Source organism: Tetrao urogallus, assembly GCF_951394365.1.
Source record: "Tetrao urogallus genome assembly, chromosome: 14".
NCBI lineage: Eukaryota > Metazoa > Chordata > Aves > Galliformes > Phasianidae > Tetrao > Tetrao urogallus.
Window position 1 is genome coordinate 6,207,801 of NC_136827.1, and position 61,139 is coordinate 6,268,939.

The 61,139-nt window shown below is 40.5% G+C and overlaps 4 protein-coding genes across 4 annotated transcripts; 1 reads left to right on the forward strand and 3 right to left on the reverse strand.

The window, feature by feature from the left end:
• Nucleotides 1-18,368: 18,368 nt before the first annotated feature.
• Nucleotides 18,369-26,911, reverse strand: MAT2B (methionine adenosyltransferase 2 non-catalytic beta subunit; the record flags this gene model as incomplete). Its single annotated transcript, XM_079542412.1, has 7 exons — nucleotides 18,369-18,539; nucleotides 19,484-19,597; nucleotides 20,321-20,514; nucleotides 22,798-22,950; nucleotides 23,242-23,356; nucleotides 24,146-24,340; nucleotides 26,849-26,911. The coding sequence occupies 7 exons, from the start codon at nucleotides 26,909-26,911 to the stop codon at nucleotides 18,369-18,371; spliced, it is 1,005 nt and encodes a 334-aa protein (XP_079398538.1).
• Nucleotides 26,912-27,377: 466 nt separating this feature from the next.
• On the reverse strand, nucleotides 27,378-42,726 carry HMMR (hyaluronan mediated motility receptor; the record flags this gene model as incomplete). Its single annotated transcript, XM_079542237.1, has 19 exons — nucleotides 27,378-27,633; nucleotides 29,774-29,828; nucleotides 31,105-31,267; nucleotides 31,522-31,698; nucleotides 31,964-32,063; nucleotides 32,168-32,320; nucleotides 33,895-34,053; nucleotides 34,594-34,710; nucleotides 35,308-35,522; nucleotides 35,805-35,953; nucleotides 36,611-36,789; nucleotides 37,751-37,825; nucleotides 38,397-38,497; nucleotides 39,349-39,435; nucleotides 39,727-39,915; nucleotides 40,641-40,721; nucleotides 41,538-41,614; nucleotides 42,228-42,326; nucleotides 42,681-42,726. The coding sequence occupies 19 exons, from the start codon at nucleotides 42,724-42,726 to the stop codon at nucleotides 27,378-27,380; spliced, it is 2,478 nt and encodes an 825-aa protein (XP_079398363.1).
• A 243-nt stretch (nucleotides 42,727-42,969) lies between these two features.
• Nucleotides 42,970-45,770, forward strand: NUDCD2 (NudC domain containing 2; the record flags this gene model as incomplete). Its single annotated transcript, XM_079542630.1, has 4 exons — nucleotides 42,970-43,158; nucleotides 43,548-43,596; nucleotides 44,637-44,788; nucleotides 45,687-45,770. 4 exons carry the CDS (start codon nucleotides 42,970-42,972, stop codon nucleotides 45,768-45,770), a joined length of 474 nt encoding a protein of 157 aa, XP_079398756.1.
• Nucleotides 45,771-50,282: 4,512 nt separating this feature from the next.
• On the reverse strand, nucleotides 50,283-53,159 carry CCNG1 (cyclin G1; the record flags this gene model as incomplete). The annotated part of the gene is made up of 5 exons (XM_079542551.1): nucleotides 50,283-50,474; nucleotides 50,692-50,790; nucleotides 50,876-50,954; nucleotides 51,805-52,058; nucleotides 52,896-53,159. The coding sequence occupies 5 exons, from the start codon at nucleotides 53,157-53,159 to the stop codon at nucleotides 50,283-50,285; spliced, it is 888 nt and encodes a 295-aa protein (XP_079398677.1).
• Nucleotides 53,160-61,139: the final 7,980 nt, after the last annotated feature.

The following is a 61,139-nucleotide window of genomic DNA, read 5'->3' on the forward strand; positions in this document are numbered from 1 at the left end:
TGCCTGTTTCATCTGTTTCGTGGGTAATAGAACCATCCACTCATATTGCTGTCAATCTAGCAACTTCCTGCTAGAATTAAAAAAAAAAAAAAAAAAAAAAAAAAAAGAGTATGAGAGATTGCCTGTGATTTTGCAGTGATTTAAAGCCATTTCATTAATGCGTATCTTTGGTCATAAATTACTGTTTACCTGTCGACTGGGTTCAGAACACTCATGAGGTGTTCTTTGAAGATAACTTGGATTTAAAGATTTTTAAACAGCTGTTGAAGGACTGTTTGATCTGAAAATCTGAGTCTTTTGAAGTTGAGAGTTAATGGAATATTATTTTTTATTCACAGTGATCAAGCAGTTAATGAGATAACGTGATGGGAAAACAGGCTTAATAGAGTATGTGGACGCATCTCTTGCTACCTTTCCTGCTGCTTTTTGTAAGGATTAACAGAAAGGCCAGATGTAGTCAAGTTCACACTGAGATTAAATCATAACAAAGAAGGAAATGTTCTTTAGTTAGGTACAGCATTGTACCAGAACCAAAGCCATTTGGGAACTAGATTCCAAACCCCTCCACAGATACTTACCAAACAGGCAGTTAAGCTATCAAGGATGTGGGCTGGGCTCTTTTTTTCTTGGTAAAAAGGCTGGTTTCTGACTCACGGGTGATGAAAGAAGGAAAGGGCATGACTTAACAAAATGATGATCCAATATGCCTCAACTACGTATCCACTCTCACTGTCTTTAAGAACCCATCAAATCTAATTCATAAGGTTCCAACAACACTTCAAACACTAGAAATATTATTGAAATACAGCATTTCTGAACAGTAAAACTAGCATTAAGGACTGAATGCTCTGAAATACAGAAATCTGCTCTTGTCCAGCAAGATCTTCCAGTGACATAGTCCCCTTTACCACACACCAGCAGCTACTTTAATTCACATGGGATACACTACTAGGAGAATCAAGGGTAAGTTTTAAGCTACAGACAATAGTCTGCAAGATAAAATTTAGGTAGTGAGTTACATTTAAATATAAATAGACCAAAATCATAGCTCTATTTACTTGCCAGTTTTGTCCAATCTGGCCTTCAACAGCATTTGTCTATGTCATTTCTGTTGTCAGAAAAAAATGGTCTAAAAATACAAAAAGTGTCTTTAGTTGTCTTTTTTAAAGGAGTAATACATGACAAAGGATAGATAAAAGTAATATCCATTTATATTGTGAAATTCTTCTCCATCCTTACTGCTTTTACAGAAGATATTAATACTGCATTAAGCATAAAGAATTAGACTAAGGTTACAATATTTATTTGTGTCCTTCTCTAGATTACAGAGTATTCCCCTTGAAATCAACCCCTGAATATTATGAATCCAGTCAATACAGTTTGTGAGAAAATAAAATGTTAAAATGTAAAGAAAACTGGCTCATAAAAGAACTTGCAATCTGGCTTGATAGCTTTGTACTCTCTACTTTAGCCTCCATAAGTCACAGTAAAATGGCAGAGAATTTCAACCCTGCATTCTGCAAAGCTGCCATAGAGCAGTGACAGAAATGACAAATAGAGGGGGGGAGGGAGAGAAAAAACAGGGAAAAAAAGCCTCTTAGGACACACTTCCATTTATTTCCTTTGGTACATTTTGCTCTAGAGCAGAAGTGCCAAGGACACTTGTGGCTGAACTGTTACATGACCTGAGACAAAGTCGTGTTTTTACTGTTCTTTCATTACTGCTCACTAATATCTTACTAATTATATTTCTATTCTGTCTAACGGATCTTCTAATAGCACAGTTACAAAACTTCAGCCCAAGACAAATTTATACTCATTAATACCCTTGCACAAAGGACAGAATATATTTTTTCCTAATTTTTCCAGGAGGGGAGGAGGAGCACAGCTCTCCAGTGCTCACCTGATGCAGCAGCTCATCTCCAACAGCAGCCAATACCAGATGCAGGAAATACAAAGGGTAAAGACGCTCCCTCCTTCACACAAGGTAAATACTAGTTCGGACTCCGTTTTCTCTAGTGACCGTGATTAGCTGGAAGTGGAAAAGTGGGATTACAACAGTAATTAGGCTATCAAATATTACCTTCACAATACATTATTTCAAGGTTGCTGCCTCAAGGTCCTTGGCTAAAGCACCAAACAGCCCACAGCTCCTTTGCACTGAGAATGCTAAACTACCTGTAATGTGGCAGAGAGGCAGGAATGGGAAGCAGAAAATTTCATGTCACCCAGCCAGCAATGAAAGTCAGCAGCAGTAGTGGTGGTAGAGCAGGGAGTAAGAGCAAAGAAACACTTTCACTTGTTGTCTTTACTATTGTTGTTGTTGTTGTTCAAATTATAGAGGCAAAATTCACAGAGCTATTTAGAATTACTCCTCATTTTAAAGGGAGAAGTTATTTATCAACTCAACCTACTTGTAGTCACATCAGAAAATGGACCAAATTCTGTCACTCTGATTGGAGACTCATTAAGCTTTTTTTTTTTTTTTTTTGTCCTCCATGATACTATTAACCTAAATCTTCAGATTTTAAAAGGGATCCTAAGTTAGCCCTATTCTGTGAGATCCTTACACATGAAACTCAAAAGGTTAAAAATCTGAGATTTCCCAAAGCACAGGAGCCATGGTGCTGCGGGGCTGGCAGCAGTGCCACCTACCTGCCTTCAAAAGCACACTGTGACCTCTATGCTTGGCATCCAGAACGCCCAGCTTTAAGTTTCTTCTAGTCACCACAGATTGGGAACTTAACGTAACACAATGGAGTGAGTGCACAGACAAGCACAGACATATTTGGCTACTTTTGTTTAAAATTTTTTAATATTTGAGAAAAGCAAAAACAGGTTACGTGCCAATTTTCTGGACAAGGAGTCAGCATCAGTGGAGAACATGCTGACGTGAATACTTCTATACCCACACCTTTGAAGACAAGAGTTTGATGCTATGATTTTGAAGAGATGGCAGATTTCCATCCTAACCAGTTGGTGAGCCGCCACATATTGTGACCAAATGAGCAAATTATGGCTCCAATAAACATCACCATCCGTGCAAGGGAAGATTTTCTGACTGGAGAATTTGTGATATTTAAACCTATATATTCACCTCTCTGTGATCAGTACTAAGTTATTTTATACTCTTTCTATTATTTAAACTAACTAAATAATAATTTTAAAAACTCTCTTTCCACTAATGCAGTAGTTAAAACTGATTTTCACAGTTGATATTTGCATTTTGCATGCTGAAACTGCAAACAATGCCCATTTCCTGGAGTATGAAACCAACTGAATAAACATTTTCTTGATATTATTTCCTCATTCTACAGTCACCCACATGCTCAGTGCTCTTAACAAATTTTCAGTAGCTACTGAAAGGCAAGGTTGTTTTTTATGCATAATCTTTTCAACTTAAAGTCAAGAGCATTGTGGATGTCTGTTCCTAATGCTATGAAACTGAAGTATTATACTTTTCATCTGGAGCTGAAACCTACATTTACAAGAGTTTTAAGCAGGATGATAAAGAAGCCACGTTAATAATCATAATCAATTTCGTTTACACAAAAGAGTTCAGCCATCTTTAACGTAAACCAGGGCTATACTATTGCACAGAAACCTAGTTTGAACCCTACATATTGCTTAAATCTTTATTGTTTTTCGGGATACACAGACTTTGTGAGTAAAGCAACTTAACAGTTACTGAATCCCAGTTTAGTTTCAAAAACTCTTTTTCTTCCTATCACCCACCTTGGCTTCTCATTCCATACTAATCAAATGACTTGGAAAATCCTTTTATGTAGTCACTTCTCTTCCCTTCTGGGAAGGAATATTTGCTTCCTTTGCAGAAGGTAATTCACAGAAATTCAGCTGGAAGTAAGCATAGTTACAGAAGCCAGATTTACAGAAAGAATTTCTCTCTCCTCATACAAACAAACCTCTGACTCCTTCACATGCAAGAAGTATATACAGCTTTCTCAGAAAGAAAAAACACAAAACAGTGAAACACAATATTCACACCAGAGTCAGAAGAGAGAGCAGAAAATTAGCTTATATGAAGTAACTACTCAAAAGAGAAGGATGCCTCTCAGAAGCCCAGATGATGGTTAAATACAGCACGATGCTTTCCCATGTCCCCCAAACCAAGAATGGGGATATAACCATTTAATTTGGCCCAAATGTCACGTCAGTATATCTTGCACATACTAGATGAAAAAGATGGTACTAAATAGGAAATAGAAAACAAATTAAAAACCTGAATGACTTTAGCTCACTGTGGACGTCAGCTCCAGCAGCACATCTCACAGCAATTGTTCTTCCAGCAATCTTTTCCAAGATACGTCACCAGATTCATTTTTAAGACTGCTATTTTAAAACAACTTATTTAGCTTCCTTTTAACATGAGCATCACAGGACATTTTGGAGAACCTGAACCTCAAAGTTTTTTAAAAGAAGCAAACAAAAAGATAGTCCGTGAAGTACAGAGAGGGTAGGTACCACCATATTGAACTGCTGATTACAGCAAGGAGCTGGAAGCCAGCAAAGCTAGTGTGTTTCATTCCAAATGTATCACTAAAGCAATCCAATGATTTCACTTTCTTGTTCAGATTTTAAAAGGCTTATTTTCCCATCCTTTCCAAACGACTTCATTAAGCCTCCACCTCTATCCTGAATTAAAACCAGCTCCCTTCAAGCTTAAAGCAATAACTGGTACAAGCTGCCCAAGCCGATTTCAGTGCCTGCAAGACCTGGTATCGTACTAAACTTTGGCAACTGAGCTATACTCATGCAAGTTGTCAGCGAGAAAGGAAATGGTTGGAAGTAATACTCATGAATATGCATGCAACTGAAGCTGAATTTTGATTTGGCTGCATTCATAACCCATTTATGTTCATTTCTGTGGATGATCAGATGCTGGAGATTTATTCATGAAAACTAACCAAGCACTCAGTCACCAGAAGGGAATTCTGAGCAGCATTTTCAATGGAAGGTCTGCCAGTGCTGGTGAGCTACACAAGTCATCTAATCAGACAAGGGAAATAAGCAAAAGAAATAGTAATATATGTAAATCTAGCACAAATTACAAATATTCACAGCGAGGTATACACAGATGAGCTGCTAATCAGAACCAATTCACTGAGGAGTGGAAGTTCAATGGTCCAGGTTCTGCCCTGTATCTACCTGCATGTACTGCAAAGTGCTAATAACCATTTCTGTAACAAAGCACCTGGAAAGCTGTAAGAGGCATGAGATAGAGGAGTTAGCCAACAGTATCACACCAAGGCACCACACAACTCTTTGCTGTCCTTTCACAAATAAAATCAAAGGAAGGAGCTAATTATTTGTTAGGACAAATTGCACAGCCCCAGACAACAAGGATTCAAAATCACCACTGCTATCATTTCAGATTTACTGAAAATTCCCTGTGCATTGCTAAAGCACAGCCCAACTGCCCCGAAATAGAAGATTATCTCTTCCGTTCTCACATTTAAAGACACTTTGCAAACTGGACAGTTCTCTGAAGCTATAAAGTACATCGGATTCACGAGGGCTAGCAGCAGCTTGGCTTAATCGTAAGCTGTCAGGAGAGCTGCAACAGACCACTTTCTTCAGATTACATGAAAATCCAAGAACAGTGTTCAGAAGATTTAAGTTAGAGCAGCACAGACCCTTAACAGCAAGATGCTCTCACATTTCGGACTTTCAAATTCTTAAATTTGCCCTTTGCTTAAAAAAAGTCAATGATTTCACCAAGAAAGTTTGATTAGTTTCTTTTACTTTCTGTAATGAAGTGCCATCCTTTTTACACTTGAAAGGATCTTTGTAATAATGCAACATTGATCTTTTGAATACAGATGAGCTAACCTAGATAATAGGATTTGGTGCCTGAAAGAGAGCTTCTGAGCATACATCTCTAGGGCTCCAGCGCCATCAAGAGGACTCGGAAGATACAACACCTATTCACAAGGAAATGTCCGTATTTTGTGCAGTAACAATACATCCTTACATTTCCATTATATTTCTAGAAGATCTTTCAAGCCCCCCAAAAACTTTGTGATGCATCTGAGAACGTAAGCTAGCAGTGGCGCACAACTAAACACAAAGGGAACGGGAACAAAGCAGGTTCCACTGATAAGAATTTGCAAGCTTTTCTTTTTGGTAATTCATACCACACTATGGTGTGCAATTTATTATCTGTCATAACATCATCTGGAAAAAGATGTTCATAAGCAATTTCCTAAATGGAGAAAGAAATAATCTAGAAAAAAAATAAATAAGTTGAGGTTTTACATCAAAAACTATGCCAACAAGAGCACTCAGCAAAAAACTGAAGTTACCAGTTTTCCTTAAGAAGGAACTACCACTAAATGTTTCCTGAGAGTGCTTGAACTCAAATCCATTGCAGCCAGCAAACAGCAGATCACCAGGTATCAAATTACTTAGGTTTTCTTCCTAACCTTGCCACAAACTTCTTGTACTGACCTCCTAATCAGAAAAACAAATGCACATCTCCACCCTTCTATTACCTTATTTCCTCTATTTATCTACCTACACAGCCACCACATGACAGCAGCAATTTCTTGTGATGTGCTTATAGCCAGCTAGTATTGCTAGATTACGGATTATGAAATGTACCATTTCATTTCACTCTGCCCTTCTCTAATACATATTGGGCCTATTTTGAGAAGGGAGCCAAGCTGAAAGCAGTATTAAAAGCAATTCGAGATGGATTCCCTGTCATCCAACGACCCGTAACACAGAAAAATGTTTAGCACAAAACGAGCCATATTAAGAAAAAATTCAAAGCAGCTGTATCAGCCAGAAGCGTTGTTGTGTATGTGTGGTGTTTTTGTTGTTGTTTGTTAAATGGAACAGAAGTAAAACTCTTCTAATCCTCCACCAAGAAAATAACATCTAACATCTTTACCAAGCTCTTACCAGGCTGCCAAATCATTGTCAGAATGGAGCAGCAAGAGCTGAACTCAAACTGTGCCTCAACACCATTTCCAAACACAACTCTATTCCAACTGCAGGCAGAGCCTTTGAAGACTGGCCTTTTTGAAATCTTCCTAAGATACAGCCCATTAATAGGCTTATTGGGGAAGCATTTTTATTGCAAAAATTCGTATTGGTCTGGATAACTTCAGCTGAAGTTTTCCTATGCAAGCTATCAAATTTTGCTGGTGACAGCACACGTGCCATTATTTCAGTTTCAGCTCACCAGGTTTTCAGACTATTGAAACACAATCATTCTATATTCAGAGCATCAAGCACTTCTGCTAGACCAGATAGCAGCAGGGTATCTTCCGATTTTTTCCCTCTGTATGTGCCTTCAGGCAGCACCTACAGATTGGAAGCTTAAGAAGAAAGTCGGTCTGAGCCATGGTTTTAACTTGTAAACAGGGTCTTTGAAAGAGCAAAGGTGTGAGTTTGTCTCCAATAAAGCAAACTTACTTTGCTGTTTGCTTTAGGCATTTTCGTGGTAAACCTACAGAGTAGGAATGGATTTCCTGTCTCTCTCTGCAAACTTGCCTTTTACTGAACCAAACAGAACTGCCAGGGTTTTATTTCTGATGCAAGAATACGAGTCAGGGTCAAAGACAAGGGGTCAAAAGTGCAGTTCAGGACGAGGTGCATTTTTCTCAATGCTTATGCAATATTCTGTAGTAAGAAAGAATGAAAGACTTCAATTTCCAGGGTGTCAAGAAGCAGAAAGTTTCTATGTTTTAGTCCTCCCTCCTCTGTTGATGTATTTGTGTCATTGTAACGAAGAAGAACATTCCACATAAAACTTAGCCATTTCGTACTGTTAAAATGGTACTAAGCATTTTAAAAATCAATTAAAAAAAAACCCCTAACCTTATGTAGCGTTCTTCCTTCACCCCGAAATCTCTTCTTGTTTTACTCTAAATAGCCTGAACGAATTGCCATCTCAAATTTCTTCTTATCAGTTGAGAAAAGTCCAAGGCAACAACATGCTTGAAGTCACCTAAATATTCAGATTTTAGGCCACTTCTCAGCTATTGCACACAAAAGGAACCACAAGACATGTTTCTACACATGCATATACCCAAAATAATCATATAGCCTCCAGCCATTCTGACGTCCCTGTAGAAAAATGCACCTGTAATCTTAAGTGACAGGCAGCATCAAGGAATTGATGTGTGCACATTACTTCAGTGACATTTCCAACTAAATATCATCTATTCTTCAAGTGTGAGATCAGAGACAAAATGAACGTCCTACTCATGACATTAGCATGTGTCCATCAAATGGATGAAGATAAATCAACTACTTTGTAGCCTCCATCAATATAAATGCATAAAGAAATAATAAACATTATGAATTTTTAACTACCTAGCTACTTCTACCTGCAAACATCAAATTCCCTCACGCTTCAATAAAGGAAAAATACACTCAATGAAGTCTAACAAATGTGCCATCTGTTCTGGTACAGCCGATAAAGCAGAGCAGCAGCTGAACGGGACAATACGGACCTCTAGCGGCAGCACTGCAGAGAAACACCTCCATAAGCAGAAGGTTCCTTTTTGAAAACGCAGGACCGTTCCTAGATATTTTCTTCATCGTTTTGCTACCGGAACATTTTTTGCTACCGGAACACGAAAAAGACTTCTCAGAAGGACGCCTCCGTGTCAGAACAAACTTCTTCCTACACCATCAGCTGTAGCTTGTTTGCCCTGAAAAGGCTTGCTGCACACAAACCCCACCTGCAGCTCACAGGCTGCCCACATCATTCTCACCTGTTCACTGCATGTCACTAGAAGCCTATTCTGCATTAATAGTTTTCTTTGTCAGGAAAAAAGGCGCGTTTAAGCGACCGTCATTATTTTGTAGGTTTTGAGGTGGTTGCTGCTTTACCTCACAGAAAGAGGCCAATATTCTACCTACCTGCGCTAGGATTTCACACCTCTCCATCCTGTAACCCTTTCCTAGCACAAAATAAAGCAAAAAAAAAGTCTTAAATCGAGGAAGTGCCCTGAAGGAGTGTAACTGCCACCTCAGAAGTTCGGTTTCCTTGCACATCGTCTGTAGCACTGAGCACCTTTGTACACACACTTCATACACAGGGAGCGCCGTGAGCATACAGAGAAGGAACTCAGACCTAATTTAAATGTCTTGAGGAATATTATTCTTTTTTACACATTAGATCAATATAAAAGGAACTACCGGGGGCAAGCAGAGCACGATGACGCTCCATGCACAATACCTGTGAGCAGGATTAAGTAACCCACCACCCACAGAAATGGTTGGCCTGTGTAAAAATCAGGAAGAAAACACATCTGCAGCCCTGAGCCACCAAGTTTCAGAAGATCATGTGCTTTCCCTAGGGTGGCTGCACAAGCTGTGCTTTGTGGGGCAGCTCGATCCCCACAGAATCACTCAGGAGCTATGGGCCTACCTCAGCACAGCCACAGCACGAAGTGTCACATCTCGGTTCATCTTCACTCTTAGAGAAGTCAGAAGGAGCCGTTTGCAGACTCTACGTGATGTTCTGAAGTCATTTCAGTTGTGAGCTCCCGCTGTGTGGCCATAGGGATCTCTGTGAGGAGAGCTGCTGCCTCATGCTTTGGCTGGACGCTGAATGAAGTGCAGCTGAAAATACGAGCTCCCACACGGGCCCAATGTGGGAAGAGTTTTCCCGCCCTGCCAAAGCTCTCAAAGTTATGAAATGTCCCTGCTCAGTTCTGAGCTGCAATCTGATTTTTTTTCTTCACGTAGAACAAAAGCAAGATCATAAATATGGCTGCCAAAGACGGCAATGAACCTGAAGACGGAAGCTCAGAGAGATCCTAGCTCCAATGGCTTCCGTTGGAGTTAGCACAACACAGTTCTTGTTCTGCCACATCCTAAAATGGTCGATGTAACCACCACCAGTGGCCTTGATGCCAGCTTAGAGCCCTTCCTCCACACCTTAATTCTGTGAAAGTAGGCACTCTCAAAGAGAGCACAGGACCAGGCCTCTGCTACAGGAACCGCTGCAGTGACTCAGGTTATACTAGGACAGTACTGGAGTAAGTAGGGGTTACTTATAAGCAATTGAGAGGAATACAAAGCCTCAGGGGCCCATTAAGCAGTCTCTGAAAATCAGGTAGAAAATTTCTGTAGTAAAGACATTACAAGATATTTATTCATGTTGTTTCTACCTGCTGCAACCAAGTCCATGGGCTGTCTTTTCCCAAGCTATGTTTATAGACTTTGAAAAAAAATGAGTCATCTTTTGGGCTGTGTAGGATTAAGAAATTTTCCCCTCCCTCCCCATAATCCAGATAAATGATACCACTCTCTCTGTCCTGCCTACTCAGAGCCACCAGGCACATTTATCTTCCCTAATCTTCTTTTCCAGGATCCATGCTGACTACCCCTTAAGCAATTACATATATCTAAATGTTCTGTTTGCATAATTGCTCTCCATGTATTTGCTGCCACTGAGATCAGATTTACAAGCCTGCAGAGTTCTCAATCTTCTTCCAGTCATCCTGCTTATATTAGATGCCTAACGCTCTGCTTTGTCCTTTAATAAATTATCAGCGAAATGCATACTTGTAAAAGAGTAAGTCAAAATGGCCACTACTCGGCCTCTAGAAAGAAAGCCTTCCAAGCTACATGTCTCTTCCCAACCCAGAGGTTTTACCTCATACAGGCTTGACAATTCAGAAAAGCCATGTTTGAGGTGCCTTCCCTAACAGCTCCCTGTTTGAGGAGGAGCAGCTGGCTGGGATAGGGCTTTAGCTGTCCAGCTGTTCAGAGGGCTTGGGTTATATGCTGAGCCCTGGCCCAGTTTGTGGACTTGGAGGGACTTCAGCAGCAATTCCATTCAGAATGTTCTCAGTTGTCCTGGAGTGTGTCTCTGTGTCAGGGCAAACCCTGCAGCACAGCCAATCCCTGCCATGGCCAGGACTGCCCTCAGGGCACTGACTTCAGTGCACAGTGCTAAATATGAATCTTTAAGCCTACACTCCACTGTTAATACATTCACTTGCATTTTTCCTACTTTGGTTTTCCATAATGTCCCTACTAGTTATTGCCCTAATCAGTCTCTTCCATTATCTCTCTCCTTCCCCATTCAAAGTCTTCTTCAAAAATCAAACAGACATGAGACCAATCATAATCTATGATCTGAAACAAAAATAAAATTAAAAAAAGGCCTGAATACAGACAGTAATATTTTGCTGCACTTTCACCCAACTTCAAATGCATTGCCCCGGATAGAGGAGTAAGCCAGTCCTTCACTGTACAGATAGTGAGGGCCCAGCACCACTGTTGCCAGGGATTTGGTTGGAACTTCGTGTTTCAGACTTGTTCCCTTTCTCTGCCTTAGTTTATCACTGACCTTCAGAAGTGACGCCTCCAGGTTGGTGGGATGTACACTTAGCAAGATTGCCCCTGTAGTCTCAGTTAGACGAACCATATTTCTAGAAGCTGAAGAAGCTGTATTTTCTCATGATAGAATAAACTGGAACAGTTCTCAGCAGGAGGGAGGAGGACACTGTGCAAAGCTTCCCACTTAATTGCAGTGAACAAACAAAGAAGAGAGGGCCTATCAAAAGTACAAATAAATGTTCACGTAAGTGTTATGCATTCAGTTCACGTAGAGTGGATACATAATATTCCTTTTGAGCCTTTGAAAATCAAGTTGAAATTAACTGTACACTTAGGAAGTACTTCGGATTTGAATAAACGAGACAAGTGCTGCCTGTTGCGGGATGGTTAGAGACTCAGAGTGTATGACAGGATTTACCTTCTCTGCTCAGTGCTCAGCTCCCAAACTGCCCTGGAAAGCCTTTGCAAAAGTGATTTGCATAACATGTTGAACACTGCTTACACCTCAGTCTGATAAGGTATCTCTTTAAGGCAGAGGTATTCTGTGATTCTGTGATTCTATTCTCTTACAGTATTGTTATTTACATCTGGTTTATTGATGAATATTACAAACGCTGATATTTGGGATATGGAATTAAGCATATCTTCACTTATGCTAATGTTATTTAATTTGTTTTCAGATAGAAGACTTTGTTTATAGACACTGATTATCTTGTACTTTCACTGTGTCTCCTATGCTTTCTTTTTCTTCTCAGTATGTGTCAAATTCTGTGTATCACTGTTATCAGTGTACACACTTGCATTTATATTGTAGCTAACTATCTAATAAAGACCTGAAATAGTCATGCACAGACTTATTTCTTGTTTATTTTTGTTTAGACAAACAATGAAAGTGTAGTCCCTCATAGTCTGGAAAGCACAGTACTTTAAGTCCTCAGGGAGAAAATCTGAAGCTTCTGCTTCACCTGTGTGCATCAAACAGCTCTTCATAAAGCCTCTTCAATGCTCAGGCACTTGCGAAAGGATAAAAAAATACCTGCTGCTTTCACCTGCTCAGCTATGTGTGTCCATGCTGTCTGTTGTCGCAAGGGATGGTAGAACTATATTGCAAGACCGTTGATTTACAATCTAGGCTGTCTATTTTGAGGAAATATGTAGAATATCACACAGAAAACAAAAACAAAACATTTTGTTGTTGCTTTCATTTGGACATTTCTTTCTCCTTTTAACAAAGACTTTCACTGCTGTCTTCCTGTGGAAATTGAATTTGGGCAAAATAAAGCCCCCTTGTATACAAGGGCATGTTTCTTCATCTTCAGTACTTCAGACCTACACCTACCTTTTGAAGCACCACTGTTCCAAGGGATGAGCTGCTCAAAATATTCCTCTTCCCACTCCTGCTAGAATACTGAAATGTATAATTCATCTTGACCTTGTGCCTTGTCAGCTTTTAATACTTCTAATTGCCTGTCTGCTCCAGCATAATCATAAAACCTTTTAACATCTCTCTTAGTCCGCTTTGCAGAATATGACCTTCAGTCTGTCTCATGAATAATGGGCCAAAGAAATTCATTTAGACTACTTGCAGCATCAGCATCACACATCTTCATCCTTTCTTACAGTGCTCCCAGCAGCTATTTGCTGATTATAAATGTTTCACTTCTTTCTGCATTTTCATGGTTCCTTTAACCCTTTTCTGTCATAGGATCATAGGGTGTATCAGGTCAGAAGGGACCACAGAGGCCTCTAATCTAATCTCCTGCTCAAAGCAGGGTCAGCCCTGAGGTAAGGCCGGGTGGCTTTATTCAGTCTAGTCTTGAAAAGCTTCAAGAACTGCACAGCCTCTCTGGGCAGCCTCTTCCAGTGGTTCACTGTCCTCATACTGTGAAATTTTCTTTTTCTTACGTCCAGGCTGAACTGCACGTTTCAGTTTATGTCCATTGTCTCCTATTCAGCAGCTATCTTGCTGTCCACCAGGAGCCCAGGGTCCTTCCTGCAGATGTGCTGCTCACCCTGGATCAAATGAAAAGGGCTTTTCCTTCCCAGGTGCAGCACTTCTCATTTGCTCATGCTGAATTTCATATAGTCACTGTTGCTCATTCCTCCAGCTTGTTTAGGTCTGTCTGAGTATCCCAGTTTGGTGCCATCTGCAGATGTGTTGAGCATGCCCTCCATCACCAGCTAACCACATAGCCAGCTCCTTTAGCTCAACAGTAGAAGCATATGCTTTGATATAAGAGGTCCAAATACAGATATTGTCCTATAAAACATTTTTACATTTTATCTGCACTACTGCTAACAACAAAGTGAGAAATAATCTTTTCCAGTTTTCTTTAAGGTAAAAGCTATAAACAGTTTAGCCTATGCTTTGCCTTTTAGCAGTGTACAGAATTGTCACTGAGGTTGGGGTACAAACAGTGACTTCTGAGATCTTACCAGGTCCATCCTCCTGTGATTACGCTCACTGCCATCACTATCACTTCCTAGACAGCAATAAAAAGATTTGGAACTTAACCGCTCCATTCTGGTACTGATTCTGGTACTGTACCCAACAGACCACTGTCAAACTACACTTACGATGCACTAAGGAGACAATCTCTATCTTCATTCTCCCATCAAGATACTCTGAAGCATTGATGCCTGTGCTTAAATGAAAGCATGGTAAGCAACCCTAGTAAAATCAATGGAACAGTAAGCAGAAGCAGAAATCGTTCTTGTGATAGTTTTCTTAATGTAATTCCTATTCCCTGCTGTTTACACATTTCTTTTTATGTAACTACTAAGGACAATTTTTCATGCTCACAAATGCCCTGTAACATTGCACAGCAGTCATTAGGTTGGAAGCCAGTGTCACTAAACAGCCAATCCTCCTTGAGAGCCCTTTCTCAGGTTATAAAGAAGCCAGCTCATACAGAAGTATTTCTCTAAGGCTTTAATTAAATACAAATTCAGGCAAATACAAGTTATAAAGTAAACAAACAGCACTGCAGTGCCACAAGTTCTCTGAGCCCAAGGCTGCAACTCAAGGTCCCTTGAGACAGTGCTAAGCTTACAATTTAATTTATCTCTAAACTGCAAAATCTCATCAAAAACTGGGTACGTTGTAGGAGGCTATACATTTCTGACTTATTACATAGTTTATCTAAGCTTCTGTTACACCATAATCCCTAAGATGCTCAAGCATTTTTATATGTGAGAATGATGGATTGCAAAGTTAAAACATTAAACCCAAACACAGCTTAAAATAAGGTTGTCCTACAAAGGAAGGAAAGAAGGAAAGAAGGAAAACATTGGAAATCTAGATATTTAATTATAGAGCATCCGGGAAAGAGATAGTTAAAAACTCAGCTAATTCAAGTCACTAGTGAGTTAGCGCACATCAACCTCAAGTAAATCTAGGTCAGAACTGAGTGGTATCATTGGAAATTGTGTCTGACAGGTATGCACTGTGTGTTACAGTTCACTCTACTAGAATGTTTTCTCTTTTCATTCAGGAATTAAATTGGATATAAATTTGGGTTGCCCGTTTTGGCATGTTATTGCAGACGGCAATCAAAGAGAAAAAAACTCCAATGCAAAATGAAACACTGTTTTGAGGTTTGGGCTCCTGCCATCAGCACCCACCCTCAGCATGCCCAGAGAACACCTCACAGTCCTGCAGCTGCTGCTTCTCTCTGCCCCCAGTCCTCCCAGCCCCTAGGTTCAGATACACAGATAAAAGCATCCACTCCTACCCTCACACCCCACCAACTGCTTATCCTGCTCTTCCCCTGCTCTGGCAGGCAGCATGCAGAAAGAGGTTGCCACAGAGCTCCTGCAAGGAGGTAGGATCTGAAGGTACATTAGAGTGGGCTGGAGCAAGAGTTAGCCTGCTGCAGTCGTGCTGTCTACACAGAGCATACCTTCCGAGCCCCCTAAAGGGACACACATTCCCTTTGGAGCACACACTGGTCTGGGAAATCCGCCTTAACAAATTCAGTTATTGTTGGCGAGATTACTCACTGAAAAATGGTTTCCAGCCCACACTCCTCATTCAGATACCCATATTCACTTCTATAGCAGAAGACTCGAATGCAATGAATTCAGGCAAAAGCTTACGTGGGCATGGAATTAGCACGGGTGGGTTATGTCAGGCAGGGCTGAGTGAATATTTTCAGCCCGTTCTTCAGACCTTGAACCCACAGAACAACTTCATTCATAGGAGTTATTTTTCATGATGTTCTTCTGTGAGTCTGTATTAAGAAATGAACAAATTACAGAAATACTACTGCAAAGAAAGCCTGGACAGCAAGATGACAGTGGATTTTATGAAGTAGTATGCTCACCGTGTTCTGCAGAATTTGAGATGCTCTCTGAGTAGTATTTTTCTCACTGCAAAACACACATATTACAATTCCCAACCCTTCTGCTTCAATTGCGGTCCTTGTTACATAGCTTTTAAAAGCATCTGCTGTAAAGCAAGTGAAGGGTATGGAAAAGGTAAGGTACTGACATGGTTACATGCTAAGCCAATTGTAGCTTTACAGATGTGTGTTTTAGTTTAGAGGGGAGCACAGAACAACTAGCTCTAAATCTCCCTAGTTGGGAGATCTCCCTTGCACAAGGATGCAGTACTTTGAGAACATTGCTTCTGCCTTCCTTCAGCTACAGTAATTTCACATGGAGCTGACAGCTGCATCGATCACTTGGCCAGAACCGCTTCCAGGCAACAGACATTGGATCACAAAAATGCCAATGTGACATTTTGTATCTTACCTTTCTTTTTCTTTGATAAGACATATCACCAGCTTCTGACAATCTAGATTCGTTTGAAATCTATATACAGTAAAAAATGAAAGAGCTACAAGATTGTTTTGAGCTGAAATTGTGTTTAGAGATTTTAATGTATGACCTCAAGAACTGGGTTCTTAATGACCAAAAGGATTTCATACATCATCTGATTTTCCTATTTCACTTATACCTCATCAACAGTGGGTCCCAAAGTAAGAGTAAGTCTCTACATGGAGTTGTAACATCAATTTTATTTTTCTTTCAGCATTAATCAGAAAATAAATTAATTTGGAATTTAATAGAAGCTACAGCTTCAACATCCAACAAAGTTTCATTCATATATTTACTTCTTTTTGTTGTTTTTGTAAGTTGTTTGCAAAGTCTTAGCCTATCAGTGAATTGGGAAATTCAGATGCAAGGAAGTTGTTACAACCTTAAAGAACAAAACAAAACAAAACATAAAACCAAAATCTACAACAATCTGTTCTGTAAACCTGTTGGGCATGAAAACCCAGCTGTGTACAAAAGCCACTGGAGATTTCATCACTGAGACTTCTGCTACAGAACTTCCACTGGAAAGCAAACCCTTTTATACCTCAGTGCTTCCTGAAGCAGCCAAGAAATCTCTACAAATGACTCACTCCTGAAAAATGTCAGGTTTTTCTTGAACTCAGAGGAGGCTTTGAAACCAGTGATTTCTTTATTCCTTAGCTGATAAAGTGCAATGAATATAAATATAGAAATAAGCCTACGGTGAGGATTCAAGCAGGGCTGACCTCCTAACACTGTACATCACTTTAAGTTGGCAGGAATTAGAGGTATTTATGACTTTGAGCAAACACATATTGGGAGAAAATAAAGAATGGACACATGTTTCTCATGCTGCAATATATATTTATTGTCACTTTGGAAACAGCTTACCAGGTGTATATCAGGACTTCAGACTGAAAACAAACCAGGATAACGAACTCTTAGCATACATATGCCAGTTGAAAATTAAAGAACTGAACATAAAGCTGACCTTTATAATATTTGAAGTTGGTCTGTTTTTGTCCCACCCTTTACCCCTCCCAACATATTTTTGAAGATGAACACCTTCTCCCCTCACCCACTCTTCGTTTCAATCTCAGAAAAATAAATTAGCATAAAAATGCAGCTTTTCCTAGTTTTGCTAATGGTCTGCTGGCAATCTCAGAGCGTTCGTGTTGTTAACAACTTCAGAAGGAAGCTAACTTTTACAAACCACGTTCTTCCTTTACTTTTAAGTAGCTACTGAGTTCAATTTCAAGGACTAAATATAAGCAGATTCGAGGTTTGGTTATATAAGACTCCTGTGGTTACACTGCAGTGCAAACATTTAACATATGCACTTTGCTGTTCCAGAACAAGCTGCATCAGTGCAAGATCTGAGTCTGTGCAAAAGAAGCTGGAGTGCTATAAACTCTTGAAATACCTTTCCTCTTTTCTCTCACATGTATTTATTAGAACATCTTCCTACAAATAATTTCACCAATCCCAAATACTATGCAGAAAAGAAGATGAAGATTTCAAAACAAAAAAGTATCCTCCAATACCCACCCCAAAACAAAGGTCAAAACTATTTTTCCCCTCCCTATTCTAGCTTTAAGTGATCATTAAAACAAGTGCAGAGAATTTGCCATACAAATATGAAGCTGCAGGCATTAAATTACAGAACACTCTGAAAATATTTCAAGCATAAAAAGTACACTTGATAATTGCAAAAATAAAGTTTCACTTTTTTTAAAAAACATTTTGATTCAAGCTCAAGCAAAACAACAATTCCTGTTTCAGTTTAACTTCGTAGTAACAACCACTTCAGAAATCAAAAACAAATAACTCAGATTTTTGGTGATAAAGTGACTGACCGTGTCTCTTAGCAAAGTGAAATGGTATATACAACGATGGCACAGACCTTAAGCATCAACAGCATGTTTCAGCCAAAAAGAAGTCTACAAGTCATCTGTGTCATTCTCAGCATCAAATGGTGCTGACTACTAAGAACCACAACCTGCTACAAACAGACATTAGGTTGGACAGGTACAAATGGAAGGAAGGATCTGTGGTGTCATACAGACTCAGTGTTTGTCACTGAACTTTTTTAGGCTAACGATTTTACTAGTGCAAGACCACACGTTTACCTGATTAAATGAAAACTCTTAAGTGTCACAATTTAAGAACACTCATACAAAACTATTTTTTTTCTTTTAAAAAAGTGCCACATACCATACTTTTACTAAAAAAGTTACAAACTAATGGAAGACAGTCTGCCTCCATCGCTTGTCAATGAGGAAAGGCCAAAGGGATTCTTTGATTCCTGCTCGAAATGGTGTTCTCTGACCAATCCCCAGCATCTCCAACTTGGAGCAGTCAAGCTGAGCGTTCCTTGGCCGAAGAGCGCCCACAACTGGACAATCAGTAATCTAAAAGAAGAATTAATACAAAAAAGGAACACATCATCAGACAATTAGAAATGGCAAAAATTGAATATTTATTCTCACATGTATGTTCATTTGGAAGCTTTTTATTCAGGTAAATTCCCCTGTATTGTGTTTTTGTTTTTTTTATAGTTAACTTCATCTCAGCATAGGAAACATCAGGCAGAGTGATGTGAAGTGTCTTGAGCTCTGACATTTCTCAAATACCTATTACCACCTATACTCTTTTTGTTTTATTCCTATTTTTGAAGTATGACTGTAGCTACAAGGTAAAAATGATGACCAAAAATGTTGACAGAACCATATCCTGATTAGTATACTTGAAGAGAAATCGACTTAGCAAGAAAAAAAATCAGGCTTTCTCTCCATTTTCTAAGTCACATTTCAGTTCCAGCTACTACTAATGCACAACCCTTGGAATTTATTTTTTATCCTTACCTGTACGTTAAATCCTAACAACATTATCAGTACTTCTTTCAGAACAGTCTTATTTTGGAGTGTCAACAGAACTGCAGAATTATTTTTTAAGCAAAGCAAAACTAAGTAAGTTTTTAAGTGCCTGAAATAAAACCGAAAAGTTCTTTCAGATTCCTACCCCCAAGATAATGTTCTGTCAGCCTTTTATTTTTTTGTTTTTGTTTTTTTTTTAAAGAAACAGAACACAAAATGTGGATTTGCTTATTACTAAGGGGAGCTGTTCTGCAGAAATAATATTGCATTACAGACAGAAACTGGTTACTGACTGGGTAATTCTGGCAACCCACCAGTCCAAGTAGCATCCTCAGCAACGCAACCTCTGTGCTAGGCATACTCACACAGACTGTCCTGAAAAGGAAGTTTACCTGTGGAGCCAATGTGAGACCCAGACCTACTGTGTGAAAAAATAAAACACTTCCATCTTTCTACAGGTTCAACAGTGTATCACTTACTGGTCTCAAGTGGCTGCTGGGAAGGTTGAATGCATCTGCAATGGCACACGCCATTTCATACTTAGTCATCTGCTCATTGCCAGACCAGTGAAACGTTCCTTTTATGGAGGGGTCCTAGGAGAAAACAGGAAGCACAAGTGAAAATAAAGCAGCTAGCCTTCAGATTAATTCCCGTGTAAAAACTGTGCAGAACAAGTTTGCAGCGTGATCCCATTCAGACAGGCACATTACAGCACCTCACTGATGTTCTGGGGACAACGTGCCTCCAGAGAAACACCTGAATAGGGACCGAGATCGAAAATTAGTGGTACATTCATTAGATAAAACTTCACAAAAACAGCTTGTATTGTGTAGCATTAACATGAAAGAGCTAAATCAATCAATGAAGATTAAATAAGTGGGGAGAAAGAACTCAAGAAAGAACTGAGCTGTTCTATATTACTCACTTAAAAATAAAAAGGCAGAAAACACCACACAAGTTCTAAACGCAATGATCAACGGCAACTTTGAAATTACTTTCAACTGCTTTTTTCAGTCTAAGGTGGCAATCTGTAGAAGGCACATTCGGAAAGGTTAAGCATTCGTAGTTCCTGTCTTTGTACTAGAAGAAACACAGCAATGTTCAGAAGGATCTTCCTGTCACTTCGCCCACTTTTGTTTCAATTATCAGAACACTTGCACACTGTCATGCAAAGCAGATACTGCAGTCTTACTGATAACTCCTTCCTCCCTTCCACTGTTCCAGAAATACAAAGAATAGTGCAGGTTAGAAGTAGTTTTCAGTTGTTCATTAAGAGCTTGAACTGATTTTACCCCAATTTTTCTTGAAATTCTTACCAGCATTCTTTTTTCTGCTAGCTGTCTGCAAACAACTGCTACATCCTTCACATTTGTAGGAAATCTTTGCTGCCAGTGGTCCATGTTGGCAGACTTATTACTGAACTGCACTTTATCAAACATAACAGTCACAGCACTTTCCTCCAGTCTTTCCACCTCCCCATACAAAACAGGAATCCTAAGTACTGCAGCACCTAAAAGACAGAATATTTTGAAAAGTGTTAATGGGGTTACAAATAGGCACCGGTGCTGTACCAAAACCTGAAAGATGTTTTGGAAGTGTTAAGAAATCTGTTGGTGATGTTAAGCACATATAAGTAAGAAACAAAAAGCAATGAATATATTTGTACTCAGAATATGATTTTGAATGTTGCTTCCTTAAAGCAATGTTTATGAACACCAAATTAATACAGACTATTTTCATTTATATCATTGACTTTTTTTCACTGTTAACAAGCTTACATCAACACTGCAGGAGAAACTACGAAGTCCATTTGGGTTAGAAAGAAAAGTTAAAAAAAAAAAAAAAGTAACTGCAGTTACTCCAGCATTTCACATTGTCTCTGAGTAAAACCAAGACCATAAACTCCCACCAATCACTGTATTTCAGGCATCCATCACAGATACGTTTCACCCAGCATACAGAAATCCCCTGCATAAAAAGAGGACATTCAGGATATTACCCCACAAAAAGACAGAAACACCAGAATCTGAAGTTTTACATATAAGGAACAGATTGACAGAATGCCTTTGTAAAGAGTATTAAATGTGAAACAGTGAATGGAGAAATGAAATTAGCAGTAAACAAGTACAAAGACATGGACATTTAATGATGGAGTAATGGAATACATCATACGAGTATCTCAGAAAGACTGATGATCTTTTGAGGAAGAATCCAAGGAGATGAAGACAAACTGATTAAAACTAATGCAGATATTATTGCTTTAGGTAGTAAAGAAAAAAAAAAACCCACAAAAAAAAAAAACCAAATATAACAGCTACAACACTGATTAGCTGCTGCTTTAGAAGCAGTCACAGAATCACAGAATCACCAAGGTTGGAAAAGACCTTCAAGATCATCCAGTCCAACCATCCAGCTATCCCAACAGTACTCACTAGAAGTCATTTGTTCACTCAATTTGTTCTTCCCAGTATGTTCAGAAATATCTTCTCAAAATTCTTTCCTCTAATGTAACTGCTGCAACCCACTGAAGCCTGAGCATATTCAAAACATTATGAAACAAAACTGAAATGCTGAATTGTGCAAGGATCTAGCAAAACACGCACACTGCCTTGCAAAACATGTACTTGAATTTGGTCAGTCTTAGTTTTTATAAGCAGTTTTTATAAGTTTTTATAAGCAGTCTTATCTTTGTGACCAAGCTAGAAGCAGGAGCAAGCAGAATCAGTCAGCTTCAGAAATTATAGTCCCATAGGAGACAGAAAGAATAATCTTTTAATTGATTTTTACTTCACGTAGACTTTTCCTAGAAGGTTTTTTTTTTTCTTAAAAAATTTGTTTCTTACTCCTAATGGCAGGCCTATAATTAAGGCCTACTACTTTCAAATACAGTGTTCATTTACTTGTTGAAAGATCATCACACTAGCAAACTAATTTATCTGTTTTTCCATTTTGTGACTAAGCAGAGCAGAATCAGACTGAGAGCATCATATTCACTTATCAGAAGCCTCTTTAGCAGGAGCACCGAGATCATTTTCTTCAAATTTCTTGGAGAAAAAAAAAAGAAATGTTTATTTTCTTTTAATCTGTAAAGAAAAAACTGACAACATATCATCTAGAAACCATCAAACCTCCCTTAAGAGTTTAAAGGGACCATGTTCAAGTTCTACTTTTTTTCCTTTACTAAGTAAACTTTTTAAAATTGTACATATGTATTTTATGCGCCAATTTTCATCAAGAAAAGATTAAAATAGTGAAACGAGTTGCTTAAAATAAGAAATATATGTTATTAATCCCTTATAAAGCTATAATACAAGAACTCTAATGTGTGTGGTACACGGAAAGTCCAGTGCTTATGCAGTAAGAGCAAAACAGGAGATCATTCAAGAAAACCAAAACCAAAAACTTGAATCACAAGTCTGGTTTTCCCCTACACGTAAATAAACATTTAGAACAAGTGCAATGTGTCCCTCTAGGTAGCAGCAGCTATATGCTGTGTGGTAAAGGTACAACATATTAATGATCTGTTTGATTTTTCTTTAGAAAGATCAGGTGAGTCTTAATAGACAACTCTTGCGAACGTCCATCAGCAGAGAACTAGAAAGATGCATGAAGATCAGCACAGCTTCGGTCAACTTGTGAGTAAAACGACCGACTCCCGATCGCATTACTTTCTAAATCCATGTTCCATGGTTTTGCAACTGTATCTCTGACAGGGGAGTTAATAAACGTAAAGCTAGCAGACAACTACACAAAATAGGAAATTTCTCTTAGAAATGTGTAAGTGCATTCTTACCTTCGTTATTTTCCAGGACTGCCTTTTCACCCTCCAGTTTGGTTTTACCGTATAAGTTCAGGGGATTTGGTACGTCAGTCTCTTTATAAGGAGGGCTTGTTCCATCAAATACATAGTCTGTACTGATGTAGATCAGAAATGCTCCAATCCCAGCTGGAAAGAAAACATTTGTACGTAATCCATTTTAATTCATGTCTTGTTTGAAACCTCAGCAAATCCTTAAATTTCCAGAAAACTTTGTCTTCTAGATCCATTCGTACCCTTTTCAGTCTTTTCAGTGACCCATGATATAGACATTGATATGGACACAATGTCACTCAGAACATGGATCAACTGCACACTAGCAGCAGAAATAACATTCAGAACTTTGAGTAACTCTTATTTGTTTTTGTCTATGTAAATGCAGTATTTAAAGGCACCAAATCCATGAGATAGCCTCCTTACCTGCCTCTTTTGCTAAGTTCCCTGAAGCAGCCACATTGAGCTGGGAAGCAGCATCTGGTTGGCTTTCCACAACATCTGGCCGTCTCTCTGCAGCACAATGCACTATAACATGAGGCTGGAAATTAAACAATAATTTAGAACAACGAACACTGTGATCTTAAGCCCCTCAGGCAAATAGGCCTTTCACTAACTTGTGAAAATAATAAAAGTAGCAGCAGTATTTTTAATCAGCACGTTCTGAGGAGCAAGCTTTCCTGAGAAAGCAAAACAGAACCAAACTGCCTGAAGGTTTTGTATTAGAACATCAGCAGAACCTGACCATTAGTTTTGCAATCTTGAGCTCCAATAGGCTTCAAACTTACAGAAAAACTCAGGTTGTCTTTTTTTTTTTCCTTAAACAGCAAAATAATACAAAATACGGAAAAATGCATTACCTCACATGTAACGTTACAAGAAAAAAATAAATTACCCAAATACTTATGGATAAGCTATTCTCACGTGGCTTATTTCACACACATTGTTAATGGGATATTTAAAGTCATTTTCCAATGCACAACGTTTTCCAGGTTTTACATACTCCCCTTGCAAGTTAGAACAGGAAAACAACATACTGCTCGTCCTGCACACTAGACAAGCGGTTACTGGTCACTACTACATCAAATCTCATGATTACCTTTTCCTTTATACCACAAGAGCTGGTGTACCAACATACACATTCACCACCTGCATTCTCTCTACGGTGATGAAGTTCAGAATTATACTCCAGATATAGCATAGATAATAAAATCGAACTTCAGAGCTCTACCAAACCATTACTTCCACTAAAGCTACATGGCCTGAGTACCAGAATGGCACTGTCAAGTAGTCATGTCAAGCATCTTATCCATCTACACCAGGAACTCACCTGAAAATCATGGATAATGTCATGAACTGCAACGGAGTTCAGAAGATTAACCTGCTCAAATTTAGGCTGAGCTCTTCTGTATCCACAGCCAACAGCATTCCAATTATTTTCATTGAATTCTTTGAACACAGCTCTACCAAGAAGTCCCGTAGCACCAGTGATCAGAACTCGTCTACTGGGAATATCAATATCTTCCTAGGAAAGGAGAACAGCAGAAGTTTTGCGTTCTATTGTTACTCATGGACTTCTCATCTTGAAGTGTTAGCAAGGCTACAGGGAGGGCTGCTGTATTAATAAGCTTTCATTGTGATGCATTGTGAATTGAGTGTCTCATGGAAAACACACAGCTGGGAGCACTGATACTGTACAGAGTCAAGTAGTTAAACATATTCTTGAAGATGCTGAATACAAAATTCAAATGGGAAACTCACATATTTCCACAAGAGAGGGAAAAAAATCCCCATAAATGTCCAAAGACAAACTCAAAAGTGATAATTTTAACCTCATTCATAATCTGCTAACTCACTGTGGGTGCACCAACAGAGATCATGGCACAGAAAACTTGAACTTTACAGGGGCATCTCTGAAAATAAAGCCTCCTATTTTATTATGTTATTCCATGACATCAGAGGCAGATGCTGGCAGGATGGCAGCAGAGGCTGTACCTTCCCACCAATATTCCATAACATTTTGTTGCCATGTGACAGATGACAACAGAAAGAAAGTATGACATGATGGCATCTGACACGAAAGTGTGTATGAAGCAAAGGTGATGTACTGAATTCCTCTATGCGGAGAAAAATGGTACCCAGTGCTGTTCCTCAGCACTTGCTGAACATTCACAGAGACCAGACAGTGGATGTGAGCACAGGGAGGTGGTGGGTGGTGCATTTCAGTAGTGGCAGCATCAGGTCACCTTGGCTGGTCCAGTTTTATCAGTGAGGGTGAGAATGTACAGCTGTGAAGTGAATGTACAGTGAAGTGAGAATGCACAGCTAATGATGCAGACAGCTGGAAAACAGTGCTTTGTAGCTGAAAATTTGTTCTATCAAATAGGAAGCATTACTTCCAGAGCAACATGCATATTACTAAATAAAATAAATTCATCATTTATGAGCACATCAGCCTAATAATAAATTAGCCAGAACTACTATACTCTTGTCTTAGCTTAATAAAAGGCAGGTGAAAGCAATCAGGTTACTTTATCTCTTAATCTCTACAACCAAGTAAGCCTTGCTTCAGCCACAGCACATTCAGTACTTGGGATGGCGACATACACCGGTCCACATGGAGCTCCTTTCTCCCCAGCACCACTCACTACTGTCAAGCCCTCAAGACTGCAAACACTGACTCACAGCTGTCTGTGCAACCTTTATTCACTTTCACGCTTTCCTTCCACACATACTGTTGAACAGAAGCCTGCTGAGAACAAAAATGAAAGCACATGCTGCTATGTCAATAAAGAAAGCCTCAAGTACACAGGAACTACAAATCCTGGATTTCCCAACTGCACCCTGCACAAGGATACTGTGCTGAGTATGCTTTTGGTAACAGTCTGCTATGCAGCTCTGATAACCCACTCCCTTCCGAGCACCCTCACGGATTCAGCTCAACACGCTCACTGTGGCTGATTGCAGCACTGATTTCTCTACTCTTTGCCCTTTGAGTCTTAAGTTTTCTGTCCTGCCAGGTGCAGAGGTGTGATGGGTACAGCCAAGCCCAAAGCAGCTGTGTCAGCACCGTGCATCTATGTTCCTCAGCATTATGGGCAAAAAGTGATTTATTTCCATAAATACTGGGTGAAAATGCATAACTCTTAGCTGGAAAACAGCAAACCGCAACAAACGATGTTAAAAAATAAATTTTCCTATCTTTATCTTGACTTTGATCAGAGAACAGAAGTGTGCTGACTGCTCCTCAGGGCTGCCCGCGTGCCTCTGAAAAGTGGGAACAAGGAAATGGTGCTTGCTTTCTCTGTTACGGACTTTTCAGCCTCATAGGAGAGATTACTGCTGCTTCTGCAGACAGAGCATATCTGCTCACCCACATCAAGGACTTGCTACACAAACCAGAAGGAAGACATGCTCTAAAAACACAGCAGGACCAACACGAATGTGTAACCTCATATGAGAAGTAACACGTACAGATTAGCAACACTACGAGACAAAACACAAGAGTACGATCTACAAAAACCGCAGGCACGCTTCGAGTCAAGAGCCAGGACCGGCCGGCAGGAAAGCGACACAAGGAACCAGAACGGGACGGCACGGAGCCACGACGAGCCGAACGACTCCCACTGCAAGCGGCCTGCACAGCGGCGAGCCCCGGGATCCCGCCGGTACGTCGCCCCGCGCGGCCAGAGCGCAGAGCGGGCCGGGGCCGGCGCCGTGCAGCGCTGCCGGCGGGCCGTGCGGTACCGGCGGCCGCTCCGCCTCGGACGCGCGTCAAACACCACCGGGCAGCCGCGCGGCGCCGGGGCGGGCCCGCCGGGCGGCCGTAACGCTTCGGGGACTCGCGGACGCCGTTCGGCGCCGCGGAGCTCCGCCGCTCGGGTAGCGCCGCGCCCGCCGACACGCGACCGACCGACACCGCTCGCGGCGCGTCCCGGCCCCGCCGCACGGCCCGACCGAAGCGACCCGCACGGCGGCCCGCCCCACGGGGAGCGGCGACGCGGTGCTGGGAGGCCGGCGCGGCCCCGCGCACCTCCACCAACTCGCAGCGCCCGGGCACGAAGCGGATCTTGAGCTCCTTCTCGCGGCCCACCATGGCCGCCACGCGCAGCCCCCCGGGCCTCGGCCTCCTCCGCTGCGCCGCCGCTGCCGGCGGACGTGCGTGCCGCGGGACGCGCCCTCACAGCGCCGCGCCCCGCCCCGGGCAGCGCGGTGCCGCGCGCTGAGTGGCTGAAGGGCCTTAAAGGGGCCGAGGGCGGCGAAATGCGGGTAAGGGCGGCGGGGTGGGGGCGAGGTCTGCTTATCGCCTTGCGGAAGCCTTCGACGGAGAAAGCAACGCCGCGGCCGCCGTGAGCGACGCAGCGCAAGGGGCACAAACTGAGTGGGAGGTGCTACTGCTCCTGTTCTATACTTCGTTATACTTCGAGTAGCTTCGTTGCTCTTACGTGATCACTGCTTGCAGTATCACCTTCCATCCTTTTTATTATGTTTTTTTTGTTTTTTTTTTTTTTTTTAATAGGTTATAATACTTAACCTCGTTGAAGCAGTGAAATCATTAATACCTACTCGATTGTAACCCACGTAATCGCACTGTGAGCACAACGCCCCAGGAGCTGACTAGACCCCTCTGTTTCATACTGTAATTTCAGACACCCTTTCCCTCTTTCTCCTCCTTTCAATCGCAACACTGGAGTACGGCAGCAATCCTCCTCCCTAACCGCCCAGTGCCTTACCTGCCCCGGTTCCGCCAGCACTTGAGGCATTACCTCCGGAAAAATGACCAGACAGGGCAGCGATTGCACCTTTCTCTGCTTTTGTCTGCGGAGAGCACATGGAGTGAAAGGAGCAATAGGTCCGCTGACCTTTCAAACCAGGACACTAATCCCAAACCCATCACGTGTAGATCTGAATCCTATTATGCTTTGTGTTCTTCGCGCTAGCTCGGTAGGATCACGGGAACAGCAGCATAACCAGGTTCAACCACTGCACACTTCAAAGCTGTCACCCTTTTTCATAGAGGACAGGAAAGATTTCCCAGGTCAGCAGCTTCCTCCTTTACCACTTACACAATTGCTCTACACTCCATATTTTCACATTAAAGCAAAAAAAAAAAAAAAAAAAAACACCCCACAAAAACTGGCACTGCTTTACCAACTAGGTCCCAATCATTTGAGAGTTGCTCTTATTTTTGCCCATGTGAAACATGCTGTTCATAGTTTAATAAGGATTTAAAATGGACGTAAGCAAAAATGCCAATCAGGGTAGAAAGCTTTAACCATTGAGGCACACAAAAAAGGTACCCCTGCAATACCTGCAGTATTGCACTTGCTATGTTTTTGCCCTTTGGCAAACTTCAGCTAACATGACACATAACATGTACATTTTAAAAAAGCTACATTAATTCAATGCTATCATTTCCTTGCTTGAGCTTCCTAGAGCCTTCCAATAACATTCACTTAATCTCTTGAAATAAAAGGCTAGCTTACATAACTGAAAGCACTTGTTTTTGTCAGGGTTTTTCCACCAGCTTTTTGCTTTCTGGTTTATGAACAGAAATTTTACCTTGGAAATCCCCTTTGGTGTAGCCTACCTGAGCAGGTAGGCAAGCACCAGCAACCTTGTATGAAATAATTCTATTCTAAGACAAAGACCCTCATGTAGTATCATCACACATTGCCCGAGTTCTTCCATTTTCAGTCGTGTTTTACAGATTTCTCCCCACCCCGTTACTCTGTGCAGTGTTGCTCACAGACAGCACGGTCTAACCAAGTGCCTTACCACAGTCACTGTTAGGTGTACAAGACTACTTAACACAGCAATTTCTACAAAGACCATCAAGTAAGACTACACCAGTTCACAGAATGGCCAGGCTTGAAGGGACCTCAAGGATCACCAATCTCCAACCCCCCTACCACATGCAGGGCCATCAACCTCCACATTTACTACCAGATCAATACATTTAATACAGGCAGCCCAGGCCCCCATCCTCCGTAGGTTTCTTTTACTCCATTCACAGAGTTGCTTTTCAGAGAAAAAAGCCAAACAAAACCAGCTAGCTTTATAATTTTCTCCAGTCTGACTGAGAACACCGACACTCTGAAATTCTCTCAAGTTCTTCATTCAAGTAACTCTGTGCTTCAGAAAAGCTCCTACATTGCAAGTTTTGTATGTGTAAATTGAATCTTGCCAATTTAATCCTCCTCTTCAGAAGTTCAAATAGCACAGCAAACACACAAAGATCGCATTAGCTACCAGATCTATCCACATACTTCCTTAGACTTAATACACATCTTTTCTCAGTACCCCCATGCTTCATAACCTTGTGGTGTCAGTTTAAATACCTCAAGTTGTGCACACTGCAGCACCCGTGTACAAGACAGTAATACGTACTATTAGCAAAAGCAGTTCCACATTTCACTTCAGTTCCATTACTTCTGTACTAATAGAAATTCACAGGAAGTGAGAGAATAAGGGATTTGCAAGTCGCATACAACATGCAGTTCAACTGAATAGCTTCTTCAGTAAGGTTAGAAAACTGCAGTGTCCTTCAGGCAAAACTGACAGTGAGTTCTGTTGTGAAGATTTAAGTTTGGAACACTAGGTCATTTACAACATCATTTGATTTTGGTTTTCATCTCTTGACAAAGGACAAAGACAAAACATCATTGGAAATATTTATTCTAAAATATCCTTGATTTTTGATGCATTTCAACAGATTACTTCCACCTTGCCAAAAACAGTTCTACACAGTCAGTGTGTAGTGGGCATCCTCTCACTCAAACCAAGTTCTGTTAGTATTCTCTTTCACGTAAGATCAGCTAAGATAGACAACTAAAATGACCATGACAATTTAAATCTTGCGAGTACAGCATCTGTAAAACAAACTCCCCTCAAGACACTTATCTGAGCCACATGATACAAACATTTAGATGGACAAAGCAGCTGTTTTGAGTTTTACCTGGAAATCTTTTTCTGAGTTGCATTATCCAGCCCCAGGAATGAAGTTACAACGCCTTAAATAAGGATCCCATTAAAAATATCCATGCCAACTACACAATATAGTTTTTACATTTGTTCTATATTACATAAGCCACAAAGGAAAAAGGGTTTTTAGAAATCATTTCTGCCCTTGGCATCAAAGCAACCATAACCAGCAAAATTAGTTTAACAAACTGCAGAAACTCAATAGTTACAAAATAACATTCACAAAGGCACGTTTTGTTTGTCATCCCTTCTGCCTCATGATTATTCACCTTCTCTGCAACAGGTCAGCTTGAGTTCAAACTGAGTAGCTTCAGAAAACAAAGCAAGTCAAACAATGACAGTTTTGTGGTAGTACCAGGAATCTGGAACATACCAGTTATGTCTTCAAGTAAGAGTACGACCAAGTAGTTTTCTGAAAATGGATTACTTTTTTTTTTTTTTAAATCACATCCCAAGCATTCATAGCAATGTCTATTACAGATGGCAGCCAAGTTCATCTTGAACAGTCTGTTGAAATCTTCTGCAGTACTTGTGTACATTGGTAATACTTTTCTCAACAATGAGAAGAGACTAAACTTTGTTTCTATTGCCTGCAAAAGAAAAACATCGCTGAGTTTTTGTTCTGCACAATTGCTCCCTCCAAACTGAGCAGATATTTGTCTGGTGGGGGAGAGGGAGGCACTAGATACCACCTAACAGGCAAGACCATGATTTCAGACACTGAAACATTCTGAAGTGAAGACCTAGTTGAAATTAATTGCTGCTTCTCTCTCCTAGTCTGCTTCCCTTTTTGCACTCTTGCCATTTTTTACCTATAGGCCTTTTACTTTTACCTGTACAGCTACAGCAGGATAAGGCTCTGTAAGGTAGCAGCTCAAAAAGATGGGCTCAGACATCTAGTTGAGCCCTTCTTACTCTTGCTGCTCTTGTAAGAGGTAGTGCTTGACACAGCAGGAAAGCTGTGAGAAGAGTGTTAGTAGGTGACAAACAGCAGGATAATTAGGTTCGCATCTTGCAATATCACATAAACCACTTGACCCTCCAGAACCCACTTCTCAACATCAAGCAAGCTTTGCTGTCTGACTTCAAATAGATCTCAGGTTAAAACAACCAAGGCTAGGAAGTACAGTGGCAAAAAATCCACTGAGAAGATCCCACACAGCTGTAGCCTCCAGTACCTGCTGTGAAATACAGCATGTGCCACCTCCTTCATTTCCCAGTAGGGTACATTGAGCAAGACTATCATATATTTTTTGGATACATCTAAGATACACAAGGACCGAGTTTATGAATATCCACGCTTACCTTCTTTAAAAGGAGTTTTTGGAGGAATATTTTCCTTGCTATCATGCTGGAAAGCTTTAGAAGGATCAAAACGCCTAATGCCCTGAATTGTATATAGCTGCTCCTGCAGATCTCTGTTTGTTTGTTTCTCTTTTGCAAGAAGTGCACGCAGTTTTGAGATGTCCTGAAGAAAAAAATACTCAGGAGTTAGATCAAGAAAAATAGGAAAGATACCTCTGTATGTTGTGTATCTAATGCTAACAGATCCCCTTGCTGTTCTGGAGACTGATGGCCTATTCTAAACTAGCTCATTCAGGGAAATCAACAACTACAGAAAACAGAGTCTGCAGAATTAGCCTGCAAGAATTTGGAGGATTTAGCATAAGAAAACAATCAAGCAAACAGTTAAATTCTCCATTTTTAACTTATTTGACAAACCTGCTGCAGGTGGGTATTATATTCCTTCAACTTCATAACGTGCTTGATTTTTTGTTTCTGGTTTTGGTGGCCAAGTAGTTTAGCATACGCTTCACTTAGTTTATTCAGTTCTTCTTGAGCTGCACCTTGCTCATTTAGAAGAGCATTTTTCTCTGCTTCAAATGCATCTAGTTGTTGCTGAAATATATAGTACATTTAATAGAAATTAAATTTGAGTGTTTTTGTTTCCCCCACTACACCCTTCCTCCCAAATGGAGATCTGCAAGTACAGACAATGGTTTGGAAAGGGAAACAACTGTCTCAAGGGATGTTAACTTACAAAAACACTGCAGAATAAATGCCTTCAAATGAAGAAATAGCCTATTTATTTATCAAGAGCAGAACTTGATTCAACCACATAAATATTAACAAGATACCAGTGAGAATTGACTTCCTTACACACCTGAAAGGGCTTAGTTTTGTTATGCAGTTCTTCATATAGATTACGCCAGGTCTTTATCTCTTCTTTTAAGCTAGAGGTCATGTCTTCATGTATGGTTTTCCTAAGAAACAAAAAGTGAAGTTGCATCATTTTTACTATTAGCTCTCAGCACACCTTCCTACTGTAGTGTGCTGCAATACCCTAGTTCAGCTTCACAGAAGTCACCTTGATTTTTCCACTTCAGATTTTTTCTTCAGATCTTCAGTTAACTCTTCCAGTTTTTCCTCTAGTTTTGTCACTTGTATGAGGCAAGACTCTTTTGTTCTCTCTGCTTCTGCTTCTTTTAGCGCAAGCTTTGTCTGGGCTTCTAAAATCATCCTAATGAAAACATAAGCCACCCTTAGTGAAGCCCAATTAAACATCTTCAGAGTAACTTAAAATTAAATAAAATAAAGCTAAATGTAAAAACAATATTCACCACATTCAGAAGCTGTTTCTGAAGTAAATGAAATTACGATTTGTACTAACATTACTCTAAGATAGAAATATAGTACAGAAAACACTCAAACTCAAGACCTACAGTTTAACTTCTACAAGGAAGCTGTCTTTTGAAAGCAAGGCAACATTATGTTTCTTGTATTTATTACTGTTAAGTATTAGCAACTCTTAGTGAAAGATACCTGGCTAGTTAGACTTGCACACACAAGTTTATTCAAGTAGTGTGGATGACTCCCAAGGATTTCCAAGTTCTCTAATACACTGCTTTCCTTCTCTTACTTCAGCTGTTCATTGCACCATCTAGGTAGAGACTAAGAATCCTTTTCCTGCCAGTCTACTATGACCAACTCAAACAAAAAAATAATTCCTTAGCTTTTTTAATAAATAAGACAACAAGCCAAAAAAGTCCCACAACTCAAATAGAAACTGGAGGAAATATCAAGCAGCTGGGGAAAAAAAGGACAGCACCTTAAGTAGCGAAAGCGTTCTGAAATAAGTTGGAGCAAGTATGATTATGATTGCGCTCTGGTTAACCTTAATATCGTGGCTAAGGGTAAACAAGACAGCAAAAGCATTACAGAAATGCTTTTCTAAGTCAGGAAAGTTGATTCATGGAATGGCTGGAAAGACTGAAGTGTAATTGTGGGCTTAAACCCAACCTCAGCTTTAAGAGCTAGCTAGGAGCATTAAGAGAAAAGGGGAAGGCAGGCTAGCACACACAATATGTGTACAATAATACAAGCAGTTACCAGGGCTGCCTAATACTGGCATTTGTATACTGGAACCTTTTGACACCCAACTCTCTGATATCCTCCAATCATCAGTTAGTTGCCCACAACAGCAGACTTATACCTGGTCTGTCACAGTGAGCTGTAAGGACAATATTGAATCACTAAGTTGCAGTTAGCTGGTGAGAGAAGCACGTCCACAATAACTGGCCTAAGACAACAGCTGGTTTTGCTACTTACAGCTGCACACTAAGCAAAGGAAGGTCTTTGGTGTCTTTCACTGCAGGGTAGTAATCTGTTAAGCAGCATCTGCTTGTAAGCAGAATTTGAGATGACAGACATAATTCAGAAAGCAGTAGTAGATCATCACATACAAATTCAATATTTGCTCATCTGCTCCATAGAGCTTGTTCATTTGTGGAACAGTCAATGTAACTGATATTTCTAAGAGCAACATTGCAACAGAACCAGTTCAACTTTCACCTATGGTTCCACATGAAGGAAAGCTACTTAGTAATTAACTGAATCAATTAGTTTACTAATTAATAAAATATTAATTCATTTTGTCTATCAGTATTTTCAAACCTATGAATTGAGAAAATGAAAAAATTTAAGGCTACACTGAGTACTCATTTTATTGGATAAAACTGATAATTTCTAGCACAGAAGGCAAGCAAGCCTTGGCTAGTATTCTTTAGGTAGAGGAAAAGTTTGTCAGCCCAATACCTTGCACATTCTTCTTTTGCCTTGTTTTTAGTGTAATCTGCTTCCTGGAGCAGCTGTAGATTATCTTCACATATTTTTTTCAGGTCAGCAACTTGCTCCTGCAGAGAAGTGTTCTCCAGTTTAAGATTGTGTATTTCTTCAGCCATTGTTGTCTTGTAGCTGCCATGACAGTGCAAAGATAAGTATTGCCACTTTAGACAAAATATAGATTAAGTATAAACCCATAAAGCCTTAAGCAGGAATACTATGGATCACTCATGCTTTGGTGAAAACAAACACTGAAAGATTCATCAACACTTGTGGGATGCCTTGCATTCTTATCAATGTACTACTTCAATATTTTGAGAAGGTTTGCAAGAGCTGTAGGATAAAAGAACCTTGTTAAGTCTCAAAACTTGCACTGAATCAGGAAGGCTTTCTGCAAGTTATTTCAGAGCACAGAGATAGTCTTCACCAGTTGCAGCTATCATTGAAAATGGAGAACACTTGAGTGCTTGATTAGACTTTGGTAGAAACATCCACAGCTTCCCGATTATTGAGCATGTCATTACAACTGACTGGTACTTAAAATAAATAGCTTAATACCAAACACTCCACCACAAAAAAACACTGATCATAAATGAGCAGCGTATATAATTGTAATTCTAATTAAAAAAAAAAAAAAAATCACTGCCCTACTCTTTAATGGAACTGAAATACCTTTCAAACTCAGCAACATTCTCTCCCAGTTTACGCAGCGTGTTGTTAAGCTCTTCTTGGATTTGCAGAACTGTATTGCTGTGCGTTTCCTTGATTTGCTCCAACTCAGCATTCTTCCTGAAACAAGCATTCAGCATTTCAATGCTGGACATAAGCATGTCTGAACACATTACCAAACGCTGTTATCAATTACAGAAAGCCTGCAGGAGCAGCAATATATTAATCCTGACATACCAGTATCCTGTCACAACTTCTCATGAATTAAAGCACAATCTTCAGATTTAGCAGCTTTAACTAAACACTACCCCCTACTCTTAACTTCCAAAATATTCATGGAATAGATTTACTGCCTGCTAGTAAGCTTTCAATACATCAACACAAACAACAACTTGCTCGAAAAAAAAAATCTTTCCTAGCAATTGCCCTGTCTAGGGTATAAATATCTAATACAACTCAGATGTAGCTAACATTTAACAGTAACTTCACATTACTACAGTATTGGCACTTCAAGCATGTTAAACAGTTTTAGGATAATTTATAATAAATCACTCATATGGATAGAAAACCTATCTGCCATAATTAATCAACAACAGCAAGAAAAGTTTATATGTGTTCAGGTCTCTTTAAAGCCCGAATGAGGCTCAAAAGCTTTGTGTACATTGCTGATTCCACTTTTCTCTTTCTATAGCTTTAAACTCAGTTCATTTCACAAACCCTTTTAACTTCACTTCCATCTGTGCAAGTTCAAGGGCTTTAGATTTGGTTTCTTTTTCCAACAGCTTCACCAGCTTCTCAGCTTTCTTCTCCTTAGCATGTAGTTTTTCCAGCTCATTCATTGCACTCTTCAACTCCTCTTCCAGGAGACATCTCTCACTCGTTACCTCATCCTGAAGATTGAGTAACTTCTGGTGCATAGATGCAGACGATTCCTGCAGAGCATCACAGGGTTTAAAACTACTGATAGTTTCCTATGAATGAAAGGCTACTTTGCAATCTTTAAAGCACAGAAGGGCAAATGGGCAAACTGGAACTACTGTACAATAGCTGTTATTCCAAGAAGAGCACACAGCTTCTGCTAACCAGCACCCACTTCTACATTCTAAAGATTTAATCTTTAGAAATATAAAAACTTCATGTGTAACCAAAAAAAATCAGAACATTTAGTCTCAGTTATTTGGATTAAAGTATTTCAGACTAGAGTCTGTATTTACCTTTTCTTGCTGAAGCTGAGAGATTAATTCCTCTTGTTTCTCAAGTAGTTTTTGGTGTTCTTGCTCTTCTATGAGAACTTTTTTCTTCAGTTCTTCTATTTCAGCATTCATACTCAGGACTTTTCCTCTGCTCTCAGATGATTCTCTCTCTGCATAGAGTTAGCATCAGTGCAACAGGTAATGCTTCTCTGTCTTCAAAGAAGCACAACATCTTTTCTTGATAGTTCTATCATTCTGGCTTTAAAGTTAGTCAAGCAAGGAAAAAACCCACCTCATAATTTACCCATCTGGAAATTCATCAAAACCAGCTGAAAGAATCCCACTTCTAATTAAGCTTGAACAACAGCAAACTTGATCTCAATCAATTAGCTTTTATCAAATAAAATGGTACAGCTGGGGAAAACCTGCTAAATGATTCACTCAGAGTTCTGAGGAGTGGGGTGGAGTTGGGAGAGCAGCAGTGAAAAAGAGCCCCGGACATATTCTCAGTACTGCTGTGAACTTGTGTGTAAACTACTAACAGTGAAATAAAGCTGTATAGTACTAATTATTAAGCAAAAGGAATAAACGTTCAACTTTTTGATTGAAGACCAGCATTGAAACAGTTTTCATCATTATACTATTCACTTCAGTATGTCTCCATGGAAATAAAGACTCAGACTTGTTTCCATACAGGCTGGTCTGGTCACAGCTGAAGCTGAGACATGACTTCACTTAAAATCTGCACTGGCATTTTAGACAAACTTTTTTACAGGATGTCTATGTGATCCCAACTATGTTAACAGCATTCCAAAACTAGCAATTACCTTTTTCTTGTTCTAGAAACTCACACCGTTCATTAAGTGCTCTGAGCAGTGTATCTGATTCTTCCTCTTTCATTCTGAGTGTATCCCTCAGAATCTTCATGTCTTGCTCTTTCTTGATCAGTGTCTCCTCCATTTGAGCAACATCTTGTTTATATTTCTCCACAGTTTCTGCAACACTACTGTACAATAACATTTATTTGTTACCATAACATCATTTTTAAGATTTTAATTCAGCACAAATGAGAGATGCTTGGAATATTGAATGCTGTTCCTTTTCAGCAGGAAAGCTTCCTTTTGTTACTTAGGCTTATTTTGCAGCATTAAAACAGGTTGATTTAGAAACAGTTGCATTTAAAATTAAATGCAATTGATATCAAAATCTGTATTCTAAGAGAAGCTTACAATCACATAATTTAAAATATGCACTTCAGTTCAATTAAAAACAGAACTAGTTACTATACTTCATTTACAGATGATTACTATATCATTACTATTTTATTTATTTATTTATTTTTTTAAAGGCAGATGAGTTTTGACAGAAAAGCATACACACAAATAAACCAGACTTCACAATAAACCAGAACTTAAGGCAAGCTCACAAGGAGCCTCTCACTGAGCAAATAGGCAGAAGTGGGACACTGAGGGAGAAGGAATGTTCAGATTTAAGTGAACTAAATTGGAATGCTTTTGTGTTTTCAGTTTTCTGGACTAGGTACACATAACTGAGGAGCTGGGTAGTGTTTCCACCTGTTACACAGCACTAAACTAGTAGTGTTTACAGTCAAACTGATATTCTTCTCAAGCACCAGAAACATTGATGATTCATCACAGCTATAAAACAAAAACCAGAAAACTGCCAAGTTCACTTCTTTTTTTTTTTTTTAAAGTGATGCCTCCAATACATAATTTTTAGTAACTCAGAGGAAATAAAAATAAAAGCTGAGTTTTGTATACAAATAACTTTCTAAACGTGGGCACATCTTTTAACTCCCTCCCATTTACATGGAAGGATAACCACTCCCCACCCGCTCTTATTACTGTTAAGCAGAATTGTTCCCAAACTTCTGCTTCACCAAGAAAAACAAAGCTTTATTTTGCTGCCTTTTAACGTACCCAATCCAGTTCAAGAACAATTCTTACCCAAGCTCTGTGATATATTCCAGGAGTTTTTCAGTGTCAGACTTATCATCCACTTTCTCTCTCTCTGTAGCAGATCTAAAAAATAAAAATAATAAAAAAAAAAAAAAATCAGGACACTTTCCCTATCACTATTTAAACACTTCAGAATTACTTGTAGGTTACTTGTTTACAGGTAAACAACTAAAAATCAGTCACTGGATCACTACTTAATACTGACACATTCTTCCCATAATCAAGTGTGGCTGATGCTTCCATTTGCACTAAAGATGCTGTAGTACATTTTACCACAACTGAGTATATAAGATAGGCTGCATTAGCTAGACAAAGTATCATTGCCTCCTTTCATCAATTACATTACCTGCATTATTAGATTACAGTTAAAAAACACAAAGATAAATACAAAGCATCTGCTCACATTCAAGCAATCAGACAGTAGAGGAGAACAAAAGGAAAAAAAAAATTTGCTTTTCATTTAAGGAAAATTTTCCAGTGGCCATCATCCAAACATCTTTCCATAAAACTAATTTCAGGCCACTGCTAATCTCTGTTTCCTCTCAACAGAAGGATGGCCTTAATTTTTTCTTTAAGCTACATGCTTCAGTAGAATAGTTACATTGCTACTTCCATTCCTTTCCTTACTACTTACAACTTTTCTTGTAACTGTGCTACTTTTCCTTTTGAATGCTCCAAATTCCTTTGTACTTCCTGCAGCTTCATTTCCATGTTCTCCTGCTTTGCAAGTGCAGTCTGGAAAAAGATGAATGTTACCATCAGAACCGAACTTAGTATGAACAAAGTCCGTTTTCTTAGAGCCATATTAATTCTTAATTAAACCATAAACAGGACTTAACTACAGTACTAGCTGCTATGCTAAATGCGACTCCTATATTCAAATAACCCATCTGCAGATACATTAGCTGTTCACTATAACTACAGACATGCACAACCCAGAAAACCCACGCACAGCTGTAGCAATTGGACAGATCAATACAATAGGAAAGGCATTGCAACAGAGATGTGATGACAGAAGGACCAGCATGACAGAAAGGTGCTATAAAGTAAAGGAAGATTGCTCACCTGTATCAGAAAATTCTAGGTAGCAGTGAAAACTCCACAAAGAAGGGATCCCCAACCAGAGAACATTCCCCAGTGGCAGTCAGCCCTTAAATGAGGTCGAAGAGAGGTGCAGCCAGGCTGCAGCCCCTCTGGTCACACAGCTGAGTTGCCTTCACCTGTGCTCCCAGGGCTGACCAGGTCCTTTCCCCAGGTGCTCCATCAGTGGCTCAGGCTGTGACTCAGCAGTTCCCATACCATGGCTAAGAGCTCATTTAAGGCTACTGCTTTTCAAATACATCAGTTACCTGACCAAACTGATACTTAAACAAGTACTTCTAGAGTTCCTTGCTCAGAGGAACTTCACATATCAACAGCAAAATAAGGAACATTTGTTATCGATTGTCCTTCCTAATTCCACTGAATGGAAAGCAGAAAATTTTGAGTTGAGGACAGAAAAAAAAAAAAAAAAAGGCAGAACTGCTGCAAGCTCTTCACTGGTAGTTCCTGAACAGATCAGTCCTGTGCAGTATAAAACAGCTTACCTTCTCCTTAGCATCCCTCTTGTTTCTGAGCTTCATTAACTCCATACATAGACTGCTCATTTTCTTCTGCACACTATCTTCAGATAGCTTATTAGAGATTAATTAAAAAAACAGTATGCATAACACCTTCCTATGAAACACTCAGTCTTTTAAAACAGTATTTTCCTCCCACCCACAACACTGATCTCTACGTGTCCCAGTAAGTGATGGTAGCACACCCATCTCTGTCCTTACATTGACACACACTGTCCCAAACAAGACACGCTCTGAACATGAGGCAATGAAGTGGTGCAGAAAACGTGTCAATGGGGAAGATTACTCTTGACCAGGGAAGTTAGTAACAACCAAGTCAAAGCAAATAAGCATCTGTATGAATACCTTAGATTTTAGTAGTTCATTGGTTCTTGTTAATTCCAGAAGCTGTTTTTTCAGGCAAGCAACATTTGCCAGAAGAGATGTTTTCTCCTGAACTGCAGCACTCAGCTTAGCTTCCATCTTAACAAAGTCTTCATCCAGGGCCTGAAGTTTTTTATCCTGCTCTCCACGTTCTCTCACTAATGCACGAATCTGGAACATAACAAGTGGTCTTTTCTATTTTATGATATTATTCTTCTTAAAATCCTTAAGTTATGACTGCTGTTTTCCTGAAAAGGCTGATTATCTGAACTGTATTGGTTTACATTCAGAACAGAGATCTTCAATTTTGTCATTCAGACAGGATATTATGCAGAATTATTTTTTTACATGCCACACAACTGTAGTTCTAACTCTCAACTGTCTTACTGTGTGCTGCTGGCCTACTGTAATTTGAGTTAGTCTTGTCTTTGACTTGTGAGAGAATACGTGTCTATTTTCAAGCCAAGGAGACATGACATCTGAGACGAAAAGAGTAGATATGAGTACATAGACCTGTACTGAAAGGAAAAGCTAGCTGCGTCTTAAACTTGAAAATTATAGCAGTTTTTGAGGGGAAAAAAACCAGCAAGACTTTTAAAAAGAGTTGTTAAATAGCAAACCCTTTTTAGCAGTAGAAAACATAGGACTAGATTCCTTTATTTTCTATTAAGAACATGGTTTAGCTGCACAGCTGCTCAGGATTAGCAGGAATTAATACAATTCCATTCCATTAACAAGCCCAGTGTGTTCTACAAACCATAACATCTGATAATCTCTGCTCTGTGTAGAGCACTTGTGCACTATGTTATGTAAAAGAAGCAAATCATGCCAGCTTCTCTTTTTAAGTCTGGAAAGCAGCCAACATTAAGTGAATGCAATTCAGTGATTATTCATACCTCTTTCTCCAGTGTCTTCTGTTTCTTTTTCTCCCTCATAAGGATAAGATCTTTTCTAGGCTTCAGACTTCCACTAACTGGCTGTTGAAAACAAACATGTTAACTGATGTCTAGCAACATATTAGTTCAGCAACAGTTAAACATAAGCATAGACAACACTATTAAAGAAACAGTAACAAAAGAAAAAAATCCCTCCTAGGGATAGGAACAGATGAGGACCAGCTGTACTGCTGTGCCTTCTTGAATGGACAGCTCCCAGCCATTGCGACGGGAAGCAGACTAAGAAGGCATGAGACATACACATCTCTTCAGCTACATAACACCACACTAACCTCTTGAATGCAGCTGGGCTCACAAAACTTCTTCCTATATCCTAAGTACTAATAAACTGAATTAGTAAGTTATTATTCAACTCATTAACCTATCTATCTTCAAATCTCCAGCCTTACAGATTGAACTGAGAACCCCTCTTTATAAACCCCCTTTATTTCTTCCTCCATCAAGTGCATGCTCTGGTCTAGCCACCACATGAAAGAAACAGAAACAAGATTTTAAGAGAAGCAGCTTTGTTATAGTTCTATGCAGAGCAAGAATGCAAATAAAATAAACACAATCGCAAAACAAACAAAAAAAACCAATCCACGTTAATGAAAATATCGTGTAGGCACTCTGCAAAGCCAACAAGCCACTCTGTAAGCTCAAATAATCATCATGTGATCCCAAAAATCCACTTATCTATCTTTCTCTCCTTTGTTACTAAGGAATTCAGGCACAATAATGTGCTCCACATTTTACATAGATAAGTAAACAGTGATTGTATAAAAGAGATGTGCATGGTTTAAATGAACACACTGAGGTTTTAACCTCAGTGCTGCAGATGCCACAGAAAAATCTTACTAGTGATCCAAGAGATGCAAGTCTTCTTCCAGCTCCAGAGGCAGTTGTATTCTTCTCATCATTCAGACTTGTTTCACCTGCAGGAGGATACAGAAAAGAACAATGAAGAAAAAGGGTGTGAATGCATACAGTTAACAAAATTTCACCAAGGTAGACAAAAACAATTAATTTGTTATACCAGCGACAAAAAGCTATCTGATCATTAGACTACCCACCTCACAGCCTAAAGCCAGCTGCTTTCTTAATGCACTCAAGCAGTCAGTGTTAGTCAGCTAGGCACACAACAAAGTCCAGAGACTGACTTCTAGATAAAAGCCCTTTTTGAGAAATTAGCTTCTTCCAAGCTTATACCCTCCATCCAGATTCACACTACCAGGCTTCAACCAAAGGACTTTTTAAGTATAAAAAAACCAAAAAACCAAACATGAAAATATCACTAGAGGCAAATCTAGTGAAGTCCTTGAATCATGTATCTTAAAGCACAGACTGCACCAATCAGTAGAGATCACATATAAAACGGCTCAAAGAAAAAAACTGGAACAGCCATGTTCTTACATCTGGAAGGAATGCAATGAGCTGCAGAAAGGAACCAACAAAGCTTGAAAGAAAAGAACAAAGCAGTAGCAGCACACAGACATTCACAAGTGCAGCTTTCAGAAGTACTGCAGCACAGCTCGTAGGGCTACTCACTGTTCTGTTTCCTAACGTGCTGATCTGCTTCAGAGGATGAAGAGCTCCTCGGGGCAGCTGAAGGCTTGGTGTCACAGGAGCCTCGGAGCAAGCTGCACGCTATGGATGATACGCAGAACAGGAGAAAAGCAGTACGGAAAGTGACAGAGGTTTCAACTCGTCGGAACTGAAGTTAATAAAATATAACAGCTACACGTGCTTTAAAATAAATAAATTTAAACAATAAAAATCCGGCGGAGGGAAGAGCTGCTCTTGTACAGCACTGAAGCTGAAGCCAGGAGCTTCACCCGTAGCGCAGCGCAGCGCAGCACCCAGACCCGCTCGCAGATGCGCGCGGCGACACAACGCAGCGCCAAGGGGCTCTGAACTCCCGCTCAGCCACAGAGCTCCCCACCGCCACCGCCACCGCCACCCCGCAGCACGCACAGCGTCACGGCGGAACCCCGCACGTACCCGGCTCGTCGCTGAAGCGCCGCAGCGGAGCCCTGCGGGACGCCATGGCTGCTGACAGAACTGCGCGCCGCTCCCCACATTCAAAGGTATCAACGTCCACCGCCACGCGCTGCGGGCGGCCAATCGGCTCCTCCAGCTCCGGGCCGGCTCAGCCAATCAGCGCTCCTTTTCTGGAGCATGCGCGTTGCAGAATAAGGGATCGGAAAGAGAAGGGTGGTGGGGCTGTGCGCACGCGCGTGCCTCGCTTCCGGGTCGGGGCGGAACGGGTGGTCGGCGTCCGTTGTGTCACATGTCGGCTCCGTTCGAGGAGCGGAGCGGGGTGGTGCCCTGCGGGACGCCGTGGGGCCGCTGGTACCAGACCCTGGAGGAGGTGTTCATCGAGGTGCAGGTGCCGCCGGGCACGCGGGCGAAGGATGTGAGCTGCAGCCTGCAGAGCCGGCGCGTGGCGCTGTCCGTGTGCGGCCGGGAGGTGCTGCAGGTAGCGGCGGGCCGGGAGGGGCGGTTCGTGTGGCTGCGGCCTTACGGTGCACTGCGGGCCGGCGTAGCCTTAGCGCTGCCCTGAGGTTTTGTCGGCAGATTCGCTACGGGCGGTACGACTCCAGAGCGCCCCGAGCTGTGCGGTGAGACACCGGCACGCCGATGGGTGGTTCTATGTATCGAATGTTCCGTTAAAATAAACAAATAAATAACGTGCAATAAACGAGTATGTCTCTGATAATGTTCAAGCCCACATGGGCAGAGAATTGGTGCCCTTCTCCTTTGAGGTGGAACACAATCAGGCTAGCAGTGCGTAGGGTGGTACGATTACAGGTGAGCTTGTGGCTGAGCTGCTTTTCCTGTTCTGTAATGCTGTCAATGTCTTTGCAGGGTAAACTTTTTGACTCTACGATAGCTGATGAAGGAACGTGGACTTTAGGTAATGACCTTTATCTGAGGTGACATCTGGGGGGGTGGTAGAACACAAAACGTGCTGCAGAAGAGTTTACCAGCACCACCCCCTCCCATTCATTTTCTTCCTTGTTTCGTCTTATTCTATTTCAGTCTGTAGTTGTATGAAGGGACTGTCGTATTGCCATGCTAAGAAACTAAGGTAGTGCAAAAGTCTGAAGTTAATAGTAATGCGAAAGTGCCAGGTGTGGGAACGCAGTATCCCATGGCTTAGGAACACTTTGCTGGGAGCGAATATTCGCTTCTCAGGAAATAGATTGCTAAAAGTTTGATTGCACGTACACTCCAAAGTTAGAGCAGTACAGCTGTGTGCTTCTGCAACTTTTATTTTTCTTATTTTTTCCCTTCTAATTTGTGCATTATATTTCTGGGATAGGTGACAACACCTACAGTCCAAAAGCATCAAAAAGCAATTAAAAAATCAGGTGATGGTGCTTGAAGATAAAGAGCAAAAAGCCTCTCTAATTATTTGATAAATATTGCAAAGTGTTCGCAATGCTTTGATTTTTGAAAGCCATACATAATGACTGTACCTATTCATGTTATTTTCTGATGGATTTCCATCAGGAATCCTAAGTGCAAAATGACTGACAGCGACTCCTCATCATAGTAATGGTGGCTTTTACAAGTAATAACCTTCTGTAGAGCTTGGCTTTAAACGTTTGGTTATTCCCCTGGCTGACCTGTATCTCATCCTATGTCTGACCCTAAATCTTTTCTCCATCACAGACCTCTCCCAAAGGTTTTATTTGGAATAGAGGTGCACCATAATGGTTCCACAAAACGACTGTTAGGTTTTGTAGGTCAGAAACTGAGGTGTGGCTGTACAGGTTATCTTTGCTTCCTGTTCATATTTTTATTTATTAGTAACCCCCTTTGACATTAAGAACTTAAACTGTCTCAGAAAAATTCCTGTGCTTTGGCATGTTGATGGTGAATTCAGCACAGCAACGAAATGCCTGGCACACAGGGCACTAATGGTTGTTTTCTTTTTTCTTCATTCAATAGAAGACCGAAAACTGATACGAATTGTTCTGATGAAGACTAATCGAGATGCTGGAAATTGCTGGACATCTCTGTTAGAAAATGAATACGCTGCTGATCCTTGGGTACAAGACCAAATGCAAAGGAAACTTACGCTGGAGCGATTCCAAAGAGAGGCAAGTCAAAGGCCCCCACTTACTGCTTGTGTTTGGTGTTTGCAGATATGGGTTATGGTCACAAAAGCTGAGTAAAATTGTTCTGTAGTGTAGTGCCATGGAAACAGATGGTACTTCAAGACAGAGAATTGTGTGACTCAGTATGTCAGTGTGCTTTCAGGAGGCTCTTCTGTCTGTAGCCTGTGTGAAGAATTTGTGAAAAATCAAGCGAGTTGCAGGGTGGTGTTTTAAGGTTTTGATCCGTAATTGTAACAACTTTTCACTAATGATAGCATACATATATTTCTGTTATTATCTTGAACTATGACATAACTCTATGTATAATAAACTTCTAACATCTTACTCTGTTGAATAGTTTGTATATAACATCAGGTGACTGAAACTAGTTAACTCAAAATTGCTCTGCCCTTTGACTAAACTTGCTTAAGTTATTCTGACACACCTCTAGTACCCAGCTCTTCCTATTCAGCTCTGCTCTTTCAGAAACTTAATAGATGAATCAGCACTACAACAAAGATGACAATTTATATCTGAGTTTTTATCTAGCATGGGGGTACTTTTTTTTTTCCTCTAAAATTGTAATTTCAAGGCATGTGAAAAGCCAGAGAATTTTCTTAGAGTTTTCTTAATATTTCTTCACTAGGAAATCTAAGTGCTTGCCTGATGAAGAATGGCATTACAAAGGAATTTCAGCAGTGGGCAACTCAACTGTGGCAATTTAATGTTTGTTAACGCATTCGCCTGGCAAAAGAATTTCAGTGTTAGTAATCCAGTTAATAAGTTGTACCTGTATGTCCTTGTTAGAGTGGTAGAATATGAAAAGAAACATTATTTTATTTTTTTCTTTATATCAGTTCTGTTAAGAATAATCTTTATACTAAATTTTTGTCTTTGTCAGAACCCTGGATTTGACTTCAGCGGGGCAGAAATTTCTGGAAATTACAGCAAAGGAGGACCAGACTTCTCTAGCCTTGAAAAATGAACTGTTTGCAACTGTGTTCCTTGGGAGCAATCACAAATTACACTGGAGGACTGGAATGTTTAACTGGTGAAGACTTCAGTGATCTATCCAGCAGATTGTTGGCAAGTAATCACTTCAGTGAAGAGAAAGGAGGTCTCTTCTAGTAGAGTGAAGAGGAAGTGTTAGTAGCTACCTTGTAACATTAACTTTCTAGTAACTTGCTAATGGTAAAGGAATTAAATACAGAAGAGTGTACGCAGAAAATAACAAATGGAAGCAGAGCATATCTTACACCACAGTGAACTAGTGAGATAAATGTGCCACTTGTCTATGCAAGAATATCTTGTTCACTGTTGAAAATGGACCCTATAAGCAAGATACTTAATGTTTTTATTTAACATGCAACATGGAAGAATATCAGGAAGGCTTATTGAAATTCTGCTGCATAGCAGCCCTGTAAGAATCTGTGAGTGTTATTTTAAGAGTGTTTTAAATAAAGAAAACTACGGGATTTTGCCTGAAATGAGGTTTTACAATCCGCTGCACTGCCAAATATAATACTAGTGAGGAATGCCTGTAACCAGTGATAGGAGAAAACTGAGAAGTCAGATAGTCTGGATATAAATAATTGTGTGAATGTAATATCGTAATACATGAAATTTTCAAGTAAGAGAATACAGCAACTTCTGAAAGGAGTAGTAAGTCCCTAAATAAAAAAATGATATATTTCATCTTTTCTGATACACAGCGCAATGTTTTGTTTTGTTTTTACAAATCTAAGAACATGCAGCTGTACATTTTGGTAGGTAGTTTAATGGTCACATCTTAAACTTAGCTATTGAATGATATAAGACTTCACATTTGCCAGTTTCTTATTTTCTACCTGTTCTTAGTGACACAGGTGAAAAGCCCTCCAACTGTGTTATGCAGGACAAATATTGTGGCAAACTGACTAACAGGAAGATAAAATGTGATCACTGAATCCTACTGTGTTCTGAACACTGAAAATACTGCCTACAGCTAGGTCCTAAGCAGACAGCTCACTGGTGGTAAGTTGCCAGCTGCTGTCCATCGTATTATTGAACATGACTTTTACAGTACTTTATCAGTATTTCAGTTGGCGTATGGCAAAAATGAAATGATACCTGGAAGAGGGCTTTCTTGTAGCAGCAAGCAAGCAATTAGTTCTCATAAAATAACCAAGTATTCTTCTTCTGCCCATGTAATCCTTACACAAATATATAGTAGGTCCAAACACCATGCTTAAGTTTTAGAAAATTTGCCTTCCTGTGCAAGCCAAAGTACAGTTTGTTATCAGATGTATCTTTACCACAGTCCTGGTTTAGAAGGTAGATAGTGTAGCTAAGGAATGAGTGAGACTGCTGCAAAAGGTAGAACTGAGAACAGCGATAATAAATAACTGTTAATGCTGCTTCACAGCAGATGCAGTTGTTTATACAGGAATGTTTCTATATCTTTTGCTTACAGAAATTCAGACTAGCATCTGATGCTTCTCTGCATAAACAGTTTTACTGTATATTCTTTCAAAACCAAGTTTTCTCATATTTTCTTCATGAAGTTGTGTTTTGTGCTTTATAAAGCATGTGTTCAGCCATTACAGCTTGCAATTGTTCTAGGAGGACAAGTTTAAACTATTTGGTTTGCTGCTTCTGTTGTCTGCTGTGATTTATTTCCTGAATTGGAGTCCACTCAATTTGCAGTTAATACCTCACCAGATGGTGGCTTGTGTTCCATCTTGCTGGGATTCCATCCCTTGCTTCCTAAATAAACCGTGAAAGATGTGACAGATGATAGAGTTGGATGTATGATAGTTACACAGTGGCCTACTTTGTGGGAAATAATACTGAGCAGTCGTTCAAATTGCTCTTATATAAATGGGTAGAGGCCACCCTACAGACATTCTTTCATACCTCTAATGCAAGATAAGGTCAGACAGTTCAAAGGACAAACTGCTTTTAATGGATGTGTTAGGCACAGTAGATGGCTAAACTTTAATCTAGTCACTCTGTAATGCTCAGCTCGATCCAAACACTGAAACCTTGGAATTAGGAATGTGGGTTCCTCCTTATCTTCAAGTACCATCTGTGTATTTACTAAAATGCACAGAAATAGATGCTATGTACTGTTAGAAGCGGAGTGGCAGGTATTTGAAGTGAAATTCATACAGTGTAGTCTTTTGGCAGTCTGGGTGCACCAAATCGCTTGAGACACCGAAACAAACCGAGCCAAGCTGACATTAAGCTTTCTTTTTTCTTTTTGTTTTTCTAGCCTTTCCTATTGCAGCTTCAACCCCTTAAACTACATCCTTAGTCTCTTATCTCTTGCACTGAAGATGACCAGGCAGCATTCAGCTGTAAGCAGCTTTGTGGGCTTCCTACTAAAATGACTTGTAATACACTGGAAAAAAAAAAAAGTTACTCAATTATTTGCATTTCAATGTTTAATTGAAAGGTACATATCTTGAGACACAACAATACCAGCACAATTGCATGCTGCATCTTGCAATCTCCCAGTAGGCTGACTGCCCATCTCTCTACATCACTTGTGTTCCTTTCAGCACAATGCATATATTGCACTGGTGGATGGAAAATGCAATTCAATATTATGCAGCATAACCATTCCCATGAGTTTATGAGAAAGCTTGATTTGTCCAGTATGGAGCTTTGGTATGTAGTTTTCTGTGAGAAGTTTAACTAGTTTGAGAGAAGTGAAGAATTATCTCCTCATCCATTATTACCATAAAGGAGATGGATTTGGCAGGCTAGCTGGTAAGTCCACAGAGTATTCCAGACATGCAGATTCCTTCCTTCTCCACTGACTCCATTCATACAACAACCCGTTTTTAACAGAACTCAAGGAGTCATAAGCAACATTCCCCCAAATCCTCATCCATCTTACATACAATAACATATTCTTCATGTTCACTTTCACGTTAGTACCAGCAGCATGATACACCTCAAGTACTGACTTAGTCTTCAGGGAAAATCAGCAATTTTACTTAGTAAGCTTACTGTCAAACAGACTATGGTTGCAAGTCTTCACGTTTTCCTAATCTTGAGTAGCCTGTAGGTAGCAGCACAGTGAAGCCTGAACATTTCTGACTATACTTGTCCCTCTTGTTCAGTATCAGCATTTACTTCTTGTACAGTGGAATCCTGGCAAACTGTTGCCCAATTTGGAGCAGATGCTGTGGTGTTTTCTCCCCAGCCAGCACTAGGTATTATGAAGTTACCACACACTTGCCCATAATCTCAGCAAACCACACCTCTTATATAATACCGATGTTACTGATGCACTCTTAATGACTGCACAACAGGCACCACAAAACCTTATTTTCAGTTTGTGTCCATGGTAAAGGTGAGCACCCTACCCTGTAGGAACACAGGTGCGTGCTGCTATCCAAACAGCCTGTCAGCTGGACTGATGAGCATTTGTTATTCTATCAACGTTGAGTAAGGTGGTCTTTAGTTTGCCTGAGAAACTGAAGCACTGTGCTACTGCATATGTTTACCTAGTGTCAAGTAGTCTTTGGAAAGTGAACCAAGTTTTTTCAATTTAATATATAATTTTGCACCTGCACTTGCTGTAAAACAAGGTTAGATTACACAAGCTGCTCTACAAACTATAAGGTATTAAATTCTTTGCATCAGTATTGTGATATTTTACTGCTTAAATAGTAAATCGTCTAGTAAGACCAAAAGCTAACATTAGGTATCATAGTCATGGAAAAGAACATTTGCTGCAAGGAATTCTAGTCTGAACCACTATATATTCTTGCAAAAGTCAAGTTCTTCATTATTAAGATGTTTCTTGAACCTTCATCTGTCTATGAACAAGTTTCAGGCCGGTTTTCTCCTTTTATTGTACTCCTGTAAAACAAACAAAAAAACCCATAATGAACAATCAACTAAGTAAAGGGATTTCTACGAGAATAAAATAAAGCATAAGACAGACATTAACACAGAAGAGACAACTTTTAAAGGTTTGTAGCCTTTAAAGTCTAGATAAGGAAGTAGTGTGCAACTCTACAGTTAATCAACTGCAATATGCATAACCAAGTGAGTTTCACTTTACTAAATGAACAGCTAACCAACTATGAAGCTGTCTGCAAGTAGCTTCAGTGAACCAGAGCAAGAGAGATTGTAACAGGCAGCTGTTTCCTTTTAGATTCTTTCTGCAATAGGAGCAAGCTAAGTATTTCCCCTGCTTTTTTACCAGTTCTACTCCGTATTTAAGTTTGAATGAGCTCATAATGTCTGTAGAATATATTTCTGCTCCCAGAGCACATCAAAGCATCAGTTCTATTTCCAGTGTTCACATATTAGGTAGCCACTTCTTTAGGTACACCACGGGCTCAAGCATGAACATGAGAACAGACCAGCCTCTGTGACAGGCTGGTCACATTTACGTTAACATCTCCAACAGGTTACCTATATGGAATAAGAAACTTTGAAATAGTTAACAGCTAATGACTTCTACATTGTGAGAACTGCTTTTACAAGTAGTTACCTATTATGAGCTGGTTTCTGGAATTGTAGGAAGGTGTGTTATTCTATAATAGCTATGCTTAAGCTGCCGTGCTGTACGTCCAGACACGATCCATTTTAATTTCTGGACATTTGGTTTGGAACACTTGCTTGAGGAATATTCTGTAAGGCACTTCAACACCAATTCCTTCCAGAAGGTCAAATCTCTGTTGTTTATCTAAACAGCAAGACAGAATCCCATGTCACTAACTCATTACATCCTTAAATTACATGTGCATTTTTAGCTATTTAAGATAGAAAGCCAAACATCCCAAGCCAGATTGAATATGAAAAAGAAAAAAAGAAACCAGTACGTCAATAGAACTCCCCTTCCCCCAGTGAGAAAACCCCTGCATGCATTTTTATTCCTGCACCCTGGAAAACTTTATCCATACCTTGGAATGCAACTGCAGAAATTCCAATGCCTCTGTCAACTCCAGTAGTTTTTGTTCTTCTATCTCTAGTGCCATAATAGACAGTGCTAAAACAGAAGGCTGGAGAGAGAAAGATAACATGACATTTTTGATCTACAACTTTAAAGTTTCTCTAGCCTCACTGACTTTTAGCTTTCAAGTTTACCTTAGCTTTAGAAAACATGATTCTGCAGTGACATGCCTTAAGCTGGGTCTCAAGTCTCTCAAAATTAAGGTATCTTTTCCTGTAATAAAAACAGATGAGACATTGTTGCACATAAACACAATCTTTATCAAGACCACTCTTCTCTCTGGTGACAGGACTTGAAAGAATGGCATGGAGCTACGTCATGGAATGGTCAGCTTGGGTGTTAGGAAAAGGTTTCTCACAAGAGGGTGATGGGCATGGATTGGGCTTCCAAGGCAGTGGTCACTGCCCCAGGCTGCTGGAGTTCAAGGAGCGTTTGGACAACACTCTCAGAAATATGGTCTGAATTTTGGGTGGCCCTGCGTGAGGCAAGGACTTGAACTTGATGCTCCTTGGGGGTCACTTATGACTTGGGATACTCTGCGATTCCATGGAAACAGAGCAGCTGTGAGAATGTTCTTTATTTAAACAAGGGCCTCATTTGTACCAGAAGAAGTGTTTCAGTCAAACAAGCATTAAATTTTGGCAGTCTTCATGCCCAAAATAAATCTTGTTTTACAGGGGAGAACTGCATCCATTCAGAAAAATGGAGTTTTAATGTTAACTATCAAAAGGAACTTTTTCTGAAATCTATTTTGAAATCTTTGCAGAAAGGCTTTACTGACACAAACTTGTTACGCTATTATTGGTGAGAAATTTGTTTTGGGACTTAGAGAACAATACTCCCTAAATGACTTCACACACAAAAAAACATTTTAAGATAACATTACACCTCACCAATAATAAATTCACATTTATTATTAAGGAGGAAAGTTTTACTTTTTTTTTTTTTAAAAAAAAACATCAAAAGGCCAATTACTTGACTAATAATCCCTGGCTGTTTTCTGGCATAGGCTCCCTGATTACCTGCAGCCATACCATAACACAATAAGCTTGAGATATTTTACCTTTCACAGCTTAAATTCTCATGAATGAGCGAATGATAAAGCTGTAGAAACTGGAAGGCTGTTGTTGCTTTGACTTTCCAAGAAAGCTTCTCCAATACGATTTTCTCCATTCTCATCATATCAGAAACAGTGAACCTATACTGGCTTATTCGGATTAAGTCGGTGGCTAAGGGAACATTTCTCTCTTCTTCTGTTGCCTTCACAGCTAGGTAGAAGCAGCTCAGTCCAACACAGCCCAAGTGTTTAGGCTGTACCTAAAGAAAAGTCAATGTTTTTAGTTACTTTTAAAGAGGGAAGCCTTTGATAAACCATCTCAATATGCAAGCACCGAATTATTTGTTATTTTAGGAGTAAAAAAAATTATGTAGAACTAGTTTCTAAACACGGTTGTATAGGACCTAGAGTGTTGTAAATATTGGCTTATATATAAACAAAAAATACTAAATTCTTGGGATATATATATGTATATATATATAAAAGGGAACCACAGAGAATTTGTAAGGGCAGGTTTTGGATTCAGAAGTCTTATACTCCACCCAGCCTTCTCATTTTTTAGGGACATACTAACATAGAAGAAAAGCTAGCATTTGTCTTGGACTAAGTGGAATAGCAGTAATCCTGTCTCGTTAGACAAATAACCCAGGTCAGCATGCCAAATACATGCAGAAGAATGGAATGTTATTTAACTATTAATTTTATCTGATTAATAAATGCTGAACAGTATCCCAACTCTTGATATACCTAAGAGACACTACTAAACAGCAGTAAACTGAGAGCTAATTCAGCACCTTCTTTTGTATGTGCAACAGGCCAAACAGCCTGTCTTGATCTAAAGCAATAATAAGCCTGTTTCCAACGGGCACCTCCAGTTGGAACAGATGCCCTCTTCCTTCTCTTCTTCAGAGAAAGCAGCTTTCTTAGCACTGCTGAAATCCAACCAGGGAAAGCCATTTTTCAAGCTCTCATGCAACTGGAATCCGGGGACGGAGCTTAACCTTTAACCATCTAAAAGCAAAGCAAGCCCTTCTAAATAACGGGAGTGAGGTCGCAGCGAGGAGAAGCTATCGAGCTTATACTTTAAACAGCCGTACCTTCATTTTGGACAAGAACCTATCTAAGAAGTTGACAGCCAGCGAGAAGGTCTCCGTGTGGAAGCCGAAGAACTGAGTTAAGCTGAGCAGATCCTTCACTTCGAAGTCTCGCAGCCTCGCGGTCATTCGGAGGCCGTTGTCGTGGGCGGACTCGATCAGCCTCAGGCCGGAGCCCTTCGGCTGGCAGCGCAGCTCCTGCTCCAGCAGAGCCGTCAGCCGGTAGAGCAGCGCGCGGGCATCGCCGCTCACGAGCGTCTCGATCATCTGCAGCGACAAACGAACGAGCTGCAGCGGCGAACAACAACGAGCTGCAGCGAACCCGGCAGCCGCGCACGCGCCGCCCGCACAGGACATGCCCGGGCCCGTCCCCGCCCGCCTCGGCGCCGCACCGGGCGGCAGCACGCAGCGCGGTGCCCTGCCTCCCGCTCCGCACCGCCGGCGACTCGGGCGCGGCGCGAGAAGCCCGAGCCGCCGGCTGTTTGCTCCGACCCCGCGCCCTTACCTCGTCGCCGCCTCACTGCTCCCTTCGGCCGGAGGAGGGTCCCGAGGCGGTGCGCGCGACGCCGCGAGTTTACCCTACACAGCTCTCGGCCGGCCGAGCGCCGAGCCCCGCCCGCACGCTGCCATGCGCCCCGCACCGCACCGCTCGGCTACGCCGCCGCGGGCTCCGCTCCGCCCGGCCCGGCCCGCCCCGCGGGGCTGCGGATGATTGACGTGCAGGCGGGCCAATCGCAGCGCCCCGCCTTCTGCACGAGCGGCGCGAGCCCGGCGCTGCGGCTCCCTCTGGTGGAGGCGCCGCCACACGGTCGGTGTTGGACGCGAGGTGCGCTTCAGCTGCGTCGTCTCCTGAAATTTTAGGGGTGTTATTTCGGATTCAGGCTAAAATTTTCAAGCCGTGTTGTGGTAATTATCGTGCGAGAGGCTTAAGGTGCTTTTGAGGGGTGCACTGGAGTAGAATGCAAGCAGCTGCTAGGGAACAAACTTTGTACCTCACCGTCTGGCTGCTCTGCAGAGGCACGGAGCCGGGCGGACAGCCTGCAGCAACTCCAGCATGGGGTGTCTGAAAGTTACACTGACTAAATACAAGTGAGGGCTATGATGTGTGCTTGTGGAAGTGTTTAGAAAATGAAGTAAGGCAATATACTTTTTTTTTTTTCAGAAATGCAATGTAAACGTAGCCCTCCAAAGGACTGTTTTTGTTGAGGCTGGTTTGTTAATTTGTTTTGCTTTCAAAAGAATTGCGTGCTCCTGCAGTCCATTTGTCAGATTTGGATGGTTTGGACTACAGTATAATTACATTTATTTAACGTCAGGTTCCCATTTGTTAGAACATTGATCTGAGTTGTGCAGAAGTCTTCCTCTGTTGTAACCCTTGAAATGATACAGATTTCTGCTTAGTTCCTTGACGTGTCTGCCAGACAACCAAGGGTCCCAGGGCCTACTGTTGCTCTTGGACTCTTTCTTTGATTCAAATCCCTAATAAATGTTTTTCCTGCTTCCTCTGAGCCTTCTCATTCTCCTTCAGAGAATACAGGAAGGGAGGCCTGGCAGGAGAATGTGTTGGTTCTTGGTTCTGTCTTCTTGTTCAGGACATGTGAGTGCCTGAGGCATTGTGCTTTGAGGTAAAAATATTTTTAAATGAATGTTGAACCACACTTGTTACTTCAACTCCTGAGATAACCTGCAGCACTTTTGTTAGTTGATACTTAGCATCCCTGCTTTTCTACAGCAGTCATTCATGGAAAGTAGAATTAGGAGCAACTGCTGTAACTGCACTGCTTCTGCATGCTGAGATGAAAAATGCTCACAGAAGTCATGCTGTGCTGCACCATGCTGTATCTGCAGTTAGCTGCAAAAACCACAGAGCTGCTTATGCACATACCAATAAAAGTGCTTGTGGAAATGTTTCACACTGTATCACTGAATCATAACTGTATCAAAATCATTTTTCTTCATTAGCAAATACTTTCCTCCTTCTACTTGCTTATATTTCTTTCTTTAAAAGGTAACCTGCTTCTTCAAGAGGAGGTTTCTCAGAATGTGTTGAACTCAGAATATTCTCTTTTATTATTTGGGCAGCTATCATTCCTTTTTAGGTCAGAGATCTTGGTTCTTTTAATTTAATGTTGCCTGTAAAAATCTAAGGAATGTAAATATTTATTTTTCTTTGCTAATGTTTTCAGTACTTCATGCATGCTCTTAAGTTAAGCCATGAAAAATTTTAACTAAAATCTGGCATTGTTTTAAATATATTTGAGAGAATGAAGTGGAATTAAACTTGTTACTGCAGAGCAAAGCATCAGCCTGTCCATATCCTTCATGGCATGCTTGTTAAAATTACTTCTATGTGCATTTGCTGTATAACTAGGGATGAAATATTATTTATTACTGTGCTCCTTGTGTCTGTCCTAGTTTCCATGGAAATAAATAGGAGGCATTACTTTTGGAGCATTCTATGTACTTTTCCTAGCTTTAAAACTTTTACATTACTCCACGCTCTCACTGCAGTTCTTCAGTGGTATCAGTATAGACATCCAGCAGAGCAAGTTGGACATCTGTTGCATCAGAGCTTTCCCATGTGGAGCCTCTGTGTCTGTCTCGAATGTCTTTTCATTCTGGTGACTTGTCACTGCAGTTTAGCAATGGTCAGATAAAATCCATGTCCTGTCATACCTTTACTTTTCCTCTGCTGTCCCATTTGTCTGCTTGCAACTGCAGTGCAACAGGCAGTCAGTTAACTGTATTGTGTGATGAGAAATAAGGCAGAACGACTGTCAGGGTTAGCAGCAGCAGCAGCAGTCATCCCTAGCAAATACAGCATGGCAGTGAGATCTTCAGCTACCAGGACACGTCCTTGCCAGTGTGACAGGAGGGAATGATGCTTGTATGTGATAAATGAACCAATATTCAAAGTAAGTTGCTGTTTCTTTAGCAGAGGAAACGCTCCCTGATGTGTACTAGTTTGTAGCAGGGTCAGTGGCTTTTTAGGGTAGTCACATGGCCAAGGGTGAGACCCACCAAGAAGCTGTTAGCATCAGTTCCTCTAAATATGATAATTAACTAGAAAAAAAAAAAAAAAAAGTTTAGAACACCTTGCTTGCTCTCCTCTTTCCTGTGTTGGTGGCTGTCATTACCAGTATTCATTGTTCTGCTGTCTCACAAGGGAGCAGCTTTCCTGGGCAGCTAGTCCAGCTGTGTTCCTTTTTTTGGAAGGAATGTACATATAAAACTCAGAGGACCTGTTTGGTGCGCCAGTGAGTTTTATTGTCTTATTCACTCAATATATGTGTCAGAAGCAGTATTCATCCTGTTTTTCCCATTGTGCATTTGTCCCACTGTTTTACTGTAGATTTCTGTGATGGGTTACCTTTGGAAGTGATTCTTTCTATGGTTTACCTTTGGAAGTGAATTGTGTTTTATTAGAAGAATCTTTATCTAATCAGAAAAGCTTGAGATGCAGAGATATTGAAGAAAAATATATTTTGCATAGAAAATGCTTGGATTTTTAGAAGGCTCGGTTGAAATCGGCATGAGGGATTGTTTGGGTGCAAAGATGGGATGGCCAAAATAACATGTCCAGCAATTCCCTCTTTCAGCATCATTCACTTGTACAGAAGCCAACTTTTGTGTTTGTGTTTGCCATATAGTTAACTTTTTTCCTCAGACCCTTGCTATAGTAGAATGAATGCATCTAAAAATCTTTGTTTTGGCAATCCTTTGCAGTGACTTTCATTTGTATCTTGATTGGGAAAGAAAAATAATTTGTTTAAAACTAAAGATGGGGGCATCAATCCCAAATCTCAAGCCACAGCCTTTCTGAAAAGAAATAGGTTGACTTTCTTTGCTATCAACTCTTACTTACAAGTCAATCTATTGCTTTCTATGATATCCCTACATAATTCCCATGAATACAAACTTAAGTGCTTCAAGTATTCACAGATGTATAATGTTAGAAATAAAGATTATAGTAAATCAGACCTCATGAATATGCATTTTTTGTTGCCAGTAAATCTGAGTTATCTAAATTAAAATTCAGAATTATATATTGCAGAGGAAGTGTTCTTTTTAAGAGTTGGAAAACATTTGCTGTAGTCTTCCTGCCATCATTAAGCACGTAATAATCATCTGAAGAAAATGATACTTCTTTTTCTGCTGCTTGTTTTAACTTGCTGTTATTTCTTATGTTGCTGTTAAAAATGGAGATATCTTAAAAAGCAGTGGGCTATAGAATGGATTGCAAGCCACTGGCCGCAGATGAAAGCACTGACCTGTTTTGTGCTCTTGTGGTGATGTTCTGGGCTGAAGCGGTGCTGGAGGAAACACATTCCTTCCTTTCAGAGTCCTGAGAGCACCAGTAGGTGTAGGGACCCTGCCAGCCCCAGCTGGAACTGCTGCTCCCTGTGCCACGAGCCAAACTAGAGCTCAGCACTGCAGTGGCAGAGGGACCAGCCTTCCTCTCATTTTTTTTTTAATGTTTTAAGAAAAATATTAAAAATTAATATGCTTTGTTACTTACATATTAATTATATTATATATTTTATGAGAGCTGCTCTGAAAGCCATGCCTCCTGTTTTACTGTGCTGGCTCACGACATCACAGGCGGGTGGGTGTTGGTGGGATGGCAGTAGAGGCTGAACCTTCCCACCAATATTCCATTACGTGTTGTTGCTGTGTGACAGATGGCAGCGGAGGAGAAGTCCGACACAAAGGTGTGTGACACGGAAGTGTGTGTGGTGGAGCAAAGGTGTGCCATTGAATTCCATCATGTGGAAAAAATGGCTCCCATTGGCATTCATGGATGCTTGCTGAATGTTTATGGAGATGAGCACAGTGAAGCTGTGGGTTACTTCTGCTTTTATGAGTGTGGCGTGCAGGCTGCTGTTCATCACTGGTGAAAACGCGCAGCTAATGGTGGTGAGTGTATTGAAAAATAGTGCTTTGTAGCTGAGAATTTGCTCTATTGAATCTTATATCTTGGCCCAGGCAAGCCAAAAGGTTGGACACCCCTATTCTACTGCATTATTGTTGTGACATACACAATTTCACCAGTATGTTAATCTCTATGGAATGCTTTTAAAAACAACTTCTATCCTTGCCCAAATTGATTGGGCTTCCATTCTTGTGAGCCGTCGTGGACAAAAGTCAAGAGTTTTCAATAGACAGCCAGAGGACAGACCCTGCAGATGAGACCTTTGGAGTCTATCAACCTGTTGTTATTGCCTAGAAGTATTTCTGCTGGAGTAGAAATATGATTGTGTTGTGATGGTTTGCAGATAGCAACTTGCCTGAGCAAAATAAGGAAGCACTCCAACATTGCTGTCTTAGAGGAATGTCTGTATGCAGAATCTGAGTCCTTGGAAGTTGGAAATGCTGCTTTCTTTTATTCTTGGTGGAAATAGGGCTGTGTATATAGATAGCATCAACGTCTTCCCAGGAAAATTAAAAGTTACTGAAGTCAGTGCTGGCTTTTCATGTTTTACCATATGATGTTTTGTGACTAAGAATTAAGATAAAGCTTCTTGGAGCTATTTTTTTTTTTTTTTTTTTTTTTTTTTTTTTTTTGGTGAAGATTCCTAAGAAAAGTAGAGGCTCTCCAAGAGTGTGGGTGACTCCTTTGCTGGGGCTCATTGCGTCAAATATGTCAGAGGAGGAGCACAAATCTTCTGGCTGGATTTGAGTACAAGTGTTTGTACTCTTGAGAGAGTCGTTGAGAGTTGAGAGGCCTGAGAGACATCTCCAAGCCATCTGGATGTGCTTTGGGAAAGTCTGTACTTCAAGCATGGTGTAGGAAAATTCTGTGATGTTAATTTCGAAGGCCTCATTTAAGTTTGGAGATCCAAGTTCTCAACATCTAACTCTTACTGTCCTAAAAGTAAAGGATTTTGCTGTCTGAATTTCACTGGGGAAAGGAGGCCATGGGCCCTCTCAGAACCTGTTAGTCCTGACCTTATGGTTCTATCTGACTGAAAACTTAGCAGTAGATGAAATTACTTCATAAGTTTCCTGTGACTTTTGCTTTCATTACATTCTTCAGCCTTTTTACCTTGTCTTTAAGATCTGTAGTCCAAAAAGAAATGTCATGTGCTGTGCATTTCCTTGCTGTAAATCAAATGGAGACCATCACTTTGCTAGACTCTACAGAGATTTTTAACACTTCCCATAAACACTAAAGCTTGTAATAGGAATAAAGCTTTAATTTTTGATGTTCCTACTCTTATAGTCAAACGTCCATTCCATGCCTCCTCCTCCTTTTCTGTTAACGAAGAAAAGTTTACATTTGGTGACAGGATATTTTCTTTCTCAAACTGGTCATATCTTCCTGCGTGCATATGTGAAACTACCAGACTAAGCAGACTACTACATATTTTTCCACCTTGATTGCAGTGATAATGCACAAAACATTGTTTTGAATGGGGTTAATAGCAATCAGTCAGCTTTGTTAATGTATTGGAATGTCATGTGATCTTAATGCTCCAGTCTATTTTATTGCATTCTGCCTGATTTGAGTGCTTGCTGATGTTTATTGTGATCTGTGCAAATTTTTCTTAAATCAGTACCTCAAAAATCAACCTCCTTTCCCCCAAAGGTATTTGAATTGAAATTTATTTGGAAAACTTCTTTTCTGTTTAATGCTCCTCTGCCCTGGTCATGAAGGTGTAACATGCAGTTAGCTGTCCTTGCAGAAAAAGAGGGATGTGAAATTTTAGATGCTGTGTGGGTAACTTGAAAACTAGCAGCAGTCCTGACCTCTTCATGATTGTTTTTCTCTGCCCTTAATTTTTCAGCTGCGTTTTTCCTCCCAGTTTGAGAAGATTCGAGACTGCCTTCATGGAAAAGCATCATCAGCTGGATTCAGAATACGGGGAACTAACTGATGAATGGACCGGGGCTGCAAAGGTTTGTTGATTTTTTGTTTTGTTTTGTGTTCAGACTTAATTTTTTTGTGATGGTTGTGTTGGCGCTGGATGATAATAGGCTGATTGTTCTGGTCTCCTTCTGAGTATTACTTTGCAGATCCTATTGATTGTATCTTGTCCCAAGGGAAATAACGTGGTTTGTTGTCTTACACTGGCTGGCAGAGAGCAGAGGCTCTCTTATTTTGTGTCCCTGTCTGTCTGGAGAGTTTTGTGATGTCAGCTGAGGTTCAGAGCATCTCCAATGGCTCTGGTTGCTTTAATTTGAATAATTTTGTACTAACAATGTTAAATAGCTCATTATTGCCGAATTACAGCATTCCTTGTAGTCTTGTGAGTCAAAGCTTCTAAAAATAACAATTTTTACATATTCTTCTTTTAACCTGCCCACCATTTGTTGGTACTTACATGTTTCAGTACCAAGTATTGGGTTTTTTTCGTTTTCAAGATAAATCAGTCAAGGTACTTGTCTGGCTTTATAATTGTGGTATAACAGGGCATAAAGGCTGTCATGTTGTGTCCATAGGTGCGCTCCTACTTGCGGGACACCCGCCATTGCAATCGCGAATAAATTGTGCTTTTATCAGAGATACCTCCTGACAAAATTACTTGGATATTTCCAACACACGGCACTTGGGGAGCACAGAGCCCACGATGCTGCTGCTGCCTGTCCTCCTCTGGAGCTGCTGCAGACAGGGCCTGTCCTGCCCGGCAGGAGCCGCCCATGCAGGCTGATCCTCAGGGCTGCTTCTGGGGCAGCTCCCCTTCAGATCTGCTCCACGGAAGGTGCCGCTGGGGCTCTCCTTTTCAGGCCCAGGCCAGCTCTGGCCTTGCCCTCTTGGAGCAGGTGGGGACAATATGTCCTCAAGAAGGCATTGCTGTAAAAGAGCTGCTTTTTAAAAATACAAAGCAGACGAGTTGCCAGTGCTTTGAGATAGCAGGACTAAGGCATTTAATTGCAAATGATAAACACAGATATCAGAAAGGGCTCTCATTCTGCTTAGGCAGACCACTGCTTTGTGATGCACCACCATGTGATGGTTCTGCTGTCTGGGATCAGAACAGCGCAAGACTGTCCAAAAGAAAACAATTAGAAACCCAGATGCCACTACTTTGCAGCACTTTACTCCCAGAACCCTGAGACTCTTAACCCCCAGACGGCTACCACCTAACTGGGTGCCCAGCTCTCCACGTAGTGCGTCCTGCATGGAACTGTTTATTTCTCAGCACCGTGACACCATCGGACTCAACTCCCACACTAGGAACCCTTCCTGGGTGCCCATCTCTCTCCTCTGCCCAGTGCCCGTGTGCTGGGCACCAGCTCTCTGCC